Genomic DNA, 55491 nt, shown 5'->3' with positions numbered 1-55491 from the left:
CATCAGGATGAAGAAAGGTAAGAAGGACTGCCATCTAGTCTTAGTGACTCAGAGATCAAGAGAAGGGAAATACCTTTAACAGGCCACTCTGAGACTATGCGGGTTGTGATCTCAAGAGGGAGCTCTGGGGTGTTTGTGGGGTAGGGAGTAGGTTTTTGTTGAGAGAGACTATTGCCCTGAGGCAGTCTGGCTTGGGATGTCCCCCTCTTTTAACTTGCTATTACAATAATTTCAAAATTTCCAAATATTCCAAAAAATTTCCAAATACACACAAAACTAGAGAATGCAACAAATTTTTACCTTTATGTTCATGTTTTTTTGTTCATCTTCAATAACTACTAACATTTTGCAATATTTGTTTCATCTATTGCCCCCATTTTTTTTTCTTGGAGCATCTTAAAGCAATTCTAAGATATCATGTCATTTCACTCTGAAATACTTCACTGTGCATACAAAAATATGAACGTTTTCTTCCATAGTGATGCCACTATCGCCCTTAACAAATTTTGTAATTTTTGAATAATACCTAATATCCAGTCCACATTCAAATGTCTTTTTACAGTTGGTTAATTTGAATCAGGATCCAAACAAGGTTTACTGATTGTATTTGAATGTTATGTCTCTTAAGTCTCTCTCTCTCTCTCTTTAATTTTTCATTGTAAAATAAAACTTAGATACAGAAAACCACCTAAAACAAATGTTTGGCTTAATAAATTATTATAAGACAAATACCTTGCAGCCACCACTACATCAAGAAATAAAACCCCAGAAGCCTCTCATGTGCCCTATTTCAATCACAGCCCTCTTCCTCCTCCCAAAATAACCATTATCTTAACATTTTTTTTCCTTTTTCAAAATTGCTTTGGCTAGCCGGGGTCTTTGTGGTTCCATACACATTTTAAGATTGTTTATTCTAGCTCTGTGAAAAATGCTGTTGGTATTTTGATAGGAATTGCATTAAATCTGTAGATTGCTTTGGGTAGTATAGAAAATTTTTAAAGATTTTTACCTATTTATTTGAGAGAGAGAGTGAGAGAGAGCACGAGAGCGGGGTGAGGGGCAGAGGGAGAAGCAGACTCTGAGCAGGGAGTCCTAAGGTGGGGACGATCCCAAGACTCCAGGATCATGACCTGAGCCGAAAGCAGACACCCAACCGACTGAGCCACCCAGGTGCCCCTATCCTAACATTTACAGTAATCTTTTCTTTGCATTTCTATGGTTTTATTACGCAAGCATACTTCCTTAATGATTATGATTTAGTCTTGCCCATTAAAAGAACTGATATGTTCCTTAAATTTTCTCTTTTTTGAACTTTTCATTTTGAAAAGTTTTAGATTTATGGGAGAGTTGCAAAGACAGTGTGGAGAGTCCCCTATACCCTCCACCCAGCTTCCTCTTATGTTAACATCTTATGTAACCATGGTATAGATATCACAGCTAAGAACCCAATACTGGTACATCACTGTTAACGCCAGAGTTTATTTGAACTGCACTAAATTTTTCTCCTAATGTCCATTTTCTGTTCCAGGATTCCACCAGGTCTCACACTGCATTTAGTAATCATGTCTCCTTAGTCTCTTCCAATCTGTGATAGTTTCTTGATCTTTCCTTTTATGACCTTGGCAATTTTGAAGTTTAAGTCTGTTTTCATTTACAGGTTTCCCCTTCCATCCCTTTCTTTTCCTGACGTTACTTATGTCTTGAAGAATCCACATTTGAGGGGCACCCCGTGGCTCAGTCGGTTAAGTGACTGCCTTCGGCTCGGGTCATGATCCCAGGATCCTGGGATTGAGCCCCACATCGGGCTGCATGCTCAGTGGGGGCCCTGCTTCTCCCTCTCCCTCTGCTTCTCCCCCGCCTGTGTTCTGTCAAATAAATAAAATCTTAAAAAAAAATAATCCACATTTGACCCGGAGAATTTTCCACAGCCTGGACTTTGTTTACTGCATGCTCATGGTGCACTTCAGTAGATTCTTCTGTATTTCCTGAAGATTGTCATCTGGATTCAAGAACTGGATCAGACTCAGGTTTGAGCCCTTTGGCAAGATCTAAATTTGCTTTTAATACAGAACAATCCTGGGGTGCCTGGGTGGCTCAGTCTTTGAGCGTCTGCCTTCGGCTCAGGTCATGATCCCAGGGTCCTGGGATTGAGCCCCACATCGGGCTCCCTGCTCAGCGGGAAGCCCGCTTCTCCCTCTCCCACTTCCCCTGCTTGTGTTCCCTCTCTCTGTCAAATAAATAAATAAAATCTTAAAAAAAAAAGAACAACCCTCCTTCCCACCCTCTTATTTCCCATGTCATTGGCCTGTTGAAGACTAGTCTCGCTTAGAGTAAGCCAGTCTTCCAGGCCTCAGCACCAGCTCCACTAGGCAGGGGTGACGGTGTGGAGCCTTGTCCCTAAGTTGGTCCTAAATACAGGCTAAAAAGCGAAGCCCTCATTCCTCTCTCTGACTCCTGTCTCTTACCTTGTTGTAACTTCATGTCCAATGAAGCAAATTGAGTTGTAGGTTTGTTTTTATTTTTGTTTTTTTGCTTTTCACACTTGAAGACTGTATGCCTATAAAGGGGTAGGGACTATACCTAATTTGTCAGGGCCTCTGCCCCTAAGGCCCTTATTATTGAATGAATGATCAGTGAGTGAGTATCTTCGTTTGAGATCTTGTGATCGGGATGGTTTCTTATGGGTAATGAAATCACTGGAGTCCTATGGAGTAGTGTAACCTGGAGACCTGAGAGGGGGCCAAGAAGCTGTGCAGAAATAGAAGATAAGGGACACATTACAAAAGGGGAGAGGAAGAATGAGAGAAAGGAAAGGCAGCAGCTGACCTTTGAGTTGGTATGGCAGAAGATGTGGAGGGCCCTCGCCACTCCAGGTCTTCCTGCTCATTGGATACCAGCCTGGTCCTTGAGCAAATCCTAGCACTCAGGTGTTGCAGCATTGTAGCCTACATAGGTGTTGACATCTTTGTGGTTGAAGGTGGGGACTAGCCTCTGGCAATATAAGAGAGATTTAGCCTTCTGTCTTTCCATAATAGAATTTTAGGAGCCAACATCAACTCCCTCTCCACGTTCTTTCATCCTTCTAAATTGCCTTCTCCTGGGACTTCTCTTGGATTAACTTTTTTTTTAGTTGTTTTGTAATTTATTTATTTATTTTTCATTTAAATTGAATTAGCCAACATAGAGTACATCATTAGTTTTTGATGTAGTGTTCAGTGATTCATTAGTTGTGTATAACACCTAATGCTCATCACATCATGTATCCTCCTTAATGCTCGTCACTCAGGTATCCCATCCTCCCACCCACTTCCCCTTCCACAACCCTGGATTAACTTTTAATAATATGTGCATTTTCAGTTTTTCCCCTCTATTTCCTCCCATCGCTTCTGAGAAAAAGGTGGTAAGTTGTTGAGAAGACACTCAGGCTACAGAGCTGACCCATACATATATTTTTCCTTGTAGCAGCAGATCCCATCCCTTGTTTTAGTGTTTAAAATGTATGGACTTCCACATGATAATAGTGGTATTTTTAATATTCATTGATTGAGAAATATGGAATAAACTCAAACACTAGGAGTATACACCATGACAGTATACAACATGTCATTTGGAAAATATATGTGCAAATATATTCATTCTAGACAATGCTTGGGTCATGTGGGAATTTCCAGAACCCTTGTAATAATTAAATAACTCTCCCCTACCACCCAGCAATTTGCCACCTACAGTTTGGAAACAATGGCTGTTCACTTTTTTCAAAATGGAAATTAATTTGTTGTTTTTCCTGATTATAGAAATAATCCATGTAAATCACAAATATTTCAGACTACTCAGGAAAGCATAAAGGGAACAAAAGTAACTCATAATCCCATCACCCAGAAATAACCAGTTAATGTTAACATCCTTGTGTTTCTCTCTCTTAACTTTTTTTCTGTACAAATATAGACACAGATATAGTGTCACTGTAAAGAGTTTGGGCTCTTGAGTCCAACATATCTAGGTCTGTTTCTCAGCTCTGCCACTCATGTGAACTATGGCAAATCACTTACCCTTTTCCTGCCTAGTTTCCTTATCTGCAAAAAGACAAGTATAATCCTTATTACCTACACCATAGTGTTGTCGTGAGGATAAAGTAATTAATGTAAAGCACTTTATTCAGTGCTTTGCTCATATATATACTTATATTTAAAGCTCAGTAAATGTTAGTTATTATGTATAATTTATTAACCAAAAATGGAACCATAGTCTCTGTACTGTTTTGTAACTTGCTTCTTCACCCAGCAGTATACTGTGGACATTTTTCATGTCAATTTTCTTCTCTGACAACATATATAGCATTTGTTGTATGGATATGCCATGATTCATTCAACTAATCTCCTGTTATAGAGGAAGCGCAAGTTTTTAGACATGCCTTTTCCATTATCTGGTCAGACTTCTAGGTCTTCTACTAGGGGGTGATCAGAAACTCTCATGTACCTGCAGATTTTTCAGTGGTACTGCTCAGTTTCCTTTCTTCCAAAATTTTTAGGATTTACTGGTACAGAACATGGGACACTTTCTCAAACCTTTGTTAACCTGGGAGGTGGTCAAGGACCAGGAAACTTCGTCAGCAGAATCAGCCTCTCTCTCCAAGGAGATGACTGGGCCTGAAGAGAGGGCTTGACCTTTTTCTCCAAACAACTCAGGAAACAGGGTTTCATGAAGGTCCTCCCAAATCCTATTAGACCCAGCAGGGCTGCTGCTTAGATTCACCTCAGCTCCATCTCAGGGAATGTTTAAATGTAAGCCAAGTCTGGGGCTGTGATGACACATTGAAAAGTGGGACTTGTAAGCTGTGGATCACTGAAATCAGCCTGTATCCAGGAAAAACTGGGGTAAGAAATCTGTTTTATCAGTCTGTTGGTTTCTATGATTTTGTATTGTTTTCTTTTATTTTGGAGAAAAAAAAAATTAATCTCGTCTCACCTGAACTAAGGGTGAGAGTGATTGTAATTTCCTAGCCCAGAAACTTTCTTGGTATGTGGGTAGTCCTGGCCACCCTGAATTATATCAAAGAAAATGGAGTGATGGCCAAAAGAAATTAGGAAACCTGGGAATGTAAGAACGGGTTGTTAGTAAGCATACTGATCTTTTCTTGTCTTTCTCTCTCTTTTTAAATGCGACCTTACAGAATTAATCATAAATCCTTGTAATGATACACTCTTATCATTGTTTCATGATGTCTCTCTTCTCTATCTTATCTGCCTATATTTGTTGAATTGTTTTTCCAGTAGGGATTTCCCTCTTGAGTAGTGTCTTGTCCCTGGGTCACAATTCAGCAGCTAATTGTATGGTCTTGGCCTTCACTTCCTTTTCAGAGGCCTGAAGATATCTTCTTAATGCCAGAGCTTTGGTAATAGAGTTCTTCTTTCCCTTATCTTCTGGCCTGGTAAGGATTTATCAGAACAGCATCAAATCCTCAAGTGAGTTCTGTCACCATAGGGTATTTTTTTTAAAGATTTTGTTTATTCATTTGAGACAGAGAGATAGAGAGAGAGCATAAGCAGGGGAGAGGCAGAGGGAGAGGGAGAAGCAGGCTCCCGTCTGAGCCAGGAGCCAGACATGGGGCTCGATCCCAGGACCCTGGGATCATGACCTGAGCTGAAGGCAGATGCTTCCCATCTGAGCCACCCAGGCGCCCCTCACCATAAGATATTGACAGAAAATAACCAAAGCAGATCATAGAGAAGGATGAACAGGCATGAGTAATTCCCCAAGCAAATGGCTGGTCATATGGAGATCTAGATATCAGAAACAAGTTGAAGTTCTAAGATCTGGGACCTCAACAAGATGTGGAGGTCAAGGCAAGAATAAACCAAAAAGCAAAGCCATTCCAAAAAGTGACAGGGCCAGTGGAAACCATTCAGTTCTGGTCTTAGGTCAAAGGTGAGTGGGTATCAGAAGAACAAGTCATCTTGATCTCTCTGTCCAGGTGATTAGAACAATCAGACAGGGGTGTTGTCATTTCCCCACCTGCTTTGGCAAGCCAGTCCATCTTGTCGTGCAGTGTCATTGGCCAACCTCAGCTTATCCATCAAGTGACACTGTCTGCCTCTGGCTATCTGCCTATTCCTTCTAATCCTGTTTTGCATTCTTAAACAATTGGATGAATTCATGCTGTATGGTGTGTGCAGAAATAGCCAGGCAGGGGGTGGCAGGGATCAAGAATTTGTTTAGTGCAGTGTGTTAGCTGCGGGAGTGAAAACGAGAGTTTGCAAAGAAAGAAACTGTCATCACAGAATATGGGAAGACAAATGCTAACTGGGAAGCTGCTTCAGTTTCTCTAATGTCATTGAACTCTGAGCAACTAAATCCGTCAGTCTGAAGAGGAATGGTTTATGGACTACAAACTTTCTGGTGCCTACGCACCCACCCTCAAGGGATTTTTTTCTAACTCACAAGTCCAGGCACAGGTAACAGGAGAGCAATTTATCTCAGAGATTATATACCGATACAGTAGTTTACCCCCACTGGCCCCTTGATGTTGCTGAAAGATCTTACTTTCCCATCCTTTTCACCTTTGGTGCCAGAGAGACTACAGGAGTCATAAAGAATCATAAAATGCTTCATCTTATCTTCTGGGAGAAGCTAGCTGGTGTGGCTTGACTTTTTCAAGACCCCACCTATATCTTACAAGGTAAAGTACAATTGCTAAAGTTACTGTAGCTGCTGGAGGGCTTCCCTCTCCACTGCAGGGTAGTGGTGAATTACATCAGCTTGCATTGTCCTTAATCTGTTATAAAAAACCCAAAACTTCATGTATGGTTTATTCAGCTTACAGGAATGAGAGAAATGCTTGTTGTCCCAACACCATGACCTGTTTACATTTAGGCAACAGGGAGATCTAGGAGGGGCCAAGATCAACAAGCTGAGCCACATATTACAAACTCAAATGTCTCTAGGGAACAGAGATACTAGAAATGAAGGGACAGGCTGAGAGTTACAATAGGGAATGGTGGGGATTGGGGTGAACTAGAAAGGGCAGTCTCCTTCTAAAGCCTTTCAAAGTTGGTTTTTCCAACTTTTTTTGTAAAAAATTTCAAACGTACAAGAAAATTGAAAGAATAGAATAATACACACTTGTTTATCATCTACCTCTTCAACTCAACAATTGCCAGTACTTTTCTTGTTTATATTATCTCTCTATATTTGAGTGTATGTACATAGGTATGTGTATGTGTGTGTGTGTTTTCGTTTTCTGAACCATTTCAAATTTTATTTTTTATTTATTTATTTTTTAAAAAGATTTTTAAAATTTATTTGATAGAGAGATACACAGCGAGAGAGGGGACACAAGCAGGGGGAGTGGGAGAGGGAGAAGCAGGCTTCCCGCCGAGCAGGGAGCCCGATGTGGGGCTTGATCCCAGGACCCTGGGATCATGACCTGAGCTGAAGGCAGATGCTTAATGACTGAGCCACCCAGGCGCCCCACCATTTCAAATTTTAAAAACAACAATAACTGTACTGTCTAAACAAAACACAACTGCAAACAGATTTGGCCCAAAGGCTGGTAATTTGTGACCACTGGGGAAGAACTGGTATGAAAGGCACACACCAAGGGTGGGGTGCCTAGCAGTCTAGTCAACATCAAGAAGTCTGACATGAAACAAAGGGTGGGCCAGCAGAAATAGGCCTGGGCTGCCGGCTCCTCCCCAGCCTTCTTGTCCTAAAAAGAGTATATAATACTTTTCAGATTGGATAGGGTTTTTTTTCTTTGTATTATTGTGAAATACATCATAGGTATAAAAGAGTTTGAAAGAATAATTATGAGAACACATGTGTATTTACCACCCAGCTAAAGAAATAGAATGCTGGGCGCCTGGGTGGCTCAGTTGGTTAAGCGACTGCCTTCGGCTCAGGTCATGATCCTGGAGTCCCTGGATCGAGTCCCGCATCGGGCTCCCTGCTCGGCAGGGAGCCTGCTTCTCCCTCTGACCCTCCCCCCTCTCATGTGCTCTCTCTCTCTCATTCTCTCTGTCTCAAATAAATAAATAAAATCTTAAAAAAAAAAAAAAAAGAAATAGAATGCTATCTGTAGCTTTGAAGGCCCGTACCTGCCTCTCCCTAATATTCCCATCTCCTCCCCCACCATGAAAAACCACTATACTGATGAGTTTGCTATTATTCCCTTGCTTTTATTGGTGGTTTTATCATATATGTATATATCTGTCCATAAACAATAAAACATTGTTTAGTTTTGCCTATTTTTATATATATGCACATATATAAGATGGTATTCTGCTGTGGCTTGATTGTTTTCACTCAACGCTAAGATTTTGAGATTTATCTTTGTTGATACATGTAGCTCTGCTTTCTGTATTCCAGTGTATGAATATGGATGGATGTACCATGATTTATTCATCTGTGCTCTTATTGATAGATATTTGGGTTGTTTCCAGCTTGTTTTTGTTATTACAAACCATGCTTCCAGGACATTCTTATATATAAAAGTTTTTCTAAGATACATGCCTAGGAGTAGAACTGCTGAGTCATAGGTTCCGTGCATATTCAATTTTACTTTAACTGACTTTTGAATTTTTGGCGATTGGTTTAGTGTTGAATGCTACCTTGTAGTGGTTTTAACTTGTATTTCCCCAATTATTAAAGAGGTTGAGCATCAGTTCATAGATTTATGGGCCATATTTCTTCTGGAAAATACCTGCTTATGTCTTTTACTCATTTTTCTGATGCTTGTTTTTCTTTTACTGCTTTGTAGGAGCTCTTTGATAAAATCCATATTCTAATCCTTTGTCAGTTAGGTGCTGTGAATGTTAATACACACATCTGTAGTAACGTATAGAGGACAAAGCCTCTGGAGCCAGACTGCCTGGGTTCAAATCCCAGCTCCACCCTTCACTAACTGTAATCTCAGGCAATTAACTTCTCTGTGCCTCAGTTTCCTTAACCTCTTCATTTTTCTTATCTGTGGAGTACCTAACTCATAGAGTTATTGTGCCAATTAAATGAACTGATATATGTAAAATACTTAGAATGGCACCTGCCCTGTAGTAATTAACATATATTTCAATAGAATCATCCCCAAGGGCAGGGATTTTTTATGTTGTTTTGATTTGTTCATTGATTTATCCTAAGGACCATTACCAGTGCCTGGCACATAGTAGGTGCTCAATAATATTTGTTGAATGAATGATCTTTCTCTTAGTTTGTACAGCAAGTACAAAATCCCTGAGGCAGGAGCATACTTGTTCCAGAAATTTATTCAAGAAACAGCAAGCATGTCAGTGTGGCTGGAGCAAAGTTTGCACCAAGTAAAAAAAAGTAGTAGGAAATACAGTCGGAGAAGTAGTGGTAGTATTAACCATGGTCAGTCTTTGAGGAAATAAATTATTTTGGCTCATCAATGACTGCCCTTTGGGTAGAAGCGAGGCCTGGAGTGGATTCCTATTATAGTTTCCTGGTCTCTGGTTTTTCTTCCCTTCTATACTACTACCCATTTCATCTTTTGAAAATTCATTTTGTACTTGCCACTTTCAGGTGTTTTCTGTTGCTTGTAAGATAAAGGCCAAATTATACAATCTCTGAAACCTCACACATGCTGTTCCCTCTACCTGGAACACCTTCCTACCTCTTCTTTGTTCGTCACATGACCAATACAGTCAAGACAAGAAGTCAGCTATCTTGACTCCCAGTGGTAACAATCAGAGCTTGTTAGAACTAGAATGATTTGTATTAGTTAGGATGTAGGTTCAGTGCATGTGACGGGGATCCAAAGTAAAATGTAGCCTAAATAAGGTAAAGATGTATTTCTTTCTCTTTCGGACACCATGAGGTGTTTGAGCTGTTTTGCAGGTCTACTCAATGAAGCTGTCAGGGGCCCAGACCCCTCCATCCCTCACTGGAGTAGTCTACATTTGCATCATCAAAAATGGCTCATCTTCCTAGACTATTGTAGCAGCTTTTTAAAAATTTTTTTTTATTTTTAAAGATTTTATTTTATTTATTTGACAGAGAGAGAGAGACAGCTAGAGAGGGAACACAAGCAGGGGAAGTGGGAGAGGGAGAAGCAGGCTTCCCGCCGAGCAGGGAGCCCGATGCGGGACTCGATCCCAGGACCCTGGGATCATGACCTGAGCTGAAGGCAGATGCTTAACGACTGAGCCACCCAGGCGCCCCTGTAGCAGCTTTTTTAAAAAGATTTTATTTATTTGACAGAGATACACAGTGAGAGAGGGAACACAAGCAGAGGGAGTGGGAGAGGGAGAAGCAGGCTTCCTGCTGAGCAGAAAGCCCGATGCAGGGCTGGATCCCAGGACCCTGGGATGATGACCCGAGCCGAAGGCAGACACCCAACAACTGAGCCACCCAGGCACCCCTTGTAGCAGCCTTTTAATGATCTCCTTGCTTTGGTATTTGCCCTTTTAATTAAATTAATTAATTAATTAATTAGTTTTGAGAGAGAGAGAGTGGGTGGGTGGGGTTGTGGGAGGGAGAGGCAGAGAGAATCTTAAGCAAGCTCCCCACCCAGAACAGAGCCCCGCATGGGGCTCAATGTGGGGCTCCATGCAAGGGTTCGATCTCACGACCCCAAGATCATGACAAGAGCTGAAATCAAGAGTTGGAGGCTGAACGGACTGAGCCACCTAGGCGCCCCTAATATTTGCCCTTTTAAATTCTATTTTTCACAAGGCAGTTTAGAGGGAGGCCTCTAAACTTCAAGGCAGATTTTGCCATTCTCCTGTTCAAAACCAGTGATGAAGAAGATCTTCCTCCAATGATGTAGATCGGGAGACACTGATATGGAATGATTTCCAGGATATATCTAAGTGAAAAAAGAAAGATACAAGATAGCATATACAGTAATGCAACCTTTTATCAAAAAGGACAGGGATACAAATATATCCATACAACATACAAATGTTTCTAATTGTAAGAACTCTAGAAAAAACCCTCAAATGAACAGAAATGCTTACTTGTAGAGAGAAGGAACAGGTTAGAGGGAGTGGAGTTGGAAGGGAGATTTATCAATATACTGCACTATGTGAGCCAGTAAGTGTGGATGGAGTGATAGAAATAGAAAAACATCATTGTACAACCTCTGATGAAATAATTGTGTCATGCAATGATCATCACTGACTGCTAAAACCACGGCATGAAAGGTTGATGTGGAATGTTACAATGAAAAAATTAGGTTATCAGCACACATATTTTGGATCAATCTTAGAAGCACTATAAGGAAGATAACCCCAGTGTACAGTACCTACCTATACCTACCTACCTTTAAAATATTCTCCTCTCCAAAGGTGAACCTGAATCTATAAAAGCCTCTGGCTAGCTTCCAGTTTAGAGAAAATAGGAGAAATAAAGGACCAAGTTAAAAGACACCATGAGGAGTCTAATAGACAAATCCAGAATCTGGGACCTTATATAGGACAGTGATCTAGTTTCTTCAAGAAGTCAGTGGTATAATAAATGGGGGAGGGGAGAGGTAATGCTGCTTTAGATTAAAAGAATTTATTTAAAATAATTTAAAATATATTTATATCATAAACCAACAATAAAAAACATTTTGAAGGCAATGAGGGAAATTTGACTATGGACTAAGTATTAGATGGTACTAAGGAATTATAGTTAATATTTTAGGTGTGATAATGACTTTATTGTTATATAAGAAAATGGTAATTTTTTTAGATGTGACATTTGTAAAGGTGAAATTTACTTTAAAACACTTCAGCTAAAACAAAAAGGAAAAGTTGGAATAGAGGAAGGAAGCAGCAATATCTTTAATTAAATTAATTTAATTTAAGTAGTCTCTCCACCCAATGTGGGGCTCAAACTCACGACCCCGAGATTAAGAGCTGTACACTCCACCGACTGAGCCAGCCAAGAAACAGCAGTATCTTGGCAATTGTTGAATCCCGGTGATAGTTTATAAAGGTTCATTATACTATTATCTCTAGATTTATATATGTTTAAAATTTTTCATAACAAAAATAATTGTAACCCTTCCAGCAACATCTCATCCCACTTAGTACAATATCCTAAACCATCACATTGGTCTCTGGAGTCCTACTTGATCTAGCTCTTGTCCACTTCTCTCACCTTATCTTCCATTCTCTCCCTGTTCATTCCACTCCATCCAGTTACCAGGAAATCTTGCTGTTCCCTGAACATGCCAAGTAGATTTCCTCTCAGGCTTTTGGCTTTGCTGGTCCCTCTGCTAGGACTCTTCCTCCAACATCAGCATGGCTGGCTGCCTCACTGTAGTCAGATCTCTATTCAAATAACACCTCTCCAGGGAAAGCCTCCCTCACCAGCCTCACTGAAATAGGACTCCCCATCACACACTGGTCCCTTATTGGCCTTATTTTTCTTCATGGCCGTTATCATTATGTGATGATGTTGCTTGCTTGCTTGCTTATCTGTCTCCCCCAGCTAGGATGTAAGCTCTGAGAGGGCAAGGTCTTTGTTTTATTCACTACAATACCAGCATCTAGAACAGTGCCTGTCACTTAGTAGGAACTCCATAAGCATTTGTTAAAATATTGAAAAATGATGTTATGATAGCTTGAAAGCACTAGCGATATGGGACAAATAACAATTTAGGCCAACACACTTGCTGAACTGCTAATCCTCCAGGAACAACATGTACTATAATGACCTATATATGTCATATGGTATGAGAGATCCTCGGGATAAAAAGTGAGGCATCTCCCAGACTCTGCTAGTCTTCAGGGAGGACTTGTTTGCACAGATGTTTTTGGGTTGTGTCACTTGGCTTACCTCCAGGCAGTTGGGTTTGTCAAGGGGGTGGAGTCCCCCTCCAGCTATTAGCGTAACTGCTCTGTTTTCTGACTCACCCATTCCTTGTCTTAGGCCATCCCTAAGCTGAGTTTTCTTCCAGTTACTGGGGAAGAGAGGAAAACTGGTTATTGAGATAAAGCTCCACCAGGTCCTGAGAGCCAGAGATTAGGCTCAAAAAACGTTTTAGTTTTTCCTCAGACATTATGCCTTGAGACTGTGGTGGTTTCTGTAGTGGAGGCCCAAGAAAGGTGGGTTCCCTATGGTAGTCTTGGACCTGGGGGCAGCAGTGAGTCTGAAGGTCCTTGCCCTCCCCCTAACAAGGAACATTCTCCTTCATCTATTTCCCTCCAACCTCTCTCCATTGTCCCTCCTGATGCTCTCTTATTATGCAGCCACTTGTCAGTAGTGAGCTTGGGTCTGTGGCACTTGAGGGAAGCCCGTTTAAGGATGCCTGTGCAGAGACCCCATTCAATTCTTCAGCTCAACAAATTCTGAGGGAACTTGACTTTGCTGCACACTCAGACAATAGTGTTGTGCCATTGGGTTGGGGTCTTGCTTTATCCTAGAAAGCACCAGGACTAAGGAAAACTCTTTCAGCCCTCTTATTTGAGTAACTTACTGCTGCCTCCTAGCTAACACTGGTACTATTCTCTTTTAATGTGAATATTTATAATGTGTTTTAACATCTAGTTATGCTAATTCTTAGTTTTCAAAAATTGTCTGGTTATTTATTTTTTTTAAGTAGGCTCCACAATGCGCATGGAACCCAACATAGGGCTTGACCTCACGACCCTGAGTTCAAGACCTGAGCTGAGATCAAGAGTTGGACGCTTAACTGACTGAGCCATCCAGTTGCCCCTGCCTGGTTAGTTTTTGACTGCTTATTCTTTTGGATGAATTTTAGAATAGCTTTCTTAAGTGCCAAACAAAACTATTAGGATTTTAATTGGAAGTGCATTAAACATTAAACTTAATTTTGAAATAATAATTCTTTTTGGAAAAAATAATTAATATCTTCACAATATTGAGTTTTCTCATCCAGGAACAAGGTTTATATCTCCATTTATTTACCCATTCCTTTACATATCTGTTTTTGTACTCTTTTTCCTATTATAGTTTTGAATTGGTTTTTATTAGTATACAGGAAAAATTGATTTGGCATATATTATTTTGTATTTAGCCATTTGACTGAACTCTCTTATCAATTCTAACAATTTCTCAGTTTATCCTCTTGAGTTTTTTTAAATTTTTTAATTTTTTTAAAGATTTTATTTATTTATTTGACAGAGAGAGAGATAGCGAGAGCAAGAACACAAGCAGGGAGAGTGGGAGAGGGAGAAGCAGGCCTCCCGCTGAGCAGGGAGCCCAACGTGGGGCTCGATACCTGGGATCATGACCTGAGCCGAAGGCAGATGCTTAACGACTGAGCCACCCAGGTGCCCCTATTCTCTTGAGTTTTTAGAGTAAGCCATCATATTGTTTGCAAATAACTTGTAGCCTATTGATTCCTGGACCAAGTTCAGGCATTAAGATGTCATAAGGTAAACTCATATCCTATTGGTGCAATATAATACATTGTAATTTGTTCCTGAAAATTCATCTCACACTGTAAAAATACCAAAATTGGTAATGAAAATAAATAAAAAAGAAAATCGAAATATATGCTTTTAAAAAACTCTAACTCTATAAAACAAAACACAAAATAGAAATGTTGCATCATAAATGTGTCTTTTGGGGGTTTATTTTTCCTCAGGGGCTGGCCTAAGATGTCCATTGTGAATATATGAAAACCACTGAATTGTACACTTTAAAAGGGTGAATTATATATGTGAATTATATTCCAATTTTTTAAAAAACCAAAAATGCAAGTCCTTGAATTTCAGAATGAAGTTGTCATATTTTTCTGCTAAATATTCCTTAAGTAAACATAGGCATTCTTTATTACTCTGAGGACCTTTGAGTGCATTTTAAAATAAGGTCATCTTTCTGGAAAGTTTTTGTTGTCAATGAGACGTGTATCGACATGTGACAAATCTTTGGAGCAGGATAATTTCTGGGGCATCTCTAACAGTGACCCTTTGCTCTCCTATTTCAATGAAATCTTTATGGCTGAGTTCCTTTGAGAATCTAACCACTCAACCACCTTTGATTTATAACCAAGCCTTGATTTGTATTTCTTGGCATTGTAGATTTGTGACAGCAAAACATTAGAAAAAGTCCTGTTTCATTGATATTAGACACTTGTTTGGAAATAGTAGCCTTCATTTTCAATAATTTCATTTAACTTTGCCAGGAATTTCATTAATGCTTCTACAGATAACTCCTCCCCCAGTTCTGATATTACAACAAATGGTTTTCTTCCTGTAGCTATTAAGTCAGAAGTACACTCTGCTCAGGAAAAATATTTTCCTTTGATATCTCACTCTGCCTATTTTTATGTGTTATTGAGAGACAATATTTTTGTCAAAATTGTTGCTCAGCTTATTTTGTGTTATGGAGTCAAAAGTCAAAATACCATATTTTAGTTTTAAGTTATGGCTCTTGTTTTTTAAAATTGATTTGGCATTTCTTTTCTCATATATTACAGAAAGTGAAAAAGCCACTGTAATGTAATGTGTTACAGTTGCAATACTAAACTGATAGAATTCATAAAAGAAAAATTTGGTAAATTCAACTTCACCAAAACTAAAAATATTTTCTCTGTAAAAGACCTGTTAAATAAGAGGATAAAAAGCTAAGCTACGGACTGGGAGAAAGCATCTGCAAACCATACATCCAACAAAGGACTAGTATCTAGAATATATAAAGAATTTTCAACAGTAAAGATCTAAAATGGGCAAAAGACATGAAGAGAGATTTCAGTAAAGAGGATATATGGGGGTGGCTCAGTCGTTAAGCGTCTGCCTTCGGCTCAGGTCATGATCCCAGGGTCCTGGGATGAGCCCCGTGTTGGGCTCCCTGCTCGGTGGGAGGCCTGCTTCTCCCTCTCCCTTTGCCCCTGCTCGTGTTCCCTCTCTCGCTGTGTCTCTATCAAATAAATAAATTAAAATCTTTTTTAAAAAGAGTATATATGGACAGCAAATAAGCACATGAAAATAAGTTTAACATCATTAGCCATTAGGACAATTGCAGTGTAAGTGCCTGACAATTAGCTTTTGGATTGCAACATAAATGCCTGGCATTAAGCTTTTGATTGCCAAAACATCCATATCAAAGACATTCATCTCAGATAAACACATTACCAGCCACACAATGAGATAAAGAGCCAGGCGACACCAACCATGAGGTTCCCTTTTAGAAAGCCCTGGTGACCTAGATAACTGACTGGTGACCCTACTTTTCCCTTCCCAAGCTTTAATTCCCACTCTTATGTCTTAAATTCACCAATTAAGAATGAAGCTATGAAGCCCTAGGCACCCTACCTTTGACCCCAGTAAAGGCAGAACCCAGCTCTGCATGCTCTTTCTCTCTATTTTTACCCATGACCTCACTGTGTGGCACCTGGTATGCTCTGTACTCTCCAGAACCTGAGTAATAAGCCCTGTTTTTTCAAAGTTCCCTGATGGTTGTTGCTGAGGTGTGTCTTGAAATCGTAATAAAAACCACAAAAACCGAGCCAGCCATAGCATTGACTCCAGTGAGGAAATGTCTTTGTGGGCTTGCCCCAAGTAGTCTGGGCCCAGGTGAGTGCCTCCAGGCATTTCTAGCTGAGAGACTGATCTAAAACAAAAATGCAAATTAAAATTACAATGAAATATCACTACACATTTATCAGAATGGCTAAAATTAAAAAAGAAAAACAGTGATGATACTAAATACTGGCTAAGATGCAGAGAAAATTAATCCCTCATATATTGCTGATGGTAATATAAAGTGGTACAGCCACTCTAGAACATAATGTGAGTTTCCTATAAAACTAAATGTGCAATTACCATATATCCCGGCAATTGTACTCCTAGGCATTTATCCCAGAGAAATCAAAACTTCCATTTCTACAAAAACTTGTACATGGATGTTAACAGCAGCTTTACTTGTAATAGTCCAAAACTGGAAACAATACAGATGTCCTTCAATGGGTAAATGGTTAAACTAACTCTGGTGCATCCAGACCACGGACTCCTGCTCTGCAACAAAAAGGAATGAACTATTGATACCTGACGACTTGGATGGATCTTAAGGGCATTGCACTTAATGGAAAAAACCAGTCTCAAAAGATTACATACTGTATGATTCCATTTATATAATATCCTTGAAATGATAAAGCTATAGAGATGGAAAATAGATCAGTGATTGCCAGGGCACAGGGATGAAGGCAGAGGTGTGTGATTATACAGGTGGGGTTGTAGGTAGTTACTCTATGGTGATGAAAGAGTTCTATGTCATAAGGGTAATAGGGGTCATACAAATCTGTATATATGAGATCAAATTGTATGTATACACACACATACACACACACACAAATGAGTGTGCATAAAAATGGTGAAAACTGAGTAAGCCTATGGTCTAATTAACAGTATTGTACCAGTGTCAATTTCCTGTTTTGATATTGTACTCAATTATGTAAGAGTCACCATCGTGGGAAGCTGGGTAAAGGGTCCAATGGGTCCAACTTCCTGTGAATCTACAATCATTTCAAAATAAAAAGTATTTTAAAAAATTTATTGTGTATTTTTAAACTTTAATACAACTTTTAATACAACCCACACATTTTTCCTTAAATTAAAAGGCTGATTTTTCTTAAACATTACTTTTTCCAGGTATAGTTATATACTATAAAATTTGCCAATCATGGGGCACCTGGGTGGCTCAGTCAGTTAAGCATCTGCCTTCGGCTCAGGTCATGATCCTGGGATCGAGCCCTACATTAGGCTCCCTGCTCAGCGGAGAGCCTGCTTCTCCCTCTCCCTCTGTGGCATTCCCCCTGCTTGTGCTCTCTCTCTGTCAATATAAATAAATAAAATCTTTAAAAAAATTTTAAAAAATAAAATTTGCCAGTTTAAAGTGTACAATATGGTGGGTTTTAGTTACTCACAAGGTTGCACAACCATCATCATTATCTAATTGCACAAAATTTTCATCATCCCCAAAAGAAACTCCATACCCATTAGCAGTCACTCCAATTTCCATTCTCCCCCAGTCCCTGATAACCACTAATCTACTTTATGTCTTTCTGTCTCTTTATATTTGCATATTCTGGACATTTCATAGAAATGGAATTATGTAATAAACAACCTGTGTTTCTGGCATCCATGTTGCGGTATGTATCAGTATTTCATTCCTTCTATGGTTGCATAATATTCCATCACATAGGTATACCACATTTTGTTTACCCATCCATCAACTGATGGGCTTTTGGGTTGTTTTCATTTTTTTTGTTATTATAAATAATTGTGCTATGATCATCCACGTACAAATTTTTGTGTGGTGATGTATTTTCAATTTTGGGAGGTATATATGTAAGAGTGGGACTGCTGGGTCATATGATAATTCCATGTTTAACCTTTTGAGGAACTGCCAAGTTATATTCCAAAGGGGCTGCACCATTTTACATTCCTAACAGGAATGCCTGAGGGTTCTAATTTCTCCATATCCCTCAATAATACTTGTTATTGTCTGTCTTTTTTATTACAGTCATCCTAGTGAGTGTGAAATGGTATCTCATTGTGGTTTTGATTTGCATTTCCCTAATGATTAATAATTTGAGCACTTTTTCATTTGCATATCTTATTTGGAGGGATGGCTATTCAAATTCTTTGCTCATTTTTAAAAAGATTTATTTATTTTTAGAGAGAGAGACGCTAGGGAGAGAGAGCGTGCATCTGCCTGTGTGTTGGGGGGAGGGGCAGAGGGAGAGAATCTCCAAGCAGACTCCCCGCTGAGCACAAGCACGGAGCCCGCCTGGAGCTTGATCTCCTGACCCATGAGAGCACAACCTGAGCAGAAACCTAGAGTTGCACACTTAACCAACGTTGGGTGACCGAGTCATCCAAGCACCCCCCTTTGCTCACTTTTAATTGTGCTGCCTTTTTGTCATTGAGTTGTAAGAGTTCTTTATATATTCTGCATGCTAGACTCTTATCAGACACATGATTTGCAAATTTCTCCTATTCTGTGGGTTTTCACTTTCTTGATAGTTTTCTTTGAAGCACAGAAGTGTTTAATTTTAATGAAGTCCAACTTATCTATTTCTTCATTTGTTGTTTGTGCTTTTGGTGTCTTATCTAAGTATCCATTGCCAAATCCAAGACCAGCAAACTTTACTCTTCTGTATTCTTCTAATAGTTTTATAGTTGTAGCTCTCACTTTAGGTCTTTGGTCCATTTCAAGTTAAATTTTGTATATGGTTTGAGGTAGAGTTCCAACTTCATTCTTTTCCATGTGACTATCCAGTTGTCCCTGCATCATATATTGAAAAGACTATTCATATATTGGAAAAACTATTCTTTCCCCCTATTGAATTGCCTTGGCACCTTGGCAAAAATCAATTGGCCATACATGTATGGGTTTGTTTCTGGATTCCCAGTTCCAATTTATTGGTTTTTTAATGAATAAATTATTTTCCCTGAGGTCTAACCTGGATCCACTCTGAGTAGAATCCATGTCACTTGGCCCACACTTATGCACTAACTTCAGTGGGGTACCATGGGTCCTTATTTAGGAAAATGAAGCCAATTAATAGGTCTCTAGGAAATGAGGAATGGGAGGTGTGGTGGTTGATGTATTAGGAAGACCTTTGGATTAGAATTAGCAAGACCTGGGGTTGAATGCTGCTTCTATCCAAAGCTGTGTGACTATGGGCAAGTTACTTCTTTGAGTTTTAGCTACTGTGAAATGGAGATGACAACAATGTCACAGGGTTGGGGCTGGCATTAAGAGACAAAGATTGTGAAAATGGTGGCATAATCCCTGTTACACAGTAGGTACTTGACATAAAGTAGACTCAGTCTGTGCATGGTCTTGTGGCTCCCTTCTTTCTGACCCATGATGGTTATGTGGGGTTAGGAGAGATGGGTGACTCAGTGGATATCTATGCCAATTCTCAGTTTTTCTCCTGTCTCCTACACTGTGTAGCATAGTTCTGGTTCCTCTCCCTCACCTTTTCTGTCAGAGGACGTATAAAGGATGGAAGCAGAAAAGGAAAATGGCTCTCCACAGACCAGCTTCCTGGCCGGGTTGGAGGGGGAAGCCCAGTAGTGAACCACAGTAATTAGAAACTAGTCATAGCCTGTTTTACATATCGAGAACTTTATTCTTTTTTTTTCAAATTTTAACTTAATTTCTAGTTAGTTCACAGTGTGATCTTGGTTTCAGGAGTAGACCTTTACTTTGATGGAAGAGACAGCATAACTGCACGCAAAAGCTTTTGCCCATGTAGAACTGGGTCACAAGTGAGGGAATCCTTTCTGCTTGGATCAGGAACTACAGGTCCCTGGTTTACCTTGTTGTATTTCCCAAATTGTAAGGAGGAGGAGGAAACAAACCATTCCTGTTCTCAACAAGGCTTCTAAGCCTAAAGCTACATCGTGATGGTGTCACTAAGCCTTGGGAGGAAGGAGCAGTGGTGTTCTTTGGCTCCTCATTGCTTTGATCAGAGAGCCGGCTGGAGTCAGGGGGCACACAAGGTCTGTGGATTCACAAGACTCTGTTTTCTAAAGTGGGTTGTTCCCTACTCTTCCTCTGCCCCTTGGTTCCTTCCGCCAAGCCAGATTCATTAAGTACTTTCTGGCTTGGTTGGCCTCTCTCATGCCTGAGATCCTCCTCTCTCCCCAGATTCTCCCTTCTGCCTGGCTCTACCTGGATCCCTCAATGCTCTAGGAGTTTAGTAATGGGGGAGACCTAGTTCCTGTTATATGATTGTCAGCTCCTGGCTCTCAGGAAGGCCATACTGAACTTTGTGCTGGTCAAACAGCTTGCGCAAGGCATCAATGTAGAGTGCATGGTACTTGTCCACCGTCATCTTGTCTGGCCTCTTAATCTTGGGGATTGGCAGGGGCTCCCCGACTATGGGGAAGGAGAAGAGACAAGTATGAGAACCTCCCCTCCCCAACTCAAATTACCCATCCCTCAGAAGGAGCCACATACTGAAACTCAGTATCTGTGTCCCCTCCCCTTCCTTTATTCTTTCCCTCTGCTCTAGCTCCATCCCATCCCATATTCTCCAAATACCTAATCTTATGCATGCTGAAGAGAATGAGAACAAGCTCACAAGAGTTATGAAGGAATGCTTGCGAATAAAGATGTTCTCATGGCAGCTATTAAATGGCCGCAACTCTTACCTGTTTAGTTGTCCTGCCCACCTTGCCCTCAGCCATATTCCTCTGGAATTCCCATTGCCCATCCCAGCTGTTTGCTGAGCCTCCTGGACTTGACTGATGACCTGGGTTGGGGGCAGGGAATCAACAACGAGGGTGGTCCAGAGGTATTGGAAAGCTTACCAACAGTGGTAATGGGCCGATTGAAAGGAAGGAAGCCCCAGGATTCTCGAGTGAGGCCTCGGCCATGGAAGATACAAAAATTTAGTCCCAGGATTTTTTTGAATGTGGCCTGGAAGGTTTTTTGGAAGAACCTTATCCATGTGCCCTCAGGGAATGTCTCTTGATTGTGAACCTCATTCTCTCCAAAGGAATAGGAAGGGACAAGGTATGCTCTGCAAAGAAAGGAGCAGAAGTATTAGCTCTCCCAGGCCCAGCAAAATCCTCTCCAAGATATGAAACTTTTCCAGTCTTCCCATTATAGGACAAGAACCCAAGCACCCAAACATCTTCAGCTTTCTTGCCAGGCTCCACCCTTCCAACTGAACCCTTTGGGGGGAGCTCCTGCACCTTGTCCTCTGATAGGAAGAAACTAATCTTAGGCAATCTAACTGTTTTCATTGCACCCAGCATCCAGAGTGATCTTCCTAAACTGCGTATCTGGACATGTCATTCCTCTCTTTAAAACTCTTCCAGAGATCCTCACTTTGTATCATGTTGCTTACCGTGGCTTTTGTGCTCTAGCTTTTGTGCTAGCTTCCCCTCTCCCCACCCGTTTCTTGCAATCTGCTTAGCCATACTGAGTGTGCCAAGTTGTTTCTTGTCTATGCTTCTTCGTACATTCTGCTCCCTCTGCCAGAAATGCCTTCCTTCTGTCTTCACATGGCTAATTCTATTTTGCCCTTCAGTGCTCAGCTCCAATTTCAATCTCTTGAAGAAACTTTTTTTGACTCCCTCCAATTCCCTCCCCCACAATATGAATTAGGTACCCCACACTAACACTATTCTAACCCAGTTATTACAGTTATCTCCTTACCTGTCTGACTCCCTAGTTGTCTGTCAAGCTGATTGAAGGTGGGAAATTTGTCATTCATCTTTGGATCTCTAGGTCCTCGCATAGTGCTTGATATGTTGTAGGTCCCCTGAGTTCTTTCTCCCTTTTGGTCTGACTGGCAACTCCTACTAATATTTTTGCTCATAATTCAGATGTCACTCACTTATGAAACTACTTGGAGAGTGAAAGTTTTTCCATCAGTTGTTGTTCCCATAGGACTTTGTATATATCTCTATTATAGCACATCATTCATTCAACAAATATTTATTGAGCTCTTTCTATGTGTCAGCACTGGTTTAAGCCCTAGGGACACATCAGTGAACAAAATGGATTTAAAAAAAATCTCTCGCAGTTTTTCTTGAGGGAAGACAGATAGTAAACAATAATAACAAATAAACAAAAAACCAGATACATAAATAAATAAAATCAGTGATATATAAGATGATAAATGCAACAGGAAAAAAATAGAGCAAGATGATCAAGATAGACCTTACTGAGAAGAAACATTTGAGCAAGTACCTGGAGGAAGTAAAGGAATGAGCCAAGCAGTTATTTGGAGGAATAGCATTCCAGGAGGAGGGGACAGCTAGAGCAAAGACCCTAAGGCAGGAGCACATGGCTTGTTTGAGGGACAGCAAGAAGTCTACTGTAGCTGTAATAGAGTGAGCAAGGGGGAGAGCAGTGAGTGATGAGAGGTAGCTAAGGACCAGATTATTTAGGGTTTTGCAGGCCCTCGTAAAGACTTTGGCTTTTGCTCAGAGTGAAATGGGAGCCGTTGGAGCATTTGGAGTAGTGACATAATCTCACGTTTAATGGAATCATCCTAGCTGCAGTTGAGAATAGATTCTTGGATGTGGGGGAGGCAGAGAAAGAAGCAGAGCAGTTAGGAGACTGTAATAATCCAGGGGAGAGGTGATGCTAGTTTAAACCATGGGGGGTTATAGTTGAGATGATAAGTGGTTGGCTTCTGGATATATTTTGTAATTACATGTGCATATATCTGTTGTTCCCATGGGACTGTCAGTTTCTTAAAGGCAAGGACCAGGTCTTATTTATTTTTACATCCTTAATGCCTAGTACTATGCCTGACACACAGTGGTGTTCAGTAACTGCTGAATGAATGCATTCTATTTTTCAAACCAGATTATATGCTCTTTGGGGGCAATAACCATGTCTTCTTTATTTTTGCAATCCGCACAGCCCCAAGCCCAGTGCCTTCCTTGCCCTGGGTAGGTCTTCTGGGCCTCTTAGTTAGTGGGTTGATTAGAATAAAGCTCCACTTCCCCAGACCCCCAGCTAACTAGGCTAATGGGCAGAAGGTAAAGGTCTTTTCCTACTGTTCTTTCTCCAACTTCAAGTAAAAGAAGTGCCTACAAATGTATCTAGAGCCCTATACGCAGTTAAGACACAGTGTGAAGGAGCAGAGGACAGCAATCAGAGTGAAGAGGGAGCCCCCTCTAACAGGCTTCCAAAAGAGGGACCCATTCTGGAGAGGTGCTACAAAGTACCTATGGCACCCTGACAATAGGGCACCAGGACCCACCCTGTCTTCAGTGCCAACTTCACGAAACCTTTACGTTCTTTAAGGTAGATGGTAGAGGCTCCTGGTCGGCACAAGAGGGCTTCAGCAGCTCCACCCACCACAATAACCACAGCATTTCCTGTGCTTTTCTGGGTCAGCAAATACTTCAAGGCCAAGCCACTCACTGGGCACACACCTGTGAAACCAAAAAGTCAAGTGGCATAACAAACTTGGTGCCTGAGATTGGGGAAAGGGGTTTCTCTGTGCTCTTCATGCTGGAGACAGTTCTGTTTCCTAACTATCATTGTTTCCACTCTTCTGTCTTTGACCTCCACATCCTGGGTCAGCCCTAGCATGAGGTTGGTCCCTAGGGTCAACTGCTTGCCTTGCGGGGGGCAGGGGGGGGGGTCTGTGATACTGTAGTTGGGCCTACATTGAGTTCCTCTGCTTGCTGTCTCTTAGATCAATAGTATCTACTCTCCCCAGTCTTACAGCTCTGGAAACTGTCCAGAGTTCAATATCTCGGGGGTGATCAGGACTAGCCACTAGCCACCGCCAAACTTCTGCCTTTCCACTTTGGCTTTGATCCTGAACTCCAGCTTTCTGCTCCTTCTTCTGAAAAGATTCCTGGCAACTCTTATAAATGCCTGTAACTTTTCCTACTGACTAACTAAACCCCTACCTCCCAGATCTTAGACAGAACCTGATGCGTGGCCGCATACTCTTGTTACTGGCCCAATGTGTTCTGGACTCATTTTCTACTAAGTCTTCTCCCAGCAGGATGTGAGATGTGGACTGTCAGGGCTTATTGGGGTTGGAGCTCTGAGGTAGGTCAAAGAATGGAATGATTTCTTATACTCACCCATTGACATCACATAGTCTCGCACAATTGGGAGCCAGAAGATCCATTCCAAGGTCCCTACGGAAGGAGTGATGGCTGGGAAAATCCGAGCAAAGCTAGTGGCCTCAGTAGCAAAGTTGATGAACACACCATAAGAGACAATGCCATGGGGGTGACTGGCAATGATATAGTTGTGTTTGGGAGAGAGGTCATGAGTCTTCACCAGCTGTTAAAGGGAGATTAAGTCAGAGCAGTAGATACGAAGAACAAATCCCTGTTCCTTGGGATGTCATCATTGTCGTAGGATTGCCAGGGGTTATGATGCTCAGAGAGGCTGACCTGGGTTTGCCACTGTGAAGAAAGGCTTCTATCCATCCATCTCCCCACCTGCCCATCCATCTTGGATGCCTACTCTGCATTATGCTTTTGGGCCTTGACTTTCACTGTTGGTCACTAAAGCCTTTGAATACATGGAGCTGAGAGGGGAGAGAGAGTCTGGGCCACAAGAACCAAGGGCACCAAAAGGAAAGGTAGTTACCTTTATTGGGAAATAATTTTGAAAATACTTCCAGAGGGTCCAATTTCGTACCCAAGCTGAACGCCTACCACCTGTGGGTACAGGAGGGAAGGAAAGAACAGGTAAGACACTGCCAATCCCTCAAACCTCTCCCAGAGGTGGAGGGTTCTTCTTACATTCCTCAGGTCCACAGAAGAGGTCCCCTTTTCACACTTCCATATTTCTAGAGCACAGAGCTGTAGGTACTGCCTCTGAATCCAACCCCCAAGAAGATATAGGAGGACCCTGATCCCCTGTAGCCAGCCAGGAAAGTGATAGGAAAACATCCCAAGGTTGAGAGCACCTGCCCCCAAACCTCTTAATCCTTCCTGGGAAACCTGGGAGAGATCTCTGCTCCTGGCTGAGCTATGCTCTCCTCTCTCCTTCTCCTTCCCTCTAACCCTATTTGCTTCTTTCCCTTTCCCTTCCAACTTCTTTTCCTTTCCTTTTCCCCTTCTTTCCTCTTCCCACCCCTTCTCTCTCTGCTTCTCCCACTCTCTCCCTCAATTTCTCTCTCCCTGTGGTTCCATCCTTGGCACAGACAGGGACCACCAACCACTCTTCCTCTGTCTCTTACCTTGATTGTGGGTATTCCAATCATAGGCGAGCCAGGCTAAGGCAAGCACAGACAAGATCCAGAATTTAGTGAACACCAGAAAGTAGGGTATAAGAAAAACAGGAATCATTCCTGCGGGGACACAAAGGTTCAGTTTCCTTCAAGTTTAATATAATTCTAACTCCCATCTCTGCTCTATACTGAAGGAGCAGGTCAAGGCTGGTGTGAGACCCATCTCTCCCTTTCCCCTCGCAACCCCGTCCAGCTCTGCTGTAGTCTGGGCCGACCTCTGTCTGAGTCCTTGGACCTGGGTCCCTTCAATGGTTGAGATCTTAACTGAGGAAACAGCATAACCACGACATTCTCAGAGCAGGCCCTCAGCTGGGGTTGAACGACAACTCTGCTTGGCAAGTGGCTTGGCGAGAACAGCACCTTGAACCAGTGGCTGACATCCCCATTCCCGGACCTCAGGAATTCCTTTCTAAAAGCTTGACCCTCCTTTCTTTGTGGAACTGCTAAGTCAGTACATACCAGCGGAGAGGGGCTGCCTGTAGTATACAGGCTGTTTGATGCTGCGAAGAAAACACATATTTAGAAAGTGCTTTTGGCCAACAGACACATGAAAAAGAGCTCAATATCGCTTGGCATCAGGGAAATCCAAATCAAAACCTCAATGAGATACCACCTCACACCAGTCAGAATGGCTAAAATTAACAAGTCAGGAAACGACAGATGTTGGCGGGGATGCGGAGAAAGGGGAACCTTCCCACACTGTTGGTGGGAATGCAAGCTGGTGCAGCCACTCTGGAAAACAGTATGGAGCTTCCTCAAAAAGTTGAAAATAGAGCTACCATATGATCCAGCAATTGCACTACTGGGTATTTACCCCAAAGATACAAAAGTAGGGATCCAAAAGGGTACACGCACCCCGATGTTTATAGCAGCAATGTCCACAATAGCCAAACTGTGGAAAGAGCCAAGATGTCCATCGACAGATGAATGGATAAAGAAGATGTGGTATATATATACAATGGAATATTATGCAACCATCAAAAGGAATGAGATCTTGCCATTTGCAACGACGTGGATGGAACTGGAGGGTATTATGCTGAGCGAAATAAATCAAACAGAGAAAGACATGTATCATATGATCTCACTGATATGAGGAATTCTTAATCTCAGGAAACAAACAGGGTTGCTGGAGTGGGGGGTGGGGTGGGAGGGAGGGGGTGACTGGGTGATAGACACTGGAGAGGGTATGTGCTCTGGTAAGCGCTGTGAATTGTGCAAGACTGTTGAATCTCAGATCTGTACCTCTGAAACAAATAATGCAATATATGTTAAGAAAAAAAAAAGAAGAAGAAGAAGATAGCAGGAGGGGAAGAATGAAGGGGGGGAAATTGGAGGGGTAGACGAACTATGACAGATGATGGACTCTGAAAAACAAACTGAGGGTTGTAGAGGGGAGGGGGGTGGGAGGATGGGTTAGCCTGGTGATGGGTATTGAGGAGGGCACGTTCTGCATGGAGCACTGGGTGTTATGCACAAACAATGAATCATGGAACACTACATTTAAAACTAATGATGTAATGTATGGGGATTAACATAACAATTAAAAAAAGAAAAAAAAAGAATAAAAATGATGGCTACCAAGTCGGACTGCTCAAAAAAAAAAAAAAAAAAGAAAAGAAAAAAGAAAGTGCTTTACTATGTTCAGTTTTGTCACATTCAAAACCCAGAAGGGGGAATATTATCTCTGTTAGCAAAGGGCCACAGTAGGCTTTGAAATATAAACATGACACAACTCACAAGCAGTGGGAATTAAATTCCATTTTAAAATCTGCATTCATAGGGTGCCTGGGTGGCTCAGTCATTAAGCGTCTGCCTTCTGCTCAGGTCATAATCCCAGGGTCCAGGGATCGAGCCCCACATTGGGCTCCCTGCTCCACGGGAAGCCTGCTTCTCCCTCTCCCACTCCCCCTGCTTGTGTTCCCTCTCTTGCTGTCTCTCTCTCTCTGTCAAATAAATAAAGTCTTAAAAAAATAAAATCAAATCTGCATTCATGAGAAAGAGGGGCTAAGTACACATACTGTGAAAGAAAAAAAGACCCAGTTAAGGGAATGACTTCTTTGGCCAGGTAACCACACCATGGTAGATATAATTTCCAGAGAAGGGAAAGAAACTCAAGAGTTACTTAGCAGTGGGTTTGCCTCTTGCATTTTGGACATAGATGAAAATAACAGGAAAAAAAAAATAACGAAAAAGATGGAGTGGGCCTTTTAAAAAAAAGTCATGTTATGGAGTAGAAGAAACCTTAGTGATAGGGCTGAATTCTCTTTGCAAGAGCTGGATGAGGTGGTTGTTAGAAGCATATGCTAATTAAGTAAGAAATAGGGGTGGGAGGAATTTGACAGGAAGCTTTTCCATGGATAAATGTCCTGCTACCTCTGACCCTCATAGAAGATGAGAGTAATTTGCCAGGTAAGCTTCAGAAGAAAACTCAGCAAGAATCATTATTAATTAAAGGTAGCGCAAGTGTATCATTTCTTTTATATCTTGCGTCAAATAAATTTAGTTTGTATCCTCAGTATTTAGGACCGTGCCTTGCACGCAGTAGGTGTTTAGCAAATATCTATAGACTGACTGAAAGATAAAGAAATGTTTTCTCTTTTCAGTAATAGGTAAACTTAAATGATTAGTGTTTAGGCAGCATTTGTGCTGTTTAAATGTGATGCTATTTAAAAATCATAGATGGATTGTGTGCCTTATATCTGATCTCTTTCAGTTATTCACAAGTCCTAATGGTAATCTAACCAAGGGCTATACTTCCATAAACACTATCCCCCTTGTGGAATCTATTTTGAACTGCAGGTGTGGCACCTCAGGAGACCATAAATGTCCTTTGAGGACAAGTCCACCAAACGCAGCCTGTTTGAGTGTTTCCCTCTGGAAAGTGTCACTGGTGTCACAATGATGGAAGTGCGATTTAAAGAGATAAGAGAAACGGAGGCCAAACATGGAAGAGCTAAAGCTCAAGGAACAAGGAGTTTTGTGACAGAAAGCAAAGGTATCTGAGGCAAGAATGATGAAGAACAGCCATTTGTGCATATGGATATGTGACCTTCCCTTAGATATCATGCCCTGACACCACGAGAGTCTTCCAAAATCTTGTCTGTGTTCAAGTGAGAAGTCTTAGTGTAAATTATCAAGGAAGACGTTCACATAAGGCAGGCTCTTAATTTAGTTTGTACTGAAGATGGCCAAGCCATTCTAATAGATGTGTAGTGTGGTATCTCATCATAATTTTAATTTGCATTTCCCAAATATCTAATGATGCTTAACAGCTTTCCATGTGCTTATCTGCCTTCTGTATACCCTCTTTGGTGAGGACATCTTTATTTCACTTTGGTCCATTTTTCAATTGGGTCTTTTTGTTTTGTTTTGTTTTTACTGGTGAGATTTAAGAGGTCTTTATACATTCTGGATACAAGTTCTTTGTTGGATATGCGATTTGCAGACATTTTCTCCCAGTCTGTGTTTATTTTTTTATATTGTTCTCTTAACAGGGTCTCTCTTAGAGCAAAAGCTTTTAATTTTGATGAATTCAAATTTATTATTTTTCCCCTTTACAGATTGTGCTTTTGATGTAAAAATCTAAGAACTTTTTACCTCACTTAAGGTCATGAAGGTTTTCTTCTATGTTTTTTACTAAAAGTTTCACAGTTTGTATTTTACATTTATGTCTGTGATCCATTTTGCGTTATTTTTTTTAGTAAGATGTGAGCTTTTGATCAAGGTTCATATAGTACATATGGATATCCAGTTGTTCCAACATCATTTGTTTAAAAGACTACCCTTCCTCCATTGAAATGCTCTTGCATCTCTCTCAAAGATCAGTTGGCCATAGGAGGGTTCAAGATGTGGTATAGAAGGATCTTAAACTCACCTTCTCCCATGAACACAACAACTCTGCAGCTACACAAGGAACAATTCCCTCTGGAAAGGACCTGAAAGCTAGCTGATCGGGGCCTCTATGACAAAGGATAAAAGAGCCACACTGATATAGGTAGGAGAGGTGGAGACACAGTCTAGCAAGAAACCCCCACATTCAGGAAGAGTGACCCACAGTTGGGAGGGGGTCTTATAATCTGGAGCTCGTCCCTAAGGAGTCAGGGGTTTGTGCCTCCTTTCAGGCCTCCCAACCCTTGGGAATTGCACCAGAGAGATGAGACCCCGAAGTGTCTGGTCTTGAAAACCAACAGGGTTTACTTCAAGGAGAATGATAGGAAATGGAAAATTCACTCTTAAAAGGGCCTGCACACAGACCTGCTTGCCCTGGGACCCAGCACCAAAGCAACACTCTGAAAGGCGCCTGGACCAAATGTGGAGGAGTCTCACGTATTCATCTTAAAGCACCTGCTGGAGAAAAAGAAACCTGTTTGAATGCTCTCCAAGGACGGAGGCACCAGTCGGTGTCATTTTTGAATTCTCCTGCTTTGTTGGTGTTGATACTAGCAGGTGATTTTTTCACACCCTACCTCTAGCATGCTAGCTCCGGTAGGACTGCCACCTGCCCCCCATGCACTGCAGGTGCAGCCTACCCCACTGCAGCTGGGCTGGCCAAGTGCCCCACCCCCATGTGCCACAATCATGGCCCACCAAGCCACAGCCAGCAAGCACATGCAGCCCATACAAAGGACACCCCTTGAGCACCTGGCTCTCTTGGCCAGGGGAAATGCATTTCTGGGCCCCACAAGTCCAAATCAATTGGAGAGAGAGTCTTTGGCAGGCTACCACCCACAGGGCACTGCACAAACAGCAGACTGAAACAAATGCCTAGTCTTCATGTGAAAAAGTTTTATTTTCTTGTCCTGAAGCTTCAGAATGAGGGGCAAGCTTCAGGTTTGCCACACATCCAGGGGCTACGGATGAACCCCCCAGGGAATACAGACAGGGAGACACCATGTTAGTGCCCTCCCTTTTCCTCCCCACAGCTGGCTGATACCACTCAGGCAGGAACTTAAAACCTAAAGCCACAATTTTTGCAGCTGTTGCCCAGGGGACACCTCCAGAGCTTCTTGTCTGGATATCGGCAGAGTTTATATTATAGACTCACAAGACTGTATATATTTGCCTACCTTAAAACTGTTGCCTGAAGATCTGGTTTATAATTAGCATGAAACTAAACTGTCTGAGATCTCTCTCTTTGGAACACTGACAAGTATTGGTCTACCCGCAACAACTGGAACCTATCAAGAACAAATCAGGCTACTTAAACAATTATAAAGGTCTGAGGAACAACCAAAAGCTAGAGAAAGGCTGAATGATAAATTTAATCTCCCACACAAGGCCACTCTTTAAGACTGGGAGAGATAGCTGTTACATAGAAACAATCATAGAGGGTCAAGCAAAATGAAGACAGAGGAATATGTTCCAAGTGAAAGAACAAGACAAAAACTCAGGGAAAAAAGCCTTAAAAATGGAGATAATCTACCTGATAAAGAATTCAAAGTAATGGCCATAAAAATGCTCACTGAAATTGAGAAGAATGAACAAACACAGGAGAGCTTCAGCAATGAGATAGAAAAAATAATAAAGTACCAAACAGAAGTCATGGGGCTGAGGAATACAATAACTGAACTGGAAAATACAGTAGAGGGGCTCAACAGCGGACTAGGTAAAGCAGAGTAAAGGATCAGTCAGTTTCATAGGGCAGAAAAACTAACACCAAGCAGCAAAGAGAAAAAAGTGAAAACAAGTAAAGGTAGCTTAAGGGATTTATGGAACAATATCAAGCAGACTAACATTTGCATTATATGGGTCCCAAAAGGAGAAGAGAGAGAGAAAGGGGAAGAAAACTTATTTGAGAAAATAATGGCTGAAGACCTCCATAACCTAGGGAGGGAAATAGACACTCAACTCTAAGAAGCAAAGAGTTCCAAATAAGATAAACCCAAAGAAATCTATATCAACACACATTATAATTAAAATGTCAGAAGTTAGATAAAGAGAGAGTATTAAAAACAGAGAGAATAGCCAAAGTAATCTTGAAGAAAAGAGCTGGAGATATTACAATCTCAGATTCCAAGATACTACAAAGCTGTAGTAATCAAAACAGTATGGTCTTGGCACAAAAATAGACACATAGATCAATGGAATAGGATAGAGAGCCCAGAAATAAATCCATGCTAATATGGTCAGTTAATCTATAACACAGGAGACAAGAATATACAAGGAGGAAAAGAGTCTCATCAACAAATGATGCTGGGAAAACTGGACAGCTACATGCAAAAGAATGAAACTGGACCACTTTCCAACACCATACACAAAAATAAACTTAAAATGGATTAAAGACCTAAATGTGAGACATGACCATCAAAGTCCTAGAAGAGAACACAGGCAGTAATATCTCTGGCATGAGTCATAGCAACATTTTTCTAGATACATCTCCTAAGGCCAGGGAAACAAAAGCAAAAATAAACTATTGGGACTACATCAAAATAAAAAGCTTTTGCACAGCAAAGGAAACAATCAATAAAACATTAAGACAACCTACTGAATGAGAGAAGAAATTTGCAAATGACATATCCGCTAAAAAGTTAATATCCAAAATATATAAAGAACTTACATAACTCAACACCAAAAAATAATCCAAATAAAAAATGGGCAGAGGGCATGAATAAGCATTTTTCCAAAGAAGACATACAGACGGCCAACAGACACACGAAAAGATGCTCAACATCACTGATCATCAGGGAAATGCAAATCAAAACCACAATGAGATATCACCCTATACCTGTCAGAATGACTAGAATAAAAAAGACAAGAAATAGCAAGTGTTGGCAGAGATGTGGAGAAGACAACATTCCACTGTTGGTGGGAATGCAAATTGGTGTAGCCACTGTGGAAAACAGTATGGAAGTTCCTTAGAAAATTAAAAATAGAATTACCATATGATCCAGTAATTCCACTACTGGGTATTTACTCAAAGGAAATGAGAAACACTAATTGGAAAAGATATATACACCCCTATGTTTACTGCAGCATTATTTACAATAGGCAAGATAGAGAAGCAACCTAAGGGTCCATCCATAGATGAATAGATAAAGAAGATGTTATATGTATGTATGTATATGTGCATCTATACATGATCTTGCCATTTGTAACATGGCTGGACCTGGAAGGTATCATGCTAAGTGAAAGAAGTCCGTCAAAAAAAAACAAGTACCATATGATTTCACTCATATGTGGAATTTAAGAAACAAAACAAACGAACAAAGAAAAAAGATACCAACAAAAAAGAGACTCTTAAATACAGAGAACAAACTGGTGGTCACCATAGGGGAGATGAGCGGGGGGTGGGTTGAAATGGATAAAAAGATCAAGAGTACATTTATCTTGAGTAATGAATAACGTATAGAATTGCCGAATCATTATATTGTACACCTGAAACTAATGTAACACTGGATGTTAATTAATCTTCAGTGAAAAAAGAAAACAAGCAAATAAAACCGAAGTGGTGAAAGGGAGAAACGTTCAACCAAGAAAACTCTACCTGGCAAGGTTATCATTCAGAACTGAAGGAGTGGTAGAGAGTTTTTTACACAAGCAAAATTAAGGGATTTGATCACTACTAAACTGGCCTTACAAAAAATGTTAAAGGGACTTCTTTAAGCTGAAAAGAAAAGGCACTAACTAGGAATATGAAAACATGCGAAAGTAAAAATCTACCAACAAGTGCAAATATATAATAAAGGTAGCGGATTAACCACTTAAAAAGCTAATATGAAGTTAAAAGATATTTTTTCTGTTAAGAGCAAATATACGATAAGTACTTCAGCTGCTCGGTGCACTGTGGGGAGTACTTTTTAGAGTACTGCAGGAGAGCACAGCCCAGGGATGGGGCCTGGAGCAACTGGTGCTCCACTTGAGAAGCATACAGGTATACTAGGCAAATGTATCCTACCATGACGATCACTGTCTTTGTTACCTTTTTTTGAACAAGCATATATCCATCCTGCCTAACCCTGACTTTTTGGAGCACCACAGTTGTCCTGGGAATTAATTGCATCCCATAGGTCATCCGACTTCCCATTTCTAAAATGGGGGTTCAGACCCTGCTGAACACTACAGGTAAGTCGATCTCTTGGAGTCCACTGGTGGAGAATGCCGAGTCAAGAGACTTACTACCATGACACCTGATTGATGGGCAGAGTGGGGAGCTCCGGAACGTGGCCTGATTGTGACGGGCCAGTAAGGACGGCCCTGAAATGTCTGTGGCCAACCTCTGGTACAAGAGTGGCCCACGGTACCATTGAGATCTGCCAGCTGTGGCTACAGGTTCTCAAGGGGGCATTCCAGAATAGAGTAGCCCATGTTGTCTGCTGTGCTTGATGATTGAAAATGATTAAAAATAGGGGCGCCTGAGTGGCTCAGTCGTTAAGCATCTGCCTTCGGCTCAGGTCATGATCCCAGGGTCCTGGGATGGAGCCTCAAATTAGGCTCCCTGCTCAGCGGGGAGTCTGCTTCTCCCTCTCCCTCCGCCCACCCCCCCAACCCCGCTCATGCACACTCCCTCTCTCTCTCTCAAATAAATAATCTTAAAAAAATAAAATTACTAAAAACATTTGAAGATATTTAAATTGTGAATCTATTGATAAAGGAATATTTATAAAAACTGAAACATAATCCTGTACTTACCTCCATGCATTAGCAATGTTGACTGTAATTAATCCTACATTAAGGAAACTACTGTGGGGTGAGTGTCCCATGGGGTGCACATTTCAAAGCTTGATTAATAGACACAGGCACCATGTTCCATCCCCATCATGGTGAGCCAAATGAATTGGCCTGGCTACCGCTGTGGTCACATGCTACAGGTTGAGCAAAATGATACCATATTTTGATGTGTGTGGGGACAACAATGTGGAAGCTAAAACTGACATATTTTATGTAAACTGTGTCTATTCTTTGATTATTAAAAATACTTTATTTGTTTGTTTATTTATTTATTTATTTAGAGTCTGAGTGGGGGTAGGGGCAGAGGGAGAGAGAGACTCTCAAGCAGACTCCATGCTGAGCACAGAGCCTGACACTGGGCTCAGTCTCATGACCCTGAGATCATGACCTGAGCCATAATCAAGAGTCAGACACTGAACCAACTGAGCCACCAAGGCGCCCCTTAAATTTCTATTTTCAACTGTTTTCTGCTAGTATATAGAAATGTGATTGATTTTTTTAAAAAAGATTTTATTTATCTATTTGAAGAGAGAGAGACAGCGAGAGCAGGAACACAAGCAGGGGGAGTGGGAGAGGGAGAAGCAGGCTTCCTGCCGAGCAGGGAGCCCCATGCGGGGTTCAATCCTAGGACCCTGGGATCATGACCTGAGCCGAAGGCAGACGCTTAACGACTGAGCCACCCAAGCGCCCGTGATTGATTTTTATGTGTGATCTTGTATCTTGTAACTTGGCTAACCTCCTTTGCTAGTTCTTGGAGTTTGTGTGTGTGCGTGTGTTTTTAATAGATTCCTTGAGATTTTCTTCAGACAATCATATCATTCAGAAATTAGGGCAGTTTTTTTTCTTATTTTTCAATTTGTATGCTTTTCTTATTTTTCCTTCTTCTTGTCTTACTACACTTGCTATGACTTTTAGTATGATGTTGAGTACAAATGGTGAGAGTGGACATCCTTGCTTTGCTGCCAGTCTTAGGGAGAAAGCTTTCAGTCTTTCATCAAATATGATGTTAGCTACATGGTTTTTTATAGATGCTCTTTATCAGGAAGTTTATTGAGGAAGTTTCCTTTTATTCCTAGTTTGCTGAGAGGTTTTATCATGATTGAAATGGAATTTTGTCAAATGCTTTGTCTACATCAGTTGATATGATCATGTGTTTTCTCTTCCTTTGTTAATATGGTAGTTTATATTGATTTTCAAATATTTTCACTTGCATTCCTGGGATAAAGCCCACTTGGCTGTGGTATATTATGCTTTGTATTGCTGGATTCAATTTGCTAGTGTTTAATTGAGGATTTTTGCATTTATATATATATATATTTAAAGATTTTATTTATTTATTTGAGAGAGAGACTGAGAGAGAGAGAGCATGAGAGGGGGGAGGGTCGGGAGGGTCAGAGGGAGAAGCAGACTCCCCGCCGAGCAGGGAGCCCGATGCGGGACTCGATCCAGGGACTCCAGGATCATGACCTGAGCCGAAGGCAGTCGCTTAACCAACTGAGCCACCCAGGCGCCCCTGCATTTATATTTATGAGGAATATTGGTCTATAGTTTTCTTTCTTGGACCGTCTTTGTCTAGTTTTGGTATCAGGGTCTGGCCTCATAAATGAGTTGGCAAGTGTTTCTTCCTTCTTTTTATTTTCTGGGAAAGGTTGTGTAGAATCTGTGATATATCTTCTTTAAAATGTTTGGTAGAATTTGCTGTTGAAACCAGCTGGGCCTGCCGTTTTCTGTTTTGGAAGGTTTCTTATTTTCCAAACTTATAAATTTAATTTAATTAATAGTTATGGGTTATCTATTTCATCTTGTGTGACTTTTGGTTGTCTATGGTTTTTGAGGAAGTCTCCAAATATCATTGTTAGTTTGTCTATTTTTCTTTTCAGTTCTGCCAGCTTTTACTTCATATATATTGAAGCTCTATTGTTGGGTGCATCTACATTTGGATAGTTATATCTTCTTGGTAAATCGACCCTTTTAACCCTGGTCCTGGCTTAAAAAAATATATTTCAACTTGTAAAGCCTCCAATTACTATTGATTACTAGCTTAAGTTAAAGATGGTACCAATATGAACTTAAGTGTGTCCTTTCTTCAAAATATCTTTGATTCATCTTACCTGCTCACTTTCCCCATACAGTAATAGCCAATATTTACTGTACACTCATCATGGAAAACTAAGCATTTTACATGCATAGTTTATTTAATCTTCAGAAAAACTCCATTAAGACAGCAACTAATCTCATTTAATACATGAGGAGCCCAGGTTTAGAGAGGTTAAATAACTACCTGAGGCCACAAAGCTAGCTTGTGGGTGAGCCAGGGTTGAGAACTCAGACTGTTTTACTCCGGAGGCTGCACCTTAACCTCTAAGCTCTAATTATTTTTCCCTTTAGTCAGTTACCAATTCCTGGCAGCTCTGTTTTCCAAACACCTTTCAAATGATTCTATTCTCCACTTTCATGCTACCACCCAGTCCAAGCCACCATTATCTTTCCTAGATGACTTTCAATGTCTTCTAAATCTCTTTTTTTTTTAAAGATTTTATTTATTTGAGACAGAACGAGTGAGAGAGAGCATGAGCAGGCAGAGGGAGGAAAGCAGACTCCCCACTGAGCAGAGAGCCTGATGCGGGGACTCGATCCCAGGACCTGGGATCATGACCTGAGCCAAAGGCAGCTGCTTAACTGACTGAGCCACCCAGGCGCCCCTTCAATGTCTTCTAAATAGGCTCCCCGCTTCCATTTAGGCCCCGATGCAGCGAGCATGCTAAATGCAAATCTGACTGTCGCTGTACAGCATTTAACCAAGAACATGACTGGCTTGTCAAAGAGGCATTTCTGTAGCTTTGAAATTACTTACTGGGTCTAAATTGACTGTAAATATAAGAAGGTTTGGGAATAAATGGTAATTTAATAATTCAACATCAAACGTGGCTTCCAATGACTCCTAAGGTGAAGGCTCTTAAGGTCTTGTAATCTTGGTTTCGAAGGCACTCTGTGGTGGAGCCCCTGGCCACCCCCTTGTTTTCTGCATTCCACCATCCTGCTGTGTCTGTTCCTCCAACCATTCTGCTCTCTAGCCTCTGGGCTTCTGCGCATGCTATCCCTTTCACCTGGAAGAATCCTTCCTCAGCTCTTTCCTGGCTAGTTCCTATTCATCGTTTTGGCCTCAAAATAAATGTCACCATTGCAATATTTTGGAGCTCTCTTTGACTTCTTTCCCTTTCCAAAAAAATCTCTCTTCCATTCATTCTCCTGCTTCTATCTCCATTGCTACTGCTATGGTTGAAGGCTCGACCTCCTCTGGTCTGGACTGCAGTCTTTAGTCTGCTCTTTTTGCCTGCTGGTGTCTTCGCTTCTGGTCCATTTCCCATGCTACTGCCAGATTTTTTTTTTTTTTAAAGCACAGTCATAATGCTGTTTGCCTTAGAAACCTTCAATATTTTCCCACTGCTGGCAGAAAAAAGTCTAAACATGTTATCCTGACGTATGAGGCCCTCCATGGACTATCCCCACACACCTTCCTAGCCTCATCTCTCACTACCTGTCCTGAAACTGCTTATGCTCTAGCCCACTATTTCTCAAAGCATTGTTCCCATACCACTGTAGGTATGCTAGGTGGTCTGAGGTGGTATACGGATGGAAAATTAATTTAATGTACAGTGAATAAAAGTGAACTTATGGTAGTAATATAAAATTTCTGTTAAAACACATTAATTTAGGGGCACCTGTGTGGCTCAGCCTGTTAAGTGTCCAACTCTTAGTTTTAGCTCAGGTCATGATCTTGGGGTCCTGGGATTGAGCCCCGCGTCAGGCTCTGCATTCAGCACGGAGTCTGCTTGACTGAATGAGGAGCCTGATGCGGGGCTCCATCTCAGGACCATGAGATCATGACCTGAGCCAAAGTCAGATGCTTAACTGACTGAGCCACCCTGGCACCCCAGAAGGTTACATTATTGATTTGTGATCTTTCTTCTTCTTCTATTTTTTTTTATTTTTTAAAATTTTATTTCTTTTTTTAACCTTCCTATGTTTTTATTTTTATTTTTATTTATTTTTTTAGTATGTTCAGTTAGCCAGCATATAGTACATCATTAGTTTTTGCTGTAGTGTTCAACGATTCATTAGTTGCGTATAACACCCAGTGCTCATCACAACATGTGCCTTCCTTAAAAAGACTTTATTCATGGGGCGCCTGGGTGGCTCAGTCGTTAAGCGTCTGCCTTCGGCTCAGGTCATGGTCCCAGGGTCCTGGGATCGAGCCCCGCATCGGGCTCCCTGCTCGGCGGGAAGCCTGCTTCTCCTTCTCCCACTCCCCCTGCTTGTGTTCCCTCTCTAGCTGTCTCTCTCTCTCTGTCAAATAAATAAAATCTTAAAAAAAAAGACTTTATTCATTTATTTATTTTAGAAAGAGGGTGGAGGGGTAGAGGGGGAAGGAGAGGAAGAGGGAAAGAATCCCAAGCACACTCTGCACTCTCCCTCTCACCCTCCTGCTCATGTTCTCACTTTCTCTCTCTCAAATGAATAAACAAATCTTTTATTTCGGTAACAGCAATGAGTCAATTTGGAAAAAATGGTAAGCCATAATAGCACAGGTAGCAGCCAGCTGTGGAAAAAAACAGAGGATGGGATGCGAATGGCTGAAATAGGGGAAACAGAAGCGCAGCCACTTTAGTCTACTCCCCAGTCCCTTAACCCACCGTGCATTTTCACATCTCTGCCTTTGGAGATGCTGTTGCTTTATTCTGACTATCCTCTCCTCAGCTTTCTGCCTATCAAAATTCTCTCAGCCTTCAAGGATTAGCTGAAATGATACCCCCTTAAATGATATTTTTGGTGATTCTGTGCTTGGAATTAAGGGTTCCCTCTTCCACACACCTACGGCACATTACTTACGCTTCTCTTTGGTCCTGTTTCATTCTGCTGCTTGTGTAGTTAGTAACTCATATGTCTGGCCCTCTCCCTATTAGACAGTAAGCTCCTTGAAAACAGCCTTTAGCACAGTGCCAAGCACAGGGAGATGACTCATGATAAATATTTGTTACATTAAATTGTAACTCATGGAGAAGTTCTTATTTCAAAATTCACCAAGCAGCAGATGAAAGCTAACAGGGACAAAAACCACTAATGCTCTTATTCCAGACAAGGAAAGGCCTTCTGGGGTTCCAAGGTGTGTATGTGTGTGGAATGCTATAGGCAAGCAGCCAGGGTGAAGCAAAAATCCAGTGTCCTAAGTGGCTGGCCTACAGCCTTTAGAAATCCAAGAATGTGGTTAGTTTATCACAGATGAATTCCTGTGACTTTGTGATTACTTATTAGATCTACATTAACCATAAATATAAGAACTTGTGGAAATAAAATGTAATTTAATAATCCAACAAACTTGGAGGACACTTCATGTGAAATCTCTGTGCTAGAAGCCATGGGGACATGGTTGGGGACTGCAAGAAGGAAGGTGAAGAGAATAAATAAGGAAATGATGAAAATAATATACATGTGGTCATTGATACCATGTATTGAGCATTTATTATTAATAAGCACTCTGTTCAGCACTTAATATACATTATTTCATTTAATTCTCTCACAACCCTGAGAGGTAGATAATTTTCTTTCCTTCTTAAAGATGTATTTATTTATTTGAGAGAGAGAGAGCGAGCGAGAGAGAACGCGCATGAGGGAGGGAGGGGCAGAGGGCGAGGGAGGGAGAGGCAGAGAAACAGATTCCCAGCTGAGTGAGGAGCCTGATGCGGGGCTCCATCTCAGGACCATGAGATCAGGACCTGAGCCAAAGTCAGATGCTTAACTGACTGAGCCACCCTGGCACCCCGGAAGGTTACATTATTGATTTGTGATCTTTCTTCTTCTTCTATTTTTTTTATTATTTTTTAAAATTTTATTTCTTTGGGTCCTTTCTCTTTTCTTTTTTCTTAACCTTCCTATGTTTTTATTTTTATTTATTTATTTTTATTATGTTCAGCTGGCCAGCATATAGTACATCATTAGTTTTTGATGTAGTGTTCAACGATTCATTAGTTGCGTATAACACCCAGTGCTCATCACAACATGTGCCTTCCTTAAAAAGACTTTATTCATTTATTTATTTTAGAAAGAGGGTGGAGGGGTAGAGGGGGAGGGAGAGGAAGAGGGAAAGAATCCCAAGCTCACTCCACGCTGAGCATGGAGCCCGATGCAGGGCTTGATCCCACGATCCCTGGGATCATGACCTGAGCTGAAACCAAGAGTTAGAGGCTTAACCGACTGAGCCACCCAGGCACCCCAGGTAGGTAATTTTATTATCCTCATTTTAAATATGAAAAAAGTGAGGCTCAGAGTGCAAGCTTTGGGGAAAATAACTCCAAGCTTTAGGGGAAAAGTCCATAGCATTTGTGCCAAGAACTATTTTAGACACTCTGTGTGTGTTAACTCATATTAATACAGGTAGAAAAGAATGTTTTTGTCTTCCAGGAACTCACATTCTAGTGGGGAAGATTGATACCATAAATAATGGATACATTCCAGGGGGTGAAAACTATATAAGTCAGGGTTCAAATGTCATTTTTTAAAAAAGGTTTTATTTATTTGAGAGAGCAAGACAGATTGCGAGAACGCGTGGTGGGGAGGGGCAGAGGGAAAGGGAGGAGCAGGCTCCTCAGCAGGGAGCCCGACGACATGGGACTTGATCCCAGGACCCTGGGATCACGACCTGAGCCGAAGACAGATGCTTAACCGACTGAGCCACCCAGGAGCCCCTCAAATGTCATTCTATGGGAACCCAAGCAGAAGACCATTCCCTACTACTGGGGAACCTAGAAAAAAGCTTTTTGTAAAGGGTAAGATTTAAGTTGGATTTTGGAGGAAGAGCAGGATTTTGACAGAGAGATTAGTGGAGAAAAGGCCTTCCATGCATGAGGAAGAACTCAAAGACCTGTAGATGGAGGAGTCCGAGGCCTATAACACCATAACCTGCAAAAGTACAGGGAGCATGGGAAACCATGGGGTAGGAGATGATGGAACTGGGAAGGAAGCTGGGGAGATTAGGCCTGATGCTAGAGGGAAGATGAAGCCAGTGAAAGTTACTAAGCAGAGGAACAGCATGATCATATCTGTGTATCAGGAAGATAATTTGGGATAACTGGTAGCAAGAGAAACTGCAGGCAGGGAATCAGCTAAGAGTTGCAGTAATTTAGATGAGAGGCAATGGGAACGTGAAGTAGGTTACTATTTATCAAACCAATTTGAAAGGTACTAGGAGGGAGAAATTTCAGAGTTTGGCAGTTGATCAGATGTAGGGGATGAATGAATGGTGCCTTGAAGGAGCCTGTGGGAAGACTGGGAATGTATCAAAGTCTCTGTTTGCCTAATTTTCTAGGATCTAGTTACTTGTTATTCTTCCTGAAGGTGTAATGAAGTCAGAACTTAAGGTGCCTGTCTCAAAAGTGATTGTCATTCTTCTGTTGATCAAATGGCAAGGTTGGCAGTGTCTTATGAGGTGGGGTGGCTGGGCTCCAAATAATGTCAATTTCTATAACAGAAAGGAAGAAAATGAACATCTATTGAGGATTTTTTTTTTTTGCCTCTTTGATCTTCACAATAGTCGTTAGAGGCAGATATTATGTTCTGTTTCTACAATGGGGGAGAATGAATGACTTACTTGTGAAGGTCACGTAAAAAATAAAGTGACTTACTTGCACAAGGTCACATAGCAAGCAAGTGGCAGACCTGGCCCGTCTGACTCCCAAGACTGTGTCCTATTTTATGTAGTATCAGAAACCAGAGAAAGATGGAAGGCCTAAAAAAACAAACAAAACAAAAAACAAACCAAAACCGAAACACACACAAAACAAAACAAACAAACAAAAAACAAAACAAAACAAAAGGATGACCAGGAGAGAGAAAAAAGAACAAGAGATGGACTTAAGGTCTCTACTGAGGAAGAAGGAATCTAGAATAATCATCAATTTATTTTATTTTTTTAAAAGATTTTATTTATTTGAGAGAGAGATAGAGATAGCAAGAGAGAGCATGAGCAGGGAGTAGAGAGAGAAGGGAGCCTGACGCGGGGCTCAATCCCAGGGCCCTGAGATCTTGACCTGAGCCGAAGGCAGACGCTCAACTGACTGAGCCACCCAGGTGCCCCAGAATCATTAATGTAATGTCAAGCCTGGTCTTGTGAGAAATATAACCATGACAAGACCTGGCTCCTGTTCTCATGGGGCTTATTGGATAGAGGGGGCAAAGGATATAAGGGCTGTTACCTAACCTATTTTTACAAATTGCTTCGGACTTTCAGAGGTGATGTAGTCTTGGGTTGTCTAGGAAATGTTGCAGAGAAAACATGACTTCAGCAATATCTCAAAGGAGGGGTTGTCCATGATTAGTCCAGCAAGAATGATCAAAGCATCTTTCTAGTGGAGGGAATAGTCAGAGCAGAGGTGAAGGAGTGGGAGAGTACCCTTTACATTTGTTCTGTGAATAGCCTGCCTGGAACACAAGCTTCATATAGGGGAAGAGTAGGGTGATGAGCTGGTAAAAGGTTAGAGCCAGAGAGTGGAGGAGGGCCTTGAATGCCCAGGCTAACACATTTGTACTTCACTGAGTAGGCAGTGGGAAAACACTATTTTTGAGCAGGAGAGGGCTGTAATCAAAGATGTTTTCTAAAGGCTCTACTGGAAGCAAGCAGTGGAATAGACTGGAAAGGGTAGAAAGTAGGAGGTAGAGGGCCAGGAAAGAGGATATTGCAACAGTTTAGGTAGATGGTGATATAAGCCCAGAAAAGAAGAGACAGATGGAGAGTCATCCTCTAATGGAAGCTGGCCCTCAGGAGGGCTGTCAGGGCCATTGCCTAATTCTAAGGTTCATGAGTATTTGTATTTCACATCTCCTGCAAACTGTCTTTCCATTCCTCTCTTCTCACCTTTCCCCTCCTTCTTGTCCGTCTGCCCTTTTTTCTCCTCTTTTCCCCTATTTTGTTTCCCATTACTTTCAGTGATGCTCAATAATCAGCCATGATTCTGAACATCATTTGGGAAGGAGAGGCACTGAGGGAGGCTCTGAGCAAGACAGAGGAATGAAGGAAAGCGGGTGAGAAAGAGAAGAAGGAAATGAAGAAGGGAGGGAGAGAAGAGAGAGAGGCAAGGAAGGGAGGGAGGGAGGGAGGAACACTTTTCTATATGGAGCATTTACTGTAGACCAAGCTGAGAGGATAGGGATACTGAGGCTTAGAGGGATCATAATACTTGTTGGAAGTCACACAGCTAATTGTAGTCCAAGTTTGACAAATTCCAGAATCCACGTCCTGTTCACCATGTTTCGCTGTTTCTCTTTTCTGCCTTCCTGAGCCCCTCAACTTGGTGTAATGTTTTTTTCCCCCTGAAACCCTAATATTAATTCACTGTGACCCTTTCTTTCACTTACTACAGTCTGTCTTCCATTGTAGTGACTTGTGTATGTGTCCAGCATGATGCATAAACTGTGTACAGTGGTGGAATTAATGATTGCTTTATCTTTGTTCCTAGATAGTAAGGAGTTGGTACTTGACTCACTGTAGGATCGACACGGACAGTCGCTGTCTTATAATTAGTATTTGCTCTATAACTCTTGAACAGATGTGAATATCCTTAGGCACCTCTATGGGCATCTCACACTGTTAGGTGTTACAGCTACCTTGGTAACCTCCAAGACCCAGGATTCATGTTGTAACTTCTAGCATAATCACTAAAATAATAGAAACAGGATGTCTAGCGTCTAAACTAGTAGAGGAAGACAAATGGAATGATAATCAATTTAAAAGTAGTCGAGACAAATGGACAACAAGCAGACAGGCATACGAAAAGATGCTCAACATCACTAATCATTAGGGAAATGCAAATCAAAATCACCATGAGATATCATCACATTCATTAGGATGGTTCCTGGTAAAAAAACAAACAAACAAAAAAAACCCCCCAGAAAATAAAGAAGTGTTGGAGAGAATGTGGAGAAATTGGACCCCTTGTGCACTGTTGGTGGGAATGTAAAATGGTGGAGCTGCTATGGAAAATAGTATAGCAGTTCATCAAAAAAATGTAAAATGGAATTTCCATATGATCCAGCAATTCCACTTCTGGGAATATATTCAAAAGAATTGAAAACAGGATCTCAAAGATATATTTGAACACCCATGTTTATAGAAGCATTATTTACAATACTCACACAATGGAATATTATTCAGCCTTAACAAGGAAGGAAATCCTGTCACATGGTACAACACAGGTAGAACTCGAAGACATGGTAAGTGAAATGAGCCAGTCACAAAAGAACAAATAGTGCATAATTCCACTTATATGAAGTACCCAGTGGAGTCAAGTTCACAGAGATGGAAAGTAGAATGGTGGTTGCCAGAGGCTGGGGGAAGGGGAAATGGTGAGTTCTTGTTTAATGGGTAAAGAAGTTTCAGTTTCACAAGCTGAAAAGAGTTCTGGAGGTGGATGGTTGTTGGTGATGGTTGCACAACACTGAATGTATTTCATGCTTCTAAAATGTACACTTAAAAATAGTTAAAACGATTGATTGGATGTTATGTGCATTTTACCACAATTTTTAAAAACGTTCAAAAATACAGGCGAAACAAAACATTCACATCTGTTATTAGTGTTTTCACTTGAAGACACGTAGGTGCCATCATTGGTCCCTAACATCCCCACTCCACACCCCTCCAGCTCTTCCAGGATGACGGGAGCCTAGTAAGATGGGGGGTGGGCATTATTAGGAGGCTGTTCTCCTAGGTTCTCACCTCTGGGCCCTTACATATTCAGTGTTGGATATGCCCTCTATCCTCATCCCTGTCTAGAGACAGTGTCCTTTGAGATGAGGAGAGGAAGAGAGAAAAAAAATACTTAAAAACAAATCATTTTGTGGTCAAAAAATGAAAACATTTTATTGAAGAGAGCTTTCTAGAAGAGCCAGACAGACCCCACCCCTATAGGATCAACTTACACAGTTCTTCCTCTCTGGACCTCTTTTCCCTGCTCTCTAATCCCCATGTTTGCCCACTCTTTCTGGGATCCAGACTTGAAATGGTGGCTGTCACCGTGATGCCAAGTCTTTTAGGACATTCCTGTGCCCCTCATTTTCCTAATTGAGGGCTGGAACTTTTTAAAGGGGTCTGTCTGAGGAAGTTAAGATAAACGCAAAGGGAAACAAAAAGAAAATATGAAAGACTAGAAACAAGTTTACAGAAATATCGCTTCTTTTTAAAAGATTTTATTTATTTATTTATTCATTTGAGAGAGAGAGAGAGTACACCCGAGAGGGGGGAGGGTCAGAGGGAGAAGCAGACTCCCTGCTGAGCAGGGAGCCCAATGCGGGACTTGATCCCGGGACTCCAGGATCATGACCTGAGCCAAAGGCAGTCGCTTAAACAACTGAGCTACCCAGGCACCCCAAAATATCACTTTTTTTTTAAAAAAGATTTTATTTTATTTATTTCACAGAGAGAGACACAGCGAGAGAGGGAACACAAGCAGGGGGAGTGGGAGAGGGAGAAGCAGGCTTCCCGCCGAGCAGGGAGCCCGATGCGGGGCTCGATCCCAGGACCCTGGGATCATGACCTGAGCCGAAGGCAGACACTTAACGACTGAGCCACCCAGGCCCCCCTCACTTTTTTTTTTCTTAATACAGTTAGAGGTAGGCCATAGATAGACTAAGAGCTCAGCATGATTTGATTTCAATAAGGCTCAGTAAGTCATCACCTTTTGGAGGTCACGGACCCCGTTGGCAGTCTGGTGAAGCCCAGAGACCCCTTGTCCGAATAATCTTAAATACCCAAAATAAAATATACAGACTTACAAAGGAAATGCATCATATTACAATGCAATTCTCAAAACATTACAAAAAAAAGTGATATAGTGACCTGGGCTTCTTGGTTTATGCATTAAATAACCAGACCTAATGGTGGTTCCAATAACTACTGGAATTTTGAGGTAGTCATGAGCATAAATGAAATTTCGAGATGCCTGCAACAACTGGCATGTGAAAATGCAAACCTGTGATGTCTATTAGTGACAAATTCACTGGTACTGCTAACATTTCTGTGGTTAAGACCCTCTGCTCTAAGGGACCGTATAGCCTCCCATAGACTGGCATTGGCTGCCTTCAAGATGACATTTCTCCCCATCCAGTTTCTTTCTTTTTTTTTTTTAAAGATTTTATTTATTTATTTGAGAGAGAGAATGAGAGAGAGCATGAGAGGGAGGAGGGTCAGAGGGAGAAGCAGACTCCCTGCCGAGCAGGGAGCCCGATGCGGGACTCGATCCCGGGACTCCAGGATCATGACCTGAGCCGAAGGCAGTCGCTTAACCAACTGAGCCACCCAGGTGCCCCATCTCCCCATCCAGTTTCTAAGCTTGGTCCTTGTAATTGGCTGCTCATGAAGTACTAGTTTCTGGCTGGGAAAAGCTGAGCGCTCACAACCCATTTGCCCAGCACTGATAATTGCCATGCTTTGAGTCCACCGCACAATTGGCACTTTATTAAAATTCTAATGAGTCACTCAGGCAGCTCCCAGACTTCCCAGAATTTTCTCACCATAGTTTTATACTGGAAAATCACCTTCTGCCTCCCTAGTAACACCAACTCTGCAGGCCACCGCCACCTCTGCTCCCATCCCTGAATATGACTCTTCCCAGCTAGGTCGGAGAGAGATGGGCTAAGTGGGTGATAGGTATGAAGGAGGGCATTTTTGGGGATTAGCCCTGGGTGTCATATGTAAGTGACGAATCACTAAATTCTACTCCTGAAACTAATATTACACTATGTGCTAACTAACTGGAATTTAAATAAAGACCTGAAATAAAAAAAGAACGGGCAGTCCTGAGAAGGCTGCGGTGATCTTTAAACCAGAACAACCACAGCTTCACTCATGGCCTTCAGGCCCCTCAGCTGGAAAGAGAGAAATCTAATGAACTCAACAGTAGCCGTCTCTCTGCGTGGGGAGGCACAGTCCTTCCCAGAGAGAGGGGACCGGCCAAATAAGCTCTTTGGAGCCTTCCTCATCTGGGGGTTCCTGGTCTTTTTCTTGGCCTGTTCCCATGTGCTCTCCAGCCCCTGGGATTCACTCACCTAAAAATACGTAGACTGGGAGCCACTGCAAGACAGACAGGGTTTGGAGGCATTCCCGAAGATCTAGTCTGGAGAGGGAGGCCATGGCCGTGGTGTTCTTCTGCTGTGGCAAGAAGCCCAAACAGAAGGCCTGCACCTCTAAAGCTGAGCTGATTATAAGGTGCTTCGCTCTAGTCTCTTATCACGGAGCCCCTTTAGCTGTTGAAGATTTGAGGTTTGACCTCACCTTTACTCCAGTCTTCCCTTTTGTCAGCCCTGACCCCGCCCCAAGCTTCCTACACATACCAGGTTTCAGATCACCCCATCTAATCTCTCTAATATCGCTCTAACATCTAGCCTTTCTTCACGTGTGTTCCATTATAACAAGGCAGATCTGGCCTTGGGGAGTTTCTGGCGGTGTGTGGGGAAGTCCCTGATAAATGAGCGCAGGAAAAGAGACCATTCTCTCAGAGACCTCCAAGAGACCTCCAAGAGGATCTCTGAAAAGCAACCTACTTCCCTGCTTAAGGAAGGAGACCTGGTGATGATACTTGTTTCTGCCCTAGATGCTGATCTTTGGCTCCTGTCTTCTGCGGAGACCTACCCAGTCAACCTGGGCCTTTTTCTGCACAGATAGCGAGACTTCTCAGATCCGTCCTGGCGCCTCTATTCCCAGGGGCTCTGTGTCAGCAGCCAGATACCATATGATAGAGCGGGAGGAACATTTCACAGAGCGCAGACCTGGGTTCCAGGCCCGCCTCCACCATGTTATTCCTGTGACGTCTTCGCAAATTGCTCTCTCTCTCTCTAGATCTCAGTTTGAGCATTCGTCGTGGGAAGGCAGTGTAGTGGTTAGGGACATGGATTTGAGAGCCGGATAGCTGGGGTGCAAATCTCGGCTCTGCCGCTTACAAGTTGGTGAACTTCTGTGCCTCAGTTTCCCCATCTGTAAAACAGGGATAGTAATAGTAGCTTTTACTACTAATAGTAGTAATAGGGCTTTTCTGAGGATTAGATGAGTGAATGAGTGGAAAGTGCGTAGCATAGTGCCTGGCACACAATAGGCACCGTGTTAGTGTTTCCTGTTATTATTCGTTGAGTTTAGTTAATGCCTATTGAACATCTACTATGTTTCAGGCTAAGAGGCTGCTTCTACGCACTGCCTTTACAAAATTAAAGACCATCCCCAGGTCCCAAGTCCTCTGGATTTATTATTTTTTTTCTGTAACTGTCTACTGAGTGACTACTGTTTGCCAGGCACTGCCGTAGGTGCTGAAGATTTGGCGGGGAAGAAGATGGAGATGATTTCTGCCTTCACTGAACTTATAGTCCAGTGGAGGAGATAGACATTAAGCAAAAGAAAATCACAGAAATGTCTATGCACTTGAATGTGTCATAAGTGTCTTAAAGGAAAAGGCCAGGATTCTCAGCGTAAGGTCTTGAATATAGAAGGTGCTCAAAAAAATCTTTTGAATGTAATCAAAAAGGTTGCTAGGAAAATCAAATACAAAAGCGGTATCAAGTATCCTACAAGTGGGAAGAAACATTGATTCCTTAGCCTTTTCCAGGGAGATTAGCAGAATTCTGTCTTCCTCCCTAAATCCCACTGTGGTTCAGAGCTCCCTAATTAGACTGACTAATGGGATGTTTCAGAGTTGGGACGCCTGGGTGGCCTAGTCAGTTAGGCGTCTGCCTTCGGCTCAGGTCATGATCCCAGGGTCCTGGGATGGAGTCTCGCATGGAGCTCCTTGCTCAGCGGGGAGCCTGCTTCTCCCTCCCCCTCTGCCTGCCACTCCCCCTGCTTGTGCTCTCTCTCTCTCTTTCTGACAAATAAATAAATAAAATCTCAAAAAAAAAAAAAAAGACTAACATGTTTCAGAGTTAAGCTTAGGGAACTTTCTTGGTATGCTGCTGGGGTGTGCTTTCATTCCCCAATGTACCCTAGATGGCCACCTAGCATGTTACCCCATTTGTCCACTTCCTCTTTGCTTCTCTTCCCCTAGCTACCTGGGGTTCTCAAACTGCTTATTGGGGCTACTTGGCCACATACAGGGTGAGATGTATTGGAGCACATCTGCTCAGAATTTTCACGAGAAGAGGGAGAGAGGTAAGTGAGGCAGGCCTGGGTCTTCTAGGGGAAAGCGCAGATGTGGAGGGCTAGAGTCTCCAGCATGGACAAGATCCACAATGTTGAGAGCTCCACATCTCCTTATAGATCAGCTCTCTACCCTCCTTCACTTTCAGACGGGTAAATGGAAGAGGCCTAGAAAGGACTCAAGGTCACACAGGGCGCCAGAGGCAGGGCAAGGACAGATCGATTTCCATTTCTGTCTCCCTAACGTCCAGCTCAGGGCCTCAAGTACAGAGTAGATCCCCAAGGAAATGCTTGTGGGCCAAATGAAGGTGATCTGGTCTCCTGGTTCCTCAAGCACGATGGACAGGCAGGGCCAGGCCAAGCCCCTGACTGGCCACTCTCTTCTCCCCAAAGCAGAGAACATGCTTCAGCGCTGGCATTTTCTACAGCCACATGGACAAGTGTTACAGAGATAGCAGGGAATGTAGAACAAGCAGGAAGAAGCGAAGTAGGCCAGCAGACAAACCCTGAACAATCAGCACTCAGGATTTCCCAGTTACAGTTCATCCAGCCAACCAACAAAAGCCTAGTTGCCTTAGATTAAGCAGTAGCAAGAGAAAGGTGGCCGAGAAGCACAAAGGTGGGCCAATTTCATGCGTAAAACATTTAAGGCTGATGGGATTCTAACCCTCAAGAAACTCACAGTCCAGGGTGCGAGGTAGACGTAATCACCGACACCTGTGGGGTACTGTGAGGCACGCAGAAGAGAGAAGCACCCACCAGCCCGAGGAGATCAGAGAGGGCTTTCTGGAAGAGGGGATGCGGCGGGGAGGGGAGATGGACTAGGCGCAAAGGACACGAAGGGCTGTCCAGGAAAGATGGCAACCAGCTTATCAAACCAAAACGAATGGGGATCTGGGATAGGCCAGCAAGCTAAGGAGTTTCTAAGGAGCAACAGAAAAACAAAGAAAGGAGAGAAATGGAAGGAAAAGAAGATTGAGGAGACTGGGGAGCTCAGAAGGAATGGTGCAAGTTAGGGAAGCTCAGAGACAGAAGCAGCCCCAGGAATCTTCCTCCTGGATTTGAAGGTGCACCGTCAGCCTTCAGAATGACTCATTTCCAGAAAGCTTTGGATAGCTGAGGTTTTGCCATCACGTGTCATCTTCTGATCTTTCCCCTTCTGCCATACTCTTATTGGGCTAGGTATTGCGATTTCAGTTCGATTAAAAGTATTTATGGAGAGCCTACTTAATGCCAAGTCCTAGGCGAGGTACTATTAGAACGTACATGCATAGTCCTTCAGTCACCACATTTTTATTGAGGTCCTGCCATAAGCCTGGTATTGTTCTAGAGGTTGACAACTCTGTATGTGTGTGTGTGTGTGTGTGTGTGAGATGGGGCGGGGGGCGGGGGGCAGGCAGAGAAAAAAAGCAGCACACACAGCATCAACGCAGGGATGGGGGCCATCAGAGATTTACAAAGAACACAGAGGAGACAGCTAGTAGCTGTGTGACCTTGGACAAGATACTTCTCTGTGTCTCGGTTTCCTCATCTGGAAAAAGGGACTAATCATATTTACTCCCTGCGAGGATTAGTGGTAGCGTTAGTCAACTCCTTGTCAGTGTCTGACCCCCAGGAGCTGCTTGATAGGACTGGTATTCAGCTGTAGGAAGGTGGTATTTGCAATGGGCTCCAGCGGGCAAAGAAGGAGGGAATATGATCCCCCCCCTCCCGTGGTGCCCTCCATGAGAGGAGATGGGAGGTTTGCTCCGGCACCAGTGACTGGAGCCTCGGGTTCATGGATGGGAGTAGAAGGACAGAAGGCTGGCAATTGTCAGTGGGATGTTTTTCTCACAAACCTCTTCATGCCCGTAGGTCAGGGGGTCTAGAGTCTAGTGAAAGTAGACCCGGCCGGATGGTTCTGAGGAGGAGCCTGATGAGGAGGGGGAGGGGAGGGTGGAATGGCACGGGTATTTCAAAATCCCATGGGAGTCACTGGATCACTTCTCAGGGTAGGCAGGTCCTGGGGGACAGTGGCATCTGGGGCCTTGGTTCAGGCTAAGGTGACCAACCATGTCTGTTTGCCAGAGACTGAGGACATGGAATGTTCAATGCTAAAACCGGGACAGTTTGTCCCCTAGTTCAGGTGACTGTCACTGTCTCCTAGACTTCAGCAGGCTGCTCCCCGCAGATCTCCCTCCTTTCTGGTCTCCACGCCACAGCTAGAGGATTGCTGTCGAACACAGCACTTTGCATCCGCCCTGGTTCAAACCCTCCCAACGCTCCCGAGGTCTCTGCGAGCAAGTTCAAACCCCAGAGCCTGGCATCCAGAGCCCTTTCTACACTGGTTTCTGCCTTCCTTGAGAGTCTCGTTTCCCATCGATTTCACACCCTGGTAGATAAAGCCTCCTTCCCCAAACAGGAAGTGCCCCTTCCTCTTCTGGGTCTTGGCCCCTGGTTGTCTCTGAGCAGCCTGACTCACTCCTACCCTTGCTCTCTCTACCCTGCTCTCCCCTCTCGGTTCCCAAGGTACATTATGCTACTTTTGGGAGAGCGCATATCAGGGGTTAGTTTGGGATCGTAGACCCCACTTCTACACCGAGTTTCTTTCTTTCTTTTTTTTAAAGATTTTATTTATTTATTTGAGAGAGAGAGAGAAAGCAAGAGAGCCTGAGCCGAGGGGGAGGGGCAGCGGGAGAGGGAGAAGCAGGCTCCCCACCGAGCAGGGAGCCCAACGCGGGGCTCGGTTCCGGGACCCTGAGATCATGACCTGAGCTGAAGGCAGACGCTTAACCGACTGAGCCACCCAGGCGCCCCTACACCCAGTTTCTTTTTTTTTTTTTTTAAGATTTTATTTTACTTATTTGACAGAGAGAGACATAGTGAGAGCAGAAACACAAGCAGGGGGAGTAGGAGAAGGAGAAGCAGGCTTCCCGCGGAGCAGGGAGCCCGATGTGGGACTCGATCCCAGGACCTTGGGATCATGACCTGAGCCGAAGGCAGACGCTTAACGACTGAGCCACCCAGGCGCCCTACACCCAGTTTCTACTGTAATGCTTGGTAAGCTTTTGGTATATTTATTTTGAATAGTCAGTATATTCCTGTGATTCAAAATTCAAAAGGGACTATAAGGAATTCAGTGAAAAGTCTCCTTCCCACTCCTGGCCTCTAAGCACCCCCACACTTTTCTCCCTCTAGGGATCTTTCTCAAGTGCACACAGAAAATAAGGTAATTTCCTTTGTTAAATGAATACAGGAACAAACAGGGAAAACCTGGAAACAATACGAATGCTCACAATCAGGAGCTGGGTAAGTAAGCTCTTATATAGCAATATTTTAGACAAATTTGCCGTCATTCAAAGTCATTAAAATTAGGGGCGCTTGGGTGGCGCAGTCGGTTAAGCATCCGACTCTTGGTTTTGGCTCGGGTCGTGGTCTCAGGGATCCTGGGATTGAGCCCCCAGACTCCGTGCTCAGCGCAGAGCTGCCGGAAATTCTCTCTCTCCCTCTGATCCCCCCCCCCCCCCAGCCCCATGCTTGCTCTCTCTCAAATAAATAAATAAAATCTTTTTAAAAATGTCATTAAAATTATTGTAAGGCAGACTCTGTAGTATACGATATGCTAAGCTGTAAAAGCAGACCTCTCCACTGAATGCACTTTGTAAAAATGTGGTATCTTCAGTGATAGGATGAAAGGATGTCTGAGAGAGAAATGATTGCTGTTTTAAGGTGAAGAGATTCTGGGTTGTCTTTTATGTAAAGTTGTTTGAATATGAAAAGAGAGAGGCCGGATTGTTGTGAATCTGCCTGATGAAGAAGTGTGATTCATGATGGGACTCATTCACTCAGTAATTCATTCCACAGACACTGAATGCATGCTTTGTCAGGAGGAAAGAGCTGGAAACAATGCGGAGCTTCTCTGGATAAGCACTAAGCAGGCTCTGGGGACCTAAGCAGCTCTGAGGGAGCGAGAGGGGTGGGGAGTGCGATGAGTTCATTTCAAGGCTGTTGAATTTGAGTTATGTGTGTTCCTCAAGGGGAGCTGGGTAGTGGATGGTAGGATCTAGGTCTGGGAGCTGAGCAGAAAGGTTGGGGCCAGCGCTAGCCACTGGGGAAGCCACAGGTGTGTGGAGCTCACCCAGGGAGGAGGTGGACAGGTAGGGAGAAGACAGGTTACATAAAGCTGGTGAGAGGTCATTCTGCAAATCTCTCCATCTCTCTGAGCCAGGGCCAAGGGCAGCAGGAGAGCGGAGGTGGCATCTGCTCCTCAGTGTGCAATGGCCTCAGAGTCCAGGCAGAAACCCTTCCTCCCAGCACTTGGCCTCCAAGCCTCATGCATTCATGGCCTGGGTCTGGTTTTAGTTGTCTAGGAAGGCCTTGGACCAAGGGGGGCTTCGACTGGCTTAAAAATATGTAGGGGCCCTTAAGTAAGAGGCTGGGGTAGAGGGTTTAAAAGATTAAAGATCAGGGGCACCCGGGTGGCTTGATTTCATCTCAGGTCATGATCTTGGGGTCTCGAGATCAAGCCCTGTGTCGGGCTCCGTGCTGAGCGTGGAGCCTGCTGGAGGTTCTCTCTCCCTCTCTCTCTGTCCCTCACCCCCCCTCAAATAAATAAATAAATCTTTAAATTAAAAAAAAAGGAACAAAAAAGATTAATGATCAGCTAGGACTGGAAGGGGAGAGCAGGTGGGCCTGGCATCAGAAGCAGGGGTGTTCCCGTGCAGGTTGAGGGATGTGGGGGCCTCGGGAAGGGGAGGTTTCTGAGTAGGGGTTTCCCCCCTAGCGAGCAGGTCTCTGATGTGCCTCCCCCAGGTCCTGTGGGGCAAAACGCATGGAATTGTTGCTCAAAACTTAGAGAAACGGGGTGGGGGGCACCTGGGTGGCTCAGTGGGTTAAGCGTCTGCCTTCAGCTCAGGTCGTGATCCCAGGGTCCTGGGATGGAGCCCCGGGTCCCTGCTCAGCGGGGAGCCTGCTTCTCCCTCTCCCTCTGCCGCTCTGCCTACTTGGCTCTCTCTCTGTGTCAAATAAATAAATAAAATATTTTTTAAAAGAAGTGCTTTGTTAGAAAACAAACAAACAAAACAACGGAGAGAAAGGAGAGGGGTTATTCCCTGAGCATCGTGCCACCGAGCTGTTGCTGCCCACCTTCCTATGCCCCCATGAAGTCTAAGACTTCGCTCACCATCCTCTCACACACATTTGGCAAAGGCGGCCTGGCGAGCAGATGCGTAAAAACTGGTTCTCCGTTTCCACTGCGCATAACCATTCCTCTCCCTTTGCGGGTCATGTCAGCACACAAAGAAAAGCATTTCACAACCCCTCTTGCCGGTGGTGATATACGGACAATAGATTGAGAAAGCGTTAGAGAGGCAGGGGTTCAAAAACGGTTGGGAAACCCTGGATTAAAACAACAACAACAACAACAACAACAACAACAACAACAACAAAACCCCCACGTCGCTTACCAGCAGCCTACGGCTCTTATTCCTCACCCTTGTGCCACGTTTTATAACTGTTCGAAGGGTGTTCACGTGTTTGATTTCACCTGCGCCTCCCTTGAGCCTGTGAGGTAAGGAGGGCAGAGGCTGTGTGCATCTGGAAGGGGCAAAGGTAAACAGCAGAGCTAGGACTACAACCCACATGTGCTTGTTATGACATATGAGTGAACCGTGCCAGGTTAAGCTGTACCTTCCTTGAATGGGTTAAAAACAAACAGTGAGGAAACCCTCTGCAGCTGTCAGGGAGCTGTTTGGGCACGGAGACAATGGTAACAATACCGTCCTGCCCTAGAGTGTCTAACAGAGATGGTTGGCCAGGTGTCTTGTGCTAATGGGCAAAGCAGGAGGCGCAGAGTAAATGGGGGAGACCTGTGGAGCTCAGGGGGTACAGAGAGGTGGATTTAGTTCCAAAAGGTTCCCCCTTTGCAGGTGGTTTTGAATGACAGGAGTGACCTGGGTGACCAGGGTGGCCTGGGGACACTCTGCTCGGGAGTGGCGGACGGAGAGCCCAGCTCAGGACTCTTGCC

At 42.7% G+C, this 55491-nt stretch overlaps 1 protein-coding gene across 1 annotated transcript; it reads right to left on the bottom strand.

Moving 5' to 3' along the window:
• Positions 1-20176: 20176 nt before the first annotated feature.
• DGAT2L6 (diacylglycerol O-acyltransferase 2 like 6) lies at positions 20177-48439 on the bottom strand. Its single transcript, XM_035028695.1, has 7 exons — positions 47414-48439; positions 25604-25714; positions 25009-25079; positions 24492-24696; positions 23651-23825; positions 21237-21448; positions 20177-20802 (listed from the first exon to the last, which is right to left on the bottom strand). The coding sequence occupies exons 1-7, from the start codon at positions 47496-47498 to the stop codon at positions 20648-20650; spliced, it is 1014 nt and encodes a 337-aa protein (XP_034884586.1). The 5' UTR covers positions 47499-48439; the 3' UTR covers positions 20177-20647.
• Between the last annotated feature and the right edge of the window lie 7052 nt (positions 48440-55491).

Source organism: Mirounga leonina, unplaced genomic scaffold (assembly GCF_011800145.1).
Source record: "Mirounga leonina isolate KUSES-001 unplaced genomic scaffold, KU_Mleo_1.0 Mir_204, whole genome shotgun sequence".
In the NCBI taxonomy this organism is placed as follows: domain Eukaryota; kingdom Metazoa; phylum Chordata; class Mammalia; order Carnivora; family Phocidae; genus Mirounga; species Mirounga leonina.
Note: the sequence above shows the minus strand (reverse complement) of the source record. Positions and strands in the feature narration are given on the sequence as shown.

Coding starts and splice junctions, on each gene's coding strand:
- DGAT2L6 (XM_035028695.1), bottom strand. CDS start 47,498: ATGGCCTCCCTCTCCAGACTAGATCTTCGGGAATGCCTCCAAACCCTG. Junction 25,080..25,603: donor TTGGAATACCCACAATCAAG/GTAAGAGACAGA, acceptor CTGTACCCACAG/GTGGTAGGCGTTCAGCTTGG. Junction 20,803..21,236: donor TCGGCCCATTACCACTGTTG/GTAAGCTTTCCA, acceptor CCTTCCCCATAG/TCGGGGAGCCCCTGCCAATC.